Below are 72,089 nucleotides of genomic sequence, written 5' to 3' on the forward strand. Positions count from 1 at the left end.
CGAAAAACCACTCTTACATAAATTGTCGCATTAAATTGTGTAAAAATGTAACATTACTTTTAGTGTTTTTTTTTTTTTTTTACTTCTAAACAGTATTTTAGGGAAAAAATTCTGAAAATTGTCTTGAGAAATGTTTTGGGCCTCATTCATGAAACAAATTTCTGTGGAAATTGTTCTTAAAACAGTTCTTACATAAATTGTTGCGTTGAATTGTGCGTCAATTTACGTAATTTTTTGTTATAACTTCTATACACGAAAATTTTAGGGAAAAAACGTGAAAATTGTCTTGAGAAACATTTTGGGCCTTGTTCATGACAAATTTCTGTGGAAATTGTTCTTAAAACCGTTCTTACATAAATTGTTGCGTTGAATTGTGCGTCAATTTACGTAATTTTTTGTTATAACTTCTATACACTAAACTTTTAGGGAAAAAACGTGAAAATTGTCTTAAGATACATTTTGGGCCTCATTCATGAAATGATTTCAGTGGAACAATTTATGTTAGAATGGTTTTACAATTTCGTAAATTGTTTCCCTTTACATAGACATATAGTACAGTGCACTTGTGGTGTGGTCTAAGCAAAATAATTGACTCTGGTGTGTTCAATTGTTAAAGATTAACACACATTAGTGTTGAAACAGTCCACTTCATTAATGTGGCATTACCATCTTGGGTGTGCATTAATTTTTTAATATTTAAATAGTCTGTTGTGAATTATTCCTTCTTTAACTGTCAAAGACATGCAGACACATGAAAGACACAACTTTACTGTTATTTCTATATTTTATTGGTAACTTTTTTGTCTCATGGTTTACTGCGTTCAATGACACGACAGACAGAGGGAATGTTCGGGAAACCTGTCTGAACACAGTCATTATTTTTGCAATTCCGTTTGGTTATGCTAGTGGTGCATAAATTACATAATTCGCCTTTGAAGTATGAACAGATGGAATAAATGCAAAAGAAACTGACAGTCAGTCTTATTTTATTAATATAGAATTGGTTGCTGTTAGCACAATGTAACATTTTTAAGAACCATTAAAGCTATCGTCGTCAGTATCAAGCATGAAACCCCCATCTTGAAAAAGGGAACATTGAATCATAAATTAACACACATTTAAAAAACAAATGGTTATGATTTACAGTATTTAGACTACAGATTAGAGTTGATTGGAGATGATTTCTAAGTCTTCTTCTTGCTATATGTACTTGAATATCCAAATGCAATTTTGTAAGCAGCAGTCAGCCCATGCCTCCTTGAAGATCTTGGGTAGGAAGTCATCTATTAATGGCTGCTGTTCACTGAACTATGTCTGTTTCCAGTACCATCAGAACTCATCATTTAAGTCCCATGTCCTTTGCTGTCCAGCTGTGCACATACAAGCTCAATTTCCCCATGTCAGTCAGTTTATCTGGCCTCCTTGACAGCAGATGTCTGACATCAGGCACAGGTGTTTTCACACTCGGTTGGAGGGGTTCATATTAACCAAGCCAGTCCAGGTCATCATCATCACTGTCATCACCAAACAGAGGTGCAGGAGGGGGCCGTCCTTTTAAACTCTGACAACATTCACAGAATAGTTTGTATCAATAACTTTTAATATTCCTTATTGACCAATCACATAATATGAATGAGTACACATACATTTTGCTTCTTCACAGTTAAGTAGTATGAAATAATTCACCCCAAAAGGACATTTCTGTCATCATTCCAAGCCCGTGTGACTGACTTTCTTGTGAAGAACACAAAAGGATGAATTATAATGAATATTCAAGAATGCTCATGGTATCAACTGCTATTGTATAGAAAGGATGGACAGCAATGTTTATTAAAACATCTACTTTTGTGCTCTGCGTAAGAAAGAAAGTCATTCGGGGTTTGGAACAACATGAGGGTGAGTAAACTCTGACAGAAATTTCATTTTTGGGTGAGCCATGAGAGGTCGTGTGCTATGGTGATTTTATCATGGGTAAAGGGGTGTTATTAGGCACAGCTCTCAGCAGAGTTCCTAAAATCCCCTTAAAATGATAGTTCACTCAAAAATGAAAATTCTCTCATTATTTACTCACCCTCATGATATCTCAGGTGTGTATGACTTTCTTTCTTCACCAGAACACATTTGAAAAAAAAAAAAAAAAAAAAAAATTCTCAGCTCAGTAGGTCCTTAAAAATGCAACTGAATGGTGATCTGATTTTTGATGCTCCAAAAATCACAGACAGTCAGCATAAACGTCATCCATACGAAACCAGCTGTAAAATTAAAATGTCTTCTAAAGCGACACGATCACTTTTGGTGCAAAAAAGATCAATGTTTAAGTACTTTTTTAAACTCTAAATCAAGCTTCCAGTCTGTTATGTGCGTGTGACGTAATCGCATTGGCATCTGAAACACGCAAGAACTGACGCACATGTGACACATCCGGAAGAGCAGCGCTGTTTACAAGTGAGAAAGAGGAACACTGTTCAGTAGCTTGGTTGGTTTTGGTTTAGATCTGTATTTATCTGTTTCTTTACTCACAATGGTGCGTTTGTGTGCTTATCCTGGATGTCTCAACTGAAAGGAGAATGTGAGATTACGTCGGTATCATGGCAATGCAAATACGTCACACAAGAGACCGCTTGAACTCCACTCTCTCGTGAAGCTTACCGGAAGTGATCATTTAAAAAGTACTTAAATATTGATCTTTTGTCGCACCAAAGGCGATCGTATCGGTTTAGAAGACATTAATTTAACAGCTGGAGTCGAATCGACTGTCTGTGATTTTTGGAGCTTTAAAAAACCGATCTCCATTCACTTGCATTTTAAGGACCTACTGAGCTGAGATATTTTTCTATTTTGCTTCAAATGTGTTCTGGTGAAGAAACAAAGTCATACACACCTGGGATATCATGAGGGTGAGTAAATAATGAGAGAATTTTCATTTTTGGGTGAACTATCCCTTTAACTGTGGTAAAATCACTGAAATTCACAGACTTGATTGGCTTACTGCTTTTATAAAAAAGTGATAACAGCAATATGATAATATTTATTCAATAACCAGTTCATTTAATGAACGATAATATCTGCAATAAACTATTCTTACACTAAGCAATATACTGTAGTTCATTAGCTGTAGGTTGTTTACAGCTGCCATGAAAACTGGTGCATTAATTTTTTAATGTGCACTCAGAGGTTATCAACATTTTACTATGTCTTTTGACATGGAACTATCCAAATTATAAATGGACATTTGAGACTTGCTGTTTTTCACATCAAAAGTGAAAGCACTCCAAAAGCCTACAATAATCTTAAAACCAAACTTTTGAAAGTTGTATTTGGAAAGTGTTACAGCTATCTTCATAAGGGTGTAAATATTTGCTCTGATAACAATTCGATTAATCATTAAATGTTGCAATGTATTCTGAAATTTGGTCATGATTTGGTTCAGTTCGATTATTTTGTACAATTTGGTACAATTAATGATTATTTTAAAAAACAAATTTGTGTGTTTTGCAGTGATAAAGTCACAAAAAAATCATAAAATACTTGTGTAATTTGTGTCTATGACATTATAAGTGCATTTACTTTTAAATATTTTAGTGCATTATAACTGTATATGCAGTTAGCAAGAAAAGAATAATAAATACAACAATATAAAAACATGTAATAAGTGTAACCCATGATATGCCTAATAAGAGTTTAATGGAAGAGACTTGTTCTGCCTCAGACACTGCAAGTAAACTTTGGTTAAAACAATAGACCTACAATAAAACAGTAAACTAAAAACACAGATATATTAATAATTACTGCTCATATCACTCCTTGTGGGGATCGAATCAGCAACCTGCTCCCCAAACCTGAACATTAACCACTTTACCACACCACCCCAATTTAACTCAATATTACTTTACATTCTATATTTAGAAAAATACTGTGTTACTTTCAAGCCTATTTTTGTCTTTAATGACTTTTAGAATCAAATTGTTAATACACATTAATTTGGTTATCATTAATGAGTTATTCTGACATATTCTATACATAGACAATATTGATAATAATTCATTATTTAAATGACAGTAAAATAGTTAGTTGAACAACAAAAGAGAATCAAATGAATGTAGTGTGAGTGTGTGTATTTGTGAGTGTGTGTGTGTGTGTGTGTGTGTGTGAGTGAGTGAGTGTGTCAGCCCAGCTCACCAGCTCCTCCTCCTCTTCAACAGTGGGTGCGGGTGTGGACTGAGGAGGGGCGGCGCTCTGGAAAAATGTTTCTTCCCCATTTTCCTCTTCTACCCTCTCAGATTGACTGAGAGAATAGCAGGATGAGCACAGATGAGACAAGAGACAGAAACAGGACAAACACAGAGTGTCTAGACTCTAGAGGGACACATGATCTAGCAGGGCACATGCTCACACGAGACAGTGAGGGTTAAGTCAGGTTCTAAGTTAGTTGATTTGTTTAAAAAGTTAATTGACAGTGTTATTCAGTGATCATAAGCTTTCTTTGGTTTACTTTCGGATTTACCAACAATCATTACATTAGCTAAACAAACAATGAGACAAATTCAATTACTCTTCAGTCTGCATGCAATGGTAACTGTTTGCATTGCCAAACATGTTTTGTTGGAAAGATCAACTCCATAAACATTTCATCTCCTCTCACACGTGAAGATGAGGACCTGTTGCATAATTTACATGAATAGTTCACTCAAAAATGAACTCGCCCTCATGTAGTTTGAAATCCCTATGACTTTCTTCTGTGGAACACAAAAGGAGATGTTTAGCAAATCGTCCGTGCTGCGCTTTTCCATTCAATAACAGTGAATGGGGTTGGACATCATGAAGCTCCAAAAATTACACAAAAACACCTTAAAAGTAGTCCATGCACTATATAAGTCTTTTGCAGCCATACTAAAATTTTGTGTGATAGAGTGACAGAAATTTTAGTCTTTATTCACTGTAACAGAAAGGAAAGATTATCAGTGATTATTACACTGGTCTCTGGAATCCTAGGGTGCTTTCACATATAGTACGTTTTAAGTGAACCAAACCCAGTTTGGTTCAAGTGAACCAGAAAGGTAACCATCCACAAATGACCTCCGTGCTTTTGGTGTTCACAATGTAACTGGACTTAAAAGAGGATCCAGTTTCTTTTTTCACATTAATATGGTCTCAGACCCCTTGTTGTTCACACCACAGCTCCTTAAGAACTCAGACCCCATTGCAGCTAGGGCTGTCACGATTATGAAATTTGGCTGACAATAATTTTTCATGAATAATTGCATAATTGATTATTATAATAAGCAATTGTCATACTTCTTAAGGTGTACGTATGCTTATTACAGATAGGCCTACACCTTAAAGGTGCACTCAGCGATTCCTGAGAAACACTGTTGATATTCGAACCCGACTGCTAAAACAAACACACTCCTCCCTTCAGTCTTTTTGGAAGCTCCGCCCCCCCAAATTCATGCACGCAAATTCATTACTTTTACCTCTCGGAGGTCTCTCCACCGCTGAAAAGCCTTGGCGATGTTGACGCGGCTCCTAACCCTTGACTTATCATAATCATAGTTTTTAGTTTATATTCGTCTGACCTTTTCTCTTGGTCAGTTTCTCAGCCATTTGTCCTCCTTGGAGTTTAGAAAGTTCGCATCAACCAGATTTGCCATTGCTCTCCTAATGAATTTCCCTCTCGCTCTGCCCCCACCCCCCATCCTGTGCACGCGCAAGAACAACCCCTTGTTGCTGATTGGCTGGAGTAGTGTTGTGTTGATCGGTCTGATCCACTTTGTTTTTGTCCCATTTACAGAGCCAGGGCTGAGTACAAATACTAGATTTGTTTTCAGCTCACTCACAGAATGGACAGCTAGCAGACTGTGAGGAGATATCTGCAGAATTTGATAAAAAGTGTACTGGATTAGAATTACATTACTAACATTAGAATGAGTAATGGAGCAAGCAAGCGTCTCCTCCTGCGTGTCATTTACATTGTGTAAATGAGCCAAGAACATTTGCCATTGCGCAAATAAAATTAAAGTGAAACTATAAAAATCCTCACTTGTATTTTCGTGGGAGTTTGGCGCGAACCTCCGTAGACGGTATGCCCATCAGAGCACTTTAAAGCGGTTCATCTTAACGCACTGCTCTGCTCTGAATGCAGCTGGTCTGTTCATTTTAGGTGCTCAAATAGTACAAGAATGGAATATAAGACAAAAACACATCATGGTAATCATGATATATCTATATTCGCTTAAAATTCCCATATGTGGACAGTAAATTGTGACTGGAATATGAAGTATACAATGCATGTATGGCAAGCCACGAGGTCATAAAATGCAAAGCGGACTGGTACCTCTTCGCTTACACATCGCACAAATCAATCGAACCACAAAAGGACCCACAAGAGGTGGTCTGAGTACGGTTCACTTTTGGGTCCTTTTAGGGGGGTCTCAGACATGAGGCAGACCGGAGGCAGGAAGAAACACAAACATCCTCTACAGTATTTCACCGCTAAACACAACTGCACTGGAACGATGGCAGACAAAACGGGAGAAAAAGCAAGGACATAGTTATTGCGCAAAAGAACGTAAGACACAAATGGCCCTTTTTATTCTTTTTCAATACAAACAGCCCATTTACACTACCAAATTATTATAATCAGGGTTGATTCAGAGTTTTTAAAATCAAATTTAAGACTTTTTAAGACCTTTTTCAAGACCTGAACAAATAAAATTAATACCATATCCTCATACCAAAACAAACCAACACAATCTCAAAATAAATCATGTATCACAGACTCTTACTTAAACAGGCAGGGGCGCACATTCAACATGGCCTTAACATTGCTTATCAGTAAAACACGGTAGGCTATATGCAAGTTTAAAATACTCAATGTTTTCATGTTTTCCACATGTATATCACATTAAAATTGGTTTACGTATCATTACATAAATAGATACAAATTAGAGATCGACCGATACTGGATTGTGTTGATTCAATAATGTGTTGAAAGAAAGCCAGGTGATCTGCCAATATATATATATATATATATATATATATATATATATATATATATATATATATATATATATATATATTTTTTTTTTTTTTTTTTTGGTAGCCTATATTAAATGTTCTTAGTCTTTTCTTCCTGAGATAGAGAGGGCCAGAATTTAATTAAATTCCAGATGCACTTTATGGTTGGGGGGCAGATTTGATTAATAGCGTGGAACTTTTAACTTTAAAGGCACTTTAACTTTGAAATACACCGGGGACTCTTATTTTAAAATGTTTGCGCTTCACTGCTTCCAGCTGCTCATTCAAACAAATTAGTGATATAAAATGTGCTCTCCTACAATAATCTACAACGTATTACAATATAAACAATTAAAAGTAAACATTGTCATATTTCTTCAACACTATATCATCGCTTGTCATATATTTAAGATATGTCCTAATGATTGTGAACTGCTCTACAACAGCTGGAAACACTCACAAGCCCCCGCGTGCTTGGACAAAATACAGTGCCACGTTTTCACTTTGAAGGACGCAGCGCATGAATTTATTTAATTAAATCATATTCTTTTGAAGTTTGATAATCACATTAGGTATATAACAATTCCTGTCTTCCCGCCCCCAAATTTATGACTTTTGTTGTATCATTTAAGATATTTAAGACTTTTTATGACCTTAAATTTGGGAAAACTTAATTTAAGACATTTTAAGACTTTTTAAGGATCCGTGAGAACCCTGTATATATGGGCTGTCTTAATTTATATCGATGTTACTTTACAGGGAATGGAATAAATAATATGAAGCAGACGGTGCAATAACCGGAGAAGAACTTCCAGATTAAATTGCTTTGGGCTGCACTTGACCCAGCCCGTTAGCGCTTTGCGCGCACAATTTTGCCAACCCATCTGTGCCTAGACTTAGCGAATGTTTGCACGAAAATATAAAAACTTCATGGCCTTGCCCACTGATTTTGCATGTATGATGGATCGCAATAGCACTGCTCTTAAAGCATAGCGTTCTTAAAACAGGGCCCAATGACTTAAATTTCATTCTGTTCCTCACACAAATCTATCATAAGTCTTCAGAAGACTTTTTTTTGTCATCATTGGAGCTTGACAGCCCATGGTCACTATATGATTTCATTGTATAGAGAAGAGCAGTGTGAACATTCTTCAAGATTTCTCCTTCTGTGTTCCAATGAAGAAAGAAAGTCAAACAGGATTGAAGCGACATTAGGGTGAGTAAATGATGATAAAATCTTCAATTTAGGGTGAACTATCAGCTTCTGCTGCCATAATGTTAATGGTTAACTACCTACCTGGAGAGCGGCGCAGATGATTTGGTCAAGTCATCTTGTAGAGGGTTAGGTGGTGGTGGTGGATGGTTCTTAGGAGGTCCTCCTAGTGTCACTTGTGCAGTTTCTGTTTTATCTAAAGAACCTGTAATTTTCTCATTAATTACCTTCACTTCCTGAGTAGGAGTGATGTCATCGCGTAACTCATTTCCAGACTGTTCTTCAAGAGTGGTCTCTGTGCCACGCTCACTGTCCAACTCAAGAGCATGCAAATTCTGTTCAGTGCTGGCATCACCTTCAACTTCCTTCTCTTCTACAACTTCCTTTTTTCTCTTTTCTTCTAGAACTTCCTCTTCCCTCTTTTCTTCCACAACGTCCTGATCACTCCTGTGTTCTTTTTCGAGTTCCTCCATTACTTCTTTCTTCTCCTCTGCAGGTGAAATGTCTTCCTTCTCAACTTGCGACAGTCCATCTTCATCCTGGCCATCAGAACTCGAATCCTTCTCCTCTTCCTCTCTCCTCCCGTTTATATGCACCTCATGTCTTGGCTGTGCATCACTCTCTCCCTCCTCATCTTTCTCCTCCTCTTCTTTTTCACTGTGTTCAGATGAAGATCTCTCAGGTTTAGTGAGGAGCTGTAGTGTGACACTCTGTGAAGAAAAATCAAGTTGGAAACACCCTCATGTCGAGCACGCAGGTTTGAAACAGCATGAGGGTGAGTAAATAACTGAATATTAGTTTGAAGTTGTAAGATTGTGTGCACAGCTTAACATTGTGCTGTGGAGAGATTTGCACTGACAGTTCAAAGAGGCAGACCTTGATGGTGTTGACCAGCACTCTGAGTACAGCACTTCCTGTGTAGGTCTCATTTAGATCAAATTCTCCCCTCAGAGACTGAAACACTCCATTCATCACTCGCTTCACCTGAAAATAAACACAGCAGAGTCTAAACAGTTCCAAATATAACACAGATTGTTCTGTCATCATTTACTCACCCTCATGTCGTTCCAAACCTGTATGACTTTCTTTCTTATGCAGAACACAAAAGTAAAAAAACTTTTTCTTTTCAATACAATGGCAGTAGACAGTAACTCTAAATGTTTAAAGTAAAGTTTAAAATAGGACCTAGAGGTATCAAAAGTAGCTAATGCTACTCGTGCATCATATTCCAAGTCTTCTGAAGGCATGAAATCGTTTTTGGTGAGAAAGAACCCGAAATTCAAGCATTCATGCAAAAACTTGTGTTGTTTAGCACTAAAAACAAAAAGCGCTAAAAAAGTACTCACTTGAAGAGACGCGTCACTGTGAATGTGCACTTCTCTCATCGTGCACATGAACGCGCAATGGACTTTAAGATTATTGTATGGCTTCAGAAGACTTGGAATATGAAACAGGAGTCACATGGACTACTTTTATGATTATGAGTCCTTTTTTAAGCTTTAAAATGAGGCATTATCTACTGCAATTGTATTGAAAGGATGGGCCGCAATATTCATTACAAATTCTTCTTTTGTGTTCTGCAAAAAAAAGTCATATGGGTTTGGAATGATATGAAGGTGAGAACATTTTCACAGAATTTTCAATTTTAGGGTAAACTATTTTTTTTAACATGACTTAAAAGTGCTGTAAGCCATTATTTCATGGAAATGTATGTAAAAATTGTTCCTCCTCCCTGAAAGATATTAATGAAATAAGTGTCCTGAGATATTTCACCAGTCTCTCTGACAGCTCTAGACTCTGTAAACAGCAAACAAAAACGTGTCCTCGGGCCGCAGTCACTGATGCTTTCTGCCTGTCAGTCATTTTGCGCTTTTCATAGTATTGTAGCTGCAGCTAATTATTAAGGCTTGATGCCATTTTTATGGCATGTTGCTCATAACAGTTGTCAGATGAGGGCGCTATTTTGCTGCTGTTGTTTTGACAACCACGTTTGCTCTGTGTTGGCCTCAATAAAGCTCATTGGTATCTTTGGGAGTGCAGGGTTTTGGAAAGAGGGGGCATGGCTATGTCAGTGGCTCATCTTGTGGAAATTTTAGAATGGCTACAATCACTTACAGCACCTTTAAATGGATAGTTCACCCAAAAATTAAAATTCTCTCATTATTCACTTACCCTCATGCCATCCCAGATATGTATGACTTACTTTCTTCTGCACAGCACAAACAAAGAAAATATCAGCTCTGTAGGTCATACAATGCAAGTGAATGGTGTCCAGAACTTTGAAGCTCAAAAAATCACAGCATAAAAGTCAGCATAAAAGTAATTCATATGACTCCAGTGGTTAAATCAATGTCTTCAGAAGCAATATTTAAGTTTTTTTTTTTACTATAAATCTCCACCTTTGACCAGCCCCTTACCAGTAGGTGGGGATATGCACAAAGAATGCAAATCACCAAAAAACAAAAGAAGAAGAATATGAAAGTGAAAGTAGAGTTTTTTGATCTGGATTGATCTGTTTTTCACCCACAACTAATGTATCATATTACTTCTGAAGACATGGATTTAACCACTGGAATCATATGGATTACTTTTATGCTGACTTTTAGAGATTCAAAGTTTTGGTCACCATTCACTTGCACTGTATGACCTACAGAGCTGAGATATTCTTCTAAAAACCTTTGTTTGTGTTCGGCAGAAGAAATAAAATCAGAAATGGCATAAGGGTTAGTAAACGATGAGAGGATATTCATTTTTGGGTGAAATATCCCTTTAATGATTTGTTAAGTGAACATAGTAACAGCTAAAAACATATCAAGAACTCTCCTTTGTGCTGTGCCTAACATTGCCAGTTGTATTTTATTGCTGTAATGTAATGCATTTGGAGTTGTAGAGTTGTAGAATGCTCACCTCTCCTGCTGTGTCTGTCTGCTGCTGTTTCTCTGCAAGGTTCCTCTCCAGCTCTGAAACACGCTCCTCACCCTGCTGCTTCAGCATCACTACTCTCTGCTCCAATACGCAGCACTGAAACACAATAAACTGCTCATGACTAAACGGGACATGAGCAAAGAACATCCTGCCTCAACCCTAATGCAGGTTGTATTGAAGGAACTGAACTATGTTTGACCTGACAGCTATTTGACAGGTCAAGCAGTTATTCAATCATTAGATAGGTCATTTACGTACGTAAGTCTAAATTACAGTAGCAATATTAACATCATAAGTGGACTTAAGGAAAATAATGCTACAATTTTTTTTGAATAAGACCTCTTTAATATTGTCTTAATTGAGGAGAGATTGAAGAAAGAATGATGTAAGAATACAAATAAAACAGGATGTGTCAGTATTTCTCAGTTTTTCACCTTTTCTCTCAAGGCCTGTATCTCCTCTCGCTGGTCCTGCTGCTGAAGTAAAAGCTGTTCATCTGATTCACGTGAATGTTTGAGTGCATTAAACTATAAATGGGAGATAAACAATAGTGTTAATTTGGTTGTTTACAAACTATTTAACAGAGGGAAAAAAATTATTCTTCAATGTTTGCAAGAGTTTAAAGGAATATTCTGGGTTCAACACAAGTTATGCTCAATTGACAGCATTTGTGGCATAATGTTGATTGGCACAAAAATTTATTTCTTTACAAAAAGCAGAAATCGAGATTACAGTGAGGCACTTACAATGGAAGTGAAAGGGGGGCCAATTTTTGAATGTTAAAATACTCACTTTTTCAAAAGTATAGCCACAAGACATAAAAGATATGCGTGTTAACATGATTTTAGTGTGATAAAATCACTTACTAACCTTTTCGGTGTAAAGTTATAGTCAATTTTACAACTTCGTTGCCATGATGATGTAATGTCAACAAACCCTAAAACGACTGTAAAAATAACAATTTAAAATACAGTTAAATAATACATGCGTTTTGACAGAAGAATTAATGTAAGTGCTTTTATAAAATTATTAGCTTCTGACTTTAAACCCTCCAAAAATTGGCCCCATTCACTTCCATTGTAAGTGCCTCACTTTAACCTAAATTTTTTCTTTTCGTAAAGAAAAGGAGGGACGAGTTAAAATTAATTACATTACAATAACACTATGCCACAAATGCTGTCGATTGAGCTTAACTTGTATTGAACCCGGAACGTTCCTTTAAGAAGATTCTCGCTGTGCTATCATACAGGTGTGAACTAGCACAAATGTTATGAAGTTATATTAGCATTCTTATGTGTTGGGGAAGCTACTTTGATTGACAACAAGCTACATATAAGCTATGCATCATTTAAAGTAGCTAAACTACAAGATACCCTTTTGAAAAAGTAGTTAGCTACACTATGAGCTACTAGCACAACGTTGCACACTATACTGAAGTTATTTTCCAGTTAAGAAATGAAAGCAGCATTGCTCTTACACAAAAAAATAAGGATGTCAAATAATGATGACAGCAACAAAAAACATAGCCATAAACAGCAGTACTTAAAATAATAAATATCTGAAATATTTACATCTACAAACTGTATATTGAAATATGTGTATTCATATTTTTAATACTAGCTACAAAAAGCAAGATGTAAAATGTTGACTCAACTGTACTCGTGAATAAGTACTCATTGAAATAAATAGTCCAAACGAAACAATTCACTAAAATGAATCGTAGAGAGAAGACATTCTAAGAGTGTGTGTATAACTATTGCCTAAGCTCACTCTTGCTGTGTGTGTCTGTCTGTCTGTGTGCATGTGTGTACCTTCTCCTGCAGCTGTGTGAGTTTGTTTTGCAGTGTGTCTCTGGTCTCTGTGAGTTCAGTCAGGTTTCTCCTCTGCTGTTCATGTGCTGTTGTCAGAGCCTGATCACACTTCAGCTGCCACTCCTGCTCAAGATCTGCCTGCAACTGAGCCAGCTACACACACACACACACACACACACACACACACACACACACACTGTATATACTGTAGGTAAAGCTACTACTACTTTAATAAATAAAACATTATACAATTATTTTATAAACTATAAAAAAAAAATAAAAAAAATGGAATGGGAAATGTGAGGAATTTCACAATTCTGGTTCCATCTGTGAAAAAAGTCTAAAGTTGCCTTTTCACAAAAAGAAGCATTCACACTTTTTAATCACGGGAAATTCATTGTTGATTCTCTTGCGCAGCTGAAAATAAGACACTAATTGATCGTTATGACAACAACAAATTTAAGGTGGCTCTTATCAGTCCCTCCAGGAATTAGCAATCTATGCAAATTCAACCGATCTCCACATTATTAGCAGTAGCTAAGTTTTTATAATTTCTGCAATTTTTCCATATAAACATTGAATCTGACATAATCGGGTTGCTTTTATCCACACTGACAGTGGAAAAACAAGTGCTCAAAAAGTTGAAGCAGTCCAGGCATATCCAACTGCACAGCCACCATTGTATCATCTCCACAGTAAGAGTAAGCTGCTTCTCTTTGTCTCCTCTTTCTATTAACCCTGAGTGTATGAACCCACAACAACCAAGAATATTTGCCATTACACCAATGTTACAGTAAAAAACCGGAACGTTTTGCATTCACTGTCGAAAGCCTTGTCTAAACTTTTAAACGGTGCGCTTGCATCACAGCTAGCATTTAATCTACACACACTTTTCAGGAGCTGCTATAAATGGTCCGAGGTCCGGGTTGGTGACAGGCTCAGTCAGTTCATCTGGAGTGCTCACATGATGCACTGCTGCAACAAAAAATTAGACTCAACATTCATGAAACGTGTTCATGATTGCCATTTCTTTATTCGGTTAAAATCCCTCATTTGGATAGTACAAAGTAATTAGAATTTAAAGTGCTCAATAATCACAGTTAAATCAGATAATCGTGGGTAAAGCAATCAGGTGATGTAATAATTACGACAAGCCTCATTTGCTGTTTTTAGTTTCCCAACACTCAATTCCCAACCCTATTCAAAAAACTATTCATTTTTGCACTGATAAACGCTGTTATAAAAACCTTCCCAATCGAATTCACAGTCATGAAACACCAGTGTTGTAAGTTACTTGGAAAAGTAATCCACTACAAATTACTTCACTATAATTGTAATCAGATTACTGGTTACTTCATAGGAAACTTTAATTTTTAAATTATTCAAAAAAGTTTTACAGAAAGAAAATATTATTTTGTTTTTCTGCTCAACAAATTCAAAATAATGTCTATATTTTATCATTTGTCATTATGGCACACCCTTTAGCTGTCACAGAAACACAAACAGACGTACAAATGAATTCATATTTTAAATGTATTATACATCAAAGTCAGTAACTATCATCTGATTGCAAGAATTTAAAATGTACATTTTTACACAACATTTTGATTAAAATGTAATTACCGTAACTAAATACTTTGTAATAGTGATGTTTCGTTCGTGAATGAATCGGTCTTTTTGAACAAATAGTTCTCGTTCACCTCCATGCACTGACTCATATTTCTCGTTCACTGATGTCTCTCCCTTCCTAAGCCAATGAGCTCTAGTTTTCATGCCTGTAAAGACTGATTATAGCACAAGCCAATAGCATTCGAGTGTGAGCTGTGAAGGAACATATCATTGGATTCACCAGCTGAACGAATACACCCCTTCACTGAACTGTCGTGTCGGTCCTTTGAGTCTGAACGAGCTTGTTCGTGAACGAAGTAAATGAATCAGCCATCTTGTTCGTGAACGAGGATCTGCTGTTCGGCTGAACGAGAGGAGGAGCTGCATGTTGTTCATTCAGTTCATCAATCTCATTCAACAAGAAATGGGGCCGGATGAATTATGAATAAAAGTGAGTAATGACCACTCATTACAAAGACATACGGACATTATTGAAACTCATAATTATTTTTAGGCTAGTATTGTTGTCTTTTTTTGTTTAGCTTTATAAAGTCATGCTCAGCAGTCCAGAATATGATAGATATGCTTTGTTGTGGGGAAACGCTTAAGATGCTTAAACACTCTGCAGTGCTGAAGTCTCTCAGTAGAATTGTAGACATGAAAATTTTAATAAAAAGATAATTAGGGGGCCTGGGTAGCTCAGTGGTAAAAGACGCTGGCTACCATCCCTGGAGCTCGCTAGTTCACTAGTTCGAATCCCAGGGTGTGCTGAGTGACTCCAGCCAGGTCTCCTAAGCAACCAAATTGGCCCGGTTGCTAGGGAGGGTAGAGTCACATTGGGTAACCTCCTCGTGGTCGCTATAATGTGGTTTGTTCTCAGTGGGGCGCGTGGTGAGTTGAGCGTGGATGCCGCGGTGGATGGCGTGAAGCCTCCACACGTGCTATATCTCCGTGGCAACGCACTCAACAAGCCATGTGATAAGATGCGCGGGCTGATGGTCTCAGACGCAGAGGCAACTGAGATTCATCCTCCGCCACCTGGATCGAGGTGAATCACTACGTGACCATGAGGACTTAAAAAGCGCACTGGGAAATGGGCATTCCAAATTGGGTGAAAAAGAAAAAAAAAAAATAATAATAAATAAATAAATAAATAAAAGGATAATTAGACTTGTTTCATCATGTTTTTGATCCCATACTCGTTCAAAACGTAAAAGACGGTCATTTGACGCCATCTACAATCGCAAAGGCGTAATTTGCAGAAATGGTCAATAAACGAATTAATGAACGAATCTAAACAAATCTTTTTGGTGAATGGATTCAAAAGAGTCACTGAGATGAATCAAAATCACCACCACTGCTTTGTAATTAGATTACATCCAATTCTGCAAAAGATCAAAATTCAATGAATTGACGTATTTGAAAAAGTAAATCTGTACTTACCTTGGTACACATGGTAATTTACATTTACACCAACAATTTTCCTTTTAGGCCACGACAAAAAATTAATTCATCATGAAATAATGGGTCTATTCATTTGCATTTTCACCTGTTCAGCTGTGGCGTGGTCAGTGCTGGTTCTGGCTTTGCGTAATTGGCTCCTGAGGTTGTCCATCTCCTGTTGCCCTGCCCTCCTTACCTCTTCCATTTCCTCATCACAGCGCTGCCTCTCCACCTGCCACTTCCTCTTCCTCTCGGAGAGAGTCTGAAACAATTCAGTGGACTTGATTACCCCACAGAGTTCCAAATGAAGGCATTTTTATTCCTGATATTCAGTCATACTTTCTTTCTCTCACACATATAAACACACAAAGTTGGGCCCTTGAGCAAGGCCCTTGACCCTATCTGCTTCAGGGGCACCGTATCATGGCTGACCCTGCACTCTGACCCCAGCTTAGCTGGGATATGTGGAAAAAAAGGATTTCACTGTATATATGCAAATGTATAATGTGTGACAGAATAAAGGCTTCTTCTTCTTCACAAAGGAAAGTGTCAATAGTTCCTCACTCGCTCCAGACTGTCCTTCTCAGTTTTTATGTCCTGAAGCTCTTCCTCCATGTTGTTGAGTTTGAGCTCCAGTTCTTTACGCTTCTGTTTCTCCATTTTGTGTTGACTCTGCATTCTTTCTACCGTCTCCTTGAGCTCTGAAACACAAACATAGAAACGTACACCATGACTAAAACTTTATTTTCTTTATGCAATATAAATTCTTATTTCTTCTTTTTGATTTGGGGTACAATGTGACCGGAACATGTTTTCGATTCACCGGATGAAAATATTTGATGTTTTATTCACAGCTATGTGGATCAAAATTTTGGACCGAAGACATTTCGCTGTGGGAGGGGCTACTGAGAAAATTTCTTACCACGTCACATGTCGGTCGTGGCTGGTAATCTCTTGATGGAAGAGATTTGTTGGATTGTGCCTGGTTAGGACATAGACCTAAGTCAGGGTAGGAGCAATATATGATACAGCGCTGATGAAAACGAGGCTGTGAGGGATAACCCCAAAATATACTTCGGTCTTGACGTGAATGCAGTCGAATGCGCAGCCTTTCGAAGTATACTTCATTTGACTGTGCGTGGTGGTAAGCACAGGTCCATCGCCAAGGGCGGGCATTAGGGGACACAACGTGAGCAGCTGTATGGCTCTGTAGTTGGATTTATTAACAAAAATGTAAAATTATGCAATGCATCAAAGTTGCTTCGAGCAAATTAAGAAAATAACACAAATATTGATTTTTTTTTTTTTTTTTTTGCAAATAACTACAAATGCAAATAGTATAAATGCAAATAGGTTGTGGTTCAGTTTCTTAATTTATCACAATTGTTGTAAACTGGACTATTTTGTTTGTATGGTGTTTTGGTATTATCACATGTTTTATTATAAAACTTAATCTATTTCGATTATACCTACTGAATGGGTTGCCCCACCCCTGCCCCCCCCCCAATCTATAATTTCTGGCATGGCCCTGGGTTGGCACATGTGTTCTAAGACCGCTATGAGATCCTGGACTATTTCTCTTCATGAGTTTAGACCCATAATCATATCTTTATATTCCTTCAAACTCGAGTTATGCAAATACATCTTCTTGATCTCCTCACACACGCGCTCTTGACATGCATATCCACTGTTGCTGTTTCCACATTCGTCTCCTGTTGATTACCGGCGATTACATTCAAGCGCTTCTTCATGACAGCAACTGCTTAACTGTGAATGTTGCCACCTTGTGGACTCGCTAATTAGTGCATATAATTCCAGAAGCATACAAACACAATGCGTTCAGAGTGCACGCGGTTAGAAAAATCAGGCCGCACGCGTTCAGTGCTCGAGCAATCTGCTGATGATGGAATGTGCACAGATGCCTAGTGTTCACGTCTAACCAAAATATACTTTTGACTAGAAGTAAGGTCTTGCACGGTCCTATGTAACGTCTAACTTTTTGTCCCCTTTAAATTTTTGGGAAATGCGTATTTTCATCACTTTGTCAGCTGAATGGTCGACACTAATCAATGCACCAGTACAACCTATTGTCTATTCCTCAGAGCTTCGTTTTTGTTTGCGTCAAATGAAATACAGCGTGTACCCTGACTAAGGTATATTGTGTAAGATGCATTGCAGCTCACCCAGTAGCTGGGCTTCCAGTTTAGTGACATGTGTGCTGTGTTGCTGGCTGTCCTGCAGGGCTGCGTTGAGTTTGGTCTGCAGAGCTGCGGCCTTTTGCTGCTGTGAGCTCAACTCCAGCTGCAGCTCCGACACGTGCGCTGTGGAGGAAGCCAACTCCTCCGTCAACCGTGCCTTCCAGAGACAAAGAGAGAGACAGGGCCTACATTAAACCGTCCAACTCACAACTGCCAATGTGATGATAACACTGCTGTTGAAATGATGATGGGACTGTATGAAAAGAAAAGAAGGGGAATGGCACGTATCAAATGAGGAGAAGAGAAAATGTGGCTGTGGACAGGCAGTTGTGTACACCTGCTGAGAGCTGAATGCTGATTAGTGGTTAGTGAGTGGAACCTGTTGCAACAATGAGTGAAAAACAACGAGGAAATTACAAATTGAATTCGAAGGATGGAAAGACAGCGTGAAGACTATAAAGAAATGGATGAAGTAGGACAGCACTTTTGCTCACCTGATCCCAGCCCAATTCCTCTGGCAGTGTATGCTGGGAAAAGAGAGCAGTCACCACTAAAGGCTCTCAACCAATCATAGTAGGGTTAATAAACCAATCAGAGCTTAGCAGGAAATAAAGTACAGATTGTAAGAATTGTCATTGTGTTATCAACATTTAAGTAAAGTCTGAAGTGTTCTCAAATCCATTCGCTTGAGTGGAAAGTGTGTAAAGAAAGTGTATTTTGCTGTGAAATCATTAATTCAGGGAAATCATACCCCAAGATCTCATTCAGAAAGAACGGCATCAAATATCTCAAAACACAACTCTGGTTGTTTGATAATTAGGCCTGTCGCGATGATTAAATAATCATCTGATCGTGGTTATTTGGTCTAACCACGGTTATTAGATAACCGCAATTATTGTGAACTTCGAATTCCAATCACATTTTAATGCCCAAATAAGGGAATTTTAAGCTAATATATAAATGTCATGAACAGCGCGTTTGTGTTATTCAGTCATCACTGAGCCACACCGCAGATGTCAACCAGAGAAGCCCATCCAGAAGAGCGTTCGAATGCATGCGCCGTCGCGGCAAACTCCCGTGAAAATATAAACAAACAAATATAAACTTTGATAGTGAACGCAAAACGCGCCGGTTTCACTTTAATTTAATTTATGATCATGTTATGGCCAATGATCCTGGCTATAGCGGGTTCATACAAGCTGTGTTAATGACATGCAGTGACGCAGAGGAGATGCACGCTTACTCTTTCTGTGGAGTGATAAAATGATGAAACAAAATCTCAAAGGTTTTGCTTCATGAAAAATAAGGGCTCGTGGGTTTAATCAGAGCATTAAAATAACATGTGAAAGTGAAGAAATTATGTCAGAAATATTTTACTATTATTTACTACTATTTTATATATATAGATTTATATAGATATATACAGTATATACACTGATCAGCCACAACATTAAAATCACCTGCCTAATATTGTGTAGGTCCCCTCGTGCTGCCAAAACAGCGCCAACCCGCATCTCAGAATAGCATTCTGAGATGATATTCTTCTCACCACAATTGTACAGAGCAGTTATCTGAGCTACGATAGACTTTGTCAGTTTGAACCAGTCAACAAGGCATTTCCATTCGCAGAACTGCCACTCACTGGATGCATTTTGTACCATTCGGAGTAAATTCTAGAGACTGTTGTGTGTGAAAATCCCAGGAGATCAGCAGTTACAGAAATACTCAAACCAGCCCATCTGGCACCAACAATCATCCATGCGATTATCTAATCAGCCAATCATGTGGTAGCAGTGCAGTGCATAAAATCATGCAGATGTGGGTCAGGAGCTTCAGTTAATATTCACATCAACCATCAGAATGGGGAAAAATGTGATCTCAGTGATTTGGACCGTGGCATGTTTGTTGGTGCCAGATGGGCTGGTTTGAGTATTTCTGTAACTGTTGTAACTGAAGGTGATTAAATGATGAGAGAATTTTCATTTTTGGGTGAACTATTCCTTTAATGTAGCCCTCAAAGATTTGCCATGGGCACTGACACACCCCCATGCCATGATAGACACTGGCTTTTGGACCTGATGCTGATAACAGCTTGGATGGTCCTTTTCCTCTTTGGCCCGGAGAACACAACGGCTGTTTTTCTTTTTTTTCGAAAACGATTTGAAATGTGGGCTCGTTGGACCACAAAACACAATTCCACTGTTCTACTTTCCATCTCTTCTGGCGCTTCCGGACAGTGTTGATGTATGGCTTCTGCTTTGCATAATAAACTTGCATCTGTGGACGCAGTGGCGAATGATGTTGACTGACAAATGTTTACAGAAGTATTCCTGAGCCCATGTCATGACATCCATTACAGACAAATGACGGTTTTTAATACAGTGACTGTCTGAGGGATCGAAGTTCACACGCATTCAGAATTGGTGTTCTAGCAGGACAACAACAAACCACATACTGTCCTGATTATAAGTGCATGGCTGTGTAAGCACAGAGTGCGAGTGCTAGATTGACCTGCCTGCAGTCCTGATCTGTCTCCAATTGAGAATGTGTGGCGCATTATGATTCGCAAAATACGGCAGTGAAGATCAGCTGAAGACCTGCATAATGGACAAATGGGGGAAAATTCCACTTTCTAAATTAAACTTGTGTTTTCAATGCTTAAGTGTTATTAGAAGAAATGGTGATGTCTCACAGTGGTAAACACTCAACTGTCCAAACTTTTTTGGAGAGTGTTGCAATCATATGGTTTGAAATGAGTGTATATTTAAAAGCAAAACAAACAAAAAAAACAATGAAATTCATAGAACACCATTCATAAGTAAAACATCAAATAAGGTGTTGTTGTAGTTATTTCAATAGAGCACATGGTTTAATAGAATTTACAAATAACTACTTTTTGTTGTTAGTAGCATTTTTCATACTGTCCAAACATTTTTTCTCATACATAAAAGCTAGTTTCATCTAATAAATTAAAGAAAATATTTTTTCCAATATGTGTGTGTGTGCTATGTTTTTATGCTTATTGAAGCATCACAATGTTAGGAATAAATCTTTTACATTCTATAAGATATGGGACCCCTTCCTTAATTATCATTGTGTGGAAGAGGCACAGATATTATACGTAGGAATCCAGTATATTGCATGGAGTTAAAAGATCAAAGGCAGAATTTCTTATCACTTACGTCTTAACCGACCCATAACTTTTAGTGTTCTGTATTATTACACAATTTTTTATATTCATTTACAATTGTTTAATGGTTCTTTTTTAATATAATTGTATGCATTTATGTATTATTTTATCTATTATTTAATTTTTTATTTTTCTTGGTTTAGGCCTTGCCTTGGCCTAAGAGGTTTCCATATTTAGATGTTTATTTATTTCAGGTGTGTAAAATGTTTGTATAATATGATCATAAGATATGATCTTCATGAAACCCGTCAATGCCAAAAATCAAAATAAAATCACACGCTAATAAAATCAATAAGCTAAGTCTCCTGTGAACTTTGCATGATGATTGCTATTTGTGTGGTGTGTGCAGTTGCTGCCTATGCTGAGCATTTCAAATCAGACATTTCTAAGGTTCAATGTCATTTGGAAGGCTGCCTTTGAAGGTAGTTGCCTACATAGATAGTAGACAGCAATGCAGCTCACCTGGGCTTTGGAACCAAGCTATTATGTACTATATTTGTATGAGGTTGATTGCTACATGGAGTTATGATGTATGTAAGGGATTTGAAAGTTTATTAGTGTAACCATGTCATTGTTTGTGTGATGATTGAATTGTACCTTGTCTTGTTCTGCCTGCAGCATTCTGGCCTGACTCTGTTCACTGCTGTTCTTCAGTGAGTCATTTCTCCGTTCCATCAGTAGATTACTCTGCTCCACATACCTAAACAATCACACAAAAAACATCGAGTTTAAGCACACAGTGCAATAAGAAGTTATAAGTAAGGGAAAGGGATCAGGAAATGTTGAAAGCCTGACTCAAACTCGTGGTGCCTAAATGAGCACCACGGCTCAATGTATTGGAGCTTATGTGCTAACCACTAGGCCACAGCTCCAACATAGGAAGTTCAACTTAAAATGAATGTTTTGGGTTCAAATTAATTAACAGATGTTGTCAATTCACAGAAAATAATTGATCCTCATCTCATCCCATCTGTCTACAGTAATGCACTTGTGGCAAGGCACTGTACCAAGAAAAACATTCAAATACACACTGTTTTGAAAGTACAGCCACAACTCTTAAACATTGTGCATGTTAACATGAGACTAGTGTGATAAAATTGGATACTCACTCTGTCTGTGCAAAGTTACATCCAATCTTTCATCTCATGTCATGACTATGTAAAGCCAGTCAACACAACAACTTTCACATTATGTGCAAAATGATACCAGACAGGGACTGTTTACATCCACTCAAAAGAATTACGTTGGTAACACAGCCAGCTGGAACAAAAATCAGACAGCTTAAAAAGTAAAACTGAGAACTTTACAGCTCAAGTAATACACATTTCTGTATGGAATAATTTATATAGGCGCTTTAAAAAACAGAAGCTGCATATTTCTGCTTTTAAATCCTTCTGAATGCCTTCCCCCATAGACATCCATTCAAAGTGCATTACAATAAAAAAGATTTGTGCCTGTTTTAACAGAAGGACGAATAATAATTATAATTATGGTGATATAAAACAGCATGCCACAGATGCCGTCGCCAGAGCTTGAGTTGTATTGAACCTGGAATATTCCTTGAAGGATGGAAGATTAAAAAACATATCATACAAAAAAAGAAAAAATTCATGTACTAAAGGGATAGTTTACCCAAAAATGTACATTTTCATCATTTACTCACCCTCATGCCATCCCAGATGTGTATGACTTTTTCTTCTGCTGAACACAAATTAAGATTTTTAGAAGAATATTTCAGCTCAGCTCTGTAGGTCCATCCAATTCAAGTGAATGGTGGCTTCTAAGCTCCAAAAAGCACAGAAAGGTAGCATAAAAGTAATCTATACATCTCCATGTCTTCAGAAGTATATAAATAACTATAAATCTCCATTTTCACTTTCACTTTCATATTCTTCTTTTGTTTTTGGTGATTTGCATTCTTCGTGTATCTTGCCACCTACTGGGCAGGGAGGAGAATTTATAATTAAAAAAAGGACTTAAATATTGATCTGTTTCTCACCCACACCTATCATATCACTTCTGAAGACATGGATTAAACCACTGGAGTCTTATGGATTATTTTTACCCTACCCTTATGTGCTTTTTGGAGCTTCAAAGTTCTGGCCACCATTCACTTGCATTGTATGGACCTACAGAGTTAAAATATTCTAGACATTTTTGCTTGTGTTCTGCAGAAGAACGAAAGTCATACACATCTGGGATCGCATGAGGGTGAGTAAATGATTTTCATAGAGAATTTTCATTTTTGGGTGAACTATTCCTTTATGTGAAATTGTCGGAACAAATCTTGAGATTCTGACCTCTGGTTTTGATTGATGAGCTCGCCAATCTTGCGGTTTTGTTCCTCAATACGTGAACTTTTCTCAAACACTTCTTTTTTCAGACATTCGTTCTCCTGAATAAATGATGGGTTACATTAAGTATTGAAAACTGTGACTGAAGGTTTGGTCAACCAATCAACGCTCACCTGCTAATTCACTGCCAATTACCTGTATGATTCTCTGAATGTTGTGCATGATCATGGCTGTTTCCATGGACACGTTAGATAAGCCTAAAGAAACGCTGCCTTGCTTTTGTAGGTCATCAATCTGAATAAATGAAGAGATGTCTAAAAAGAATGGGGAAAGAGACCTACAAAGGTAGTGCAAGTGTAAAATGGAGCTAGTTAGAATGTACTAATTATGTACCAACCTTAGAGGACAAGTGGTCTAGTTTGTCTGCTACTTTCCCAACAGCCAATCGGATTTCAGTGTTGTGTTGTCGAGCCTCTGTCATCAAGAAGGATGTGACATCACTAGTTCCTTGAAAGCAGAGAAAGACATTGAGATTGTCAGTTTTGCAGAACTAGCAGTCTGTGCAAGCTTATACATCTAGACTTTTATGGTAACTTGTTTACTAGCGTAAAAGTATGCACTTTACCTTGGTAAGGCACAGTCTGTGTAGGGTACATCTGACTGACAGGCTGCAAAGAGGAAATACATAGTCAACTGAGTATGAGTGTATTACGTTCAGTTAAGAAAACATCTCATTAACCTTAGTCATGGTAGACAGCATATTTCATTTCAGCCAATAAAAACACTGAAAGTAAGTCTTTCAAAGACATGTAATTGGTTGTGATCTTATAACTTGTGAAAATTCTCATATCATTTACTCACCTTATGCCATCCCAGATGTGTATGACTTTTTTTGTTCTGCAGAAACAAATAAAGCTTTTTAGAAGAATATTTCAGCTCTGTTGGTCCATACAATGCACATGAATGGTGGCCAGAACTTTGAAGTCCTTTTTTACTATAAATTCTCCTCCTTGCCCAGTAGGTGGCAATATGCATGAAGAATGCAATTGCCAAAAACAAAAGTAGTATGTGAAAGTGGAGATTAATTGTAAAAAAAGGACTTAAATATTGATCTGTTTCTCACCCACACCTATCATATAGCTTCTAAAGATATAGATTAAACCACTGGAGTCATATGGATTATTTTTATGCTGCCTTTATGTGCTTTTTGGAACTTCAAAGTTCTGGTCATCATTCACTTGCGTTGTATGAACCTACAGAGCTGAGATATTCTTCTAAAAATCTAAATTTGTGTTCTGCTGAAGAAAGAAAGTCATACACATCTGGGATGGCATGAGGGTGAGTAAATGATGAGAGAATTTTCATTTTTGGGTAAACTATTCCTTTAATAAGTCAAAAACAATTATTTAATGCAGAGCAGTACATTCAAATGTAAATATGTGAAAATACTGTATATGAATCGAAATTATTTAAGAACACACAGATCACATAAATGATTTAATTAATAATGTTTGTTAATGTTATAAGTGAAGGTTATTATAAAGTGTTACCAGTCATTAGTACAGAGTAAAAGGGAGTTACCCACCTGAAAGGCATGAACTGCTCCTGGCATCATAGGCTGTGGATTGGCTGTTGCCAGGGCAACAGGTAAAAGGGCTGGAATGGACAGCATTTTTAATGTCACAATTCTATAATGCCAAGTATATTTGTAATCTGTGGCTTTCTGCTAAATTTCTGCTCAAGAATCAATATACTTTTTATAATTAAAGACATGGTTTGTTTTTATTGATGCACCAATGAACTGTATAAGAATATTATTTATTATGTGTGTTTACCCTGCGCTGAAGGCGGAGGGGCGGAGGTCATGTGTACAGGCTGCGGTGATGGTGCGCTGTTATGTTCCTTCAGTCTGGCAAGACTCGGGTCCTACAGCAATAACAGAGGAGATGCACTCACTCTCTACAGTATATACCTTATTTGTGCATTTACTTCTCATATTCTCTGTCATGCAGTAATTCCTACCTCCAGTTCTGAGTCACTAGAGTCCAGCTGTGAGGATGATGATGCTGGGCCGGTAATGAAGGGCAGCATTGGCTGGCCCATTTTGGCCATGCGTGATATCAGCTTTGCTTTAGTGGCATCTGAATTCTGAAGCAATCGCAAGACAGGTGAGAAAACACATGTTATTATTGGTTTATAATAACTATACTTTTATTATACTTTTTTTTTTTTAATTGGCCTTTTGCCATTTTTATTAAGAGGGGGGAATGGGATCTGGAAATACTGTGAGCTAAATTCAAACTTTTGGTGCCCACATGAGAAACAGAGCTCAATGTATCAGAGTATGTGTGCTGACTGCTTGGCCATGCTACAACTAAATTTATGTTAAGAAAGCCTGTATGAAAGAAAACAAAAGTGTGGAAAAACTGAAAAGAACAAACACTTACACTCAACTGCTCATTCGGCGAGTTTGATTTTACACGAAGAGGCGGTTCACTGCAAACAAAGATGAAACGTATCAAAACGACAACCTGGGGCACGTTCTTCGTACAGTATGTTGCTTAACACATCTGAGATGATATGACGTATTCCAGATCTTCTAATCGCACATGCAGATTTGATTAGTACAGGTATATCTGGATTGAGCTGTCTAGGATCATTGCACGTTCTTGTGTTTACTGAAAAGGGCACATGTATTGACATTCAAAACCATGATCAGCAATGCAGCGATTGGTTGGCGACACGACAGAGCAATGTAATGACGTCATAAACTTTAGTAAAAAATATGGACATAATAGAAATCATATGCATTTATATATTTCTGTATAAATTAATTTATACAGGTATTTAGTGAGAGCTGTCAACATAAACGCTAACACCAACCAAAACGAAAGCAATTTTGAAACACTGCCAAAGCGGTCAAAAAAAGACAAGGCTGACAAGTTGTGAATAAATTAAATGTGCAACTGCTAAATTATTTTCAATTGCATTACGTTTTGACCTTTTTCCCCCCCATTTATTATAATGTTATAGATGTTAATCCTACTTGGATGATATATAAATTAATTGTATTGTCATGCGGGTTGGGAGAGAGCATAAATGCTCTATTTAAAAGTCGGTGTTGTTACGTGGTTGAGAAACAAAGGAAATCCTAAACAATTTCTGTTTATATTAAGACGTTTGTACACTTTTCTATTGGCACGACAGACAGCGCTCTTTTATTAAGTTCTTTGAATCTCTTCAGCGGCAGACTGTGCTAAGAACCAAGACCAATGCAGACTATCGGCATTGTAGTTAAAGGGATAGTTCACCCAAAAATAAAAAAAAATTCTCTCATCATTTACTCACCCTCTGGCCATCCCAGATGCGCAATTGCATCACTTGCATTGAATGGACCTACAGAGCTGAAATATTCTACTAAAAATCTTAATTTGTGTTCTTCAGGAGAAAGAAAGCCATACTCATCTGGGATGGCATGAGGGTGAGTAAATAATGAGACAATTTAAATTTTTGGGCAAACTATTCCTTAAATGCACGGATAAAATGTACAAATATAAGACTCATAAAAATGCATGAAGTAAATTACTATTTCACGACTAACTCGGTTTGAATAGATGAGTGAAATGGGCTGTATCTTTAATGAACTAAAATACTATTATTAATTTATTTTAAATTATAATTAAAATTATTATTATTATACAAAATGATTATGGCTCATTGCTCAAAAGGGTGCTTTCGTAAGAATGATGCACCAGCTGGGACAGACTTCCAGTATAAACTCCGCTTAAAAGCTGCAAACTAATCCTGTTTACGTAAAATAAACCTGAGATTGTGGACTTGTTGCTATGATGACAATAACTTCAAGATGATTTTCCAAGAACAGAACAATGCAGGATCGTGCCAAATCATCAACAAAGAAATCCAGATAAATCAACATATGAAGACTGGGCCCCAGAATAATGTACGACCAAATAAACTTACAATAACCCCTGAATCAACCACACAAGCACAGACAGGCTAGGAAGGTTGTATGGCTCACCTGGGTTTGCTGGTTTGTGGAGCGGTACTGAGGGGCTGGTTCAGCTCAGAGGGGCCCAGACTCTCCACACTGGGAGCTGGAGAAGGAGCCACATACTCTCTTGAACTTCCATCCTTAGCAAATTTAACCTGCACATGCACCAAGAGAATTCACTTTGAAAAAACAGCAGGAGAATACAGATGAAAAGAGAGCAGGGCTACTTTTGATCGAGAGTCTTCATAAACTGTAGATCTCATAGAACTGTACACAGCACTTATGTTTCCTCCCAGTACTTAAAAAAATATATATGGTCCATCAGGAAGTTACGGCTGTGATGAAGACATACCCGGCGGATCTCCACTTCAAAGACCAGCATGCTCTCTGGCGGAACCCGGTTGGGTACGCCCTGCGATCCGTACGCAAGACTGGGCGGAATCACCATAAACCGCCTCCCGCCTTTCCGCATGCTCAACATGCCCTTCTCCCAGCCCTGAGAGAGGGAGAGAGAGCGCTTTAGAATGCAGTAACGGTATTTACCATTTCCAGCCCAGCAAATGTCTCTCTCACCTTAATCACTTTCCCAGCCCCGAGCTTTAGTCTCAGCAGTTTGTCTTTATTCAGATTAGAGTCAAACACCTGGAGGAGAGGAAAATATACAAATAGATTGTGTAACGTGCTTGGTTTCTCATAAAATCACTGAGCACATTTACATGCACAAGATGTCCATATAGAAAAGCAATTCTGGCTTTTATGACATTATAAGGAGCTGTGAGACGTCAAATGATAGAAGATACATTTTATTGAGAGGATGAATATTATGAGAAATACAGATGCACTGTAATGTAATGCATTTTAATTTAAGTCATTTTTTACCATAAATTCCCCCCCCTGCCCAGTAGATGGCGATATGCATGAAGAATGCGAATCGGCCAAAACCAAAAGAAGAAGAATGTGAAAGTGAAAGTGGAGACTGATAGTAAAAAAGGACTTAAATATTGATCTGTTTCTCACCCACACCTATCATATCACTTCTGAAGACATGGATTAAACCACTGGAGGCGTATGGATTAACTTTTATGCTGCCTTTATGTGCTTTTTTGAGCTTCAAAGTTCTGGTCACCTTTCACTTGCATTGTATGGACCTACAGAACTTAAATATTCTTCTAGTTTGTGTTCAGCAGAAGGAAGAAAGTCATACACATCTAGGATAGCATGATGGTGAGTAAATGATGACAGAATTTTCATTTTTGGGTGAACTATACCTTTAATCAGGAAATTGCGCACATGTAAACATGGTCTTTATTAAATTATCTTTACCGTTCCGATGGTGTGGTTTTGCAGGATCCATCCAGTGTAGGCCACTTCTAGACAGTCTCCATTTTCCACACCCTGCCCCTCACCAAGCACAAGATCCTGGATCAGGACAGAGTCTAACGAAATGCTGCAGTTTGTTTTTGCGAGACAAACCTGAAACAATTAACGCACTTATTTAAGGACCAGTGTAAACAGGTTTTGTTGTGCAAGAAACCTCGTACAACACAGTGACACAGAACTCAGTAAACACATACCTCTTTACAGAAATCTGTAGCTGCTTTCTCTGATTCAAACATGAGCGACCAATTCTGCCTCTGGTCATCGTAAAATGTACAGTAGGTACTGGGTTGGACCTGAATGCGAGAGACACCTATAAACATTACAGAAAGCAAATGTACGTATCTTCTATCTTTAAATCAGTAGGTGATTGTGAATAAGAGCTCACAGTGAGGATGAAGTCAGTGTGGATTCTGGCTGCTGTCACCGGCTTCTGCTGACTGACATACAGCAGGATCTTATACTGAGGAAGAGTGTAAATACACTGCATTATAAACAAGTGTAACTGCATTGCGTTACATGCAATTAGACCAAAAACATATGCAGCAAAGTCAATTTTCAAATTAAATTGTGTTGGGGGGGCTCCTAGCAGACAGGCATCACGCTTTAATTCAAATCTCCCATGTTGCACAGATCCATTTAAAGAGATAGTTCACCCAAAAATGCAAATTCTCTCATGATTTATTACCCTCATGCTATCCTAGATATGTATGACTTTCTTTCTTCAGCAGAACACAAAGATTTTTAGAAGAATATCTCAGCTCTGTAGGTTCATACAATGCAAGTGAATGGTGACCAGACCTCAGAAGGTCAAAAAAAGCACATAAAGGCAGCATAAAATAATCCATGTGACTCCAGTGTTTAAATCTATGTCTTCAGAAGCAATATGACAGGTGTGTGTGAGAAACATTTAAGTTATTTTTTCCCCCTATAAATATTCACTTTCACATTCTTCTTCTTTTGTTTTTGGTCTTTCACATTCTTCATGCATATCGCCACCTACTGGACAGGGAGGAGAATATATAGTAAAAAAGGACTTAAATATTGGTCTGTTTCTCACCCACACCTATCATATTGCTTCTGAAGACATGGATTTAACCACTGGAGTCGTATTGATTACTTTTATGCTGCCTTTATGTGCTTTTTGGAGCTTCAAAGTTCTGGTCACCATTCACTTGCATCGCAAGGACCAACAGAACTGAAACATTCTTCTTAAAATCTTCATTTGTGTTCTGCAGGAGAAAGAAAGTCACACATCTGGGATGGCATGACGGTGAGTAAATAATTAAATTTTTGGGTGAACTATTCCTTCAAGACAAAAATGCACACACATGACTATTCTAACCTCTTTAGTTGTATGGTTTCCAAGGACCGCAGCTCCAAGCTTGCCTTGTTTCACATACTGTCCATTAACACTGCAAAGAAAAAAAACTTGATCACTGTATTTCCAATGACAAACTAAACATTAGTCTGCAAACTTTCCGAAACCATGGACAATCTCGTCTCCTGATAATGTGATTTTACATATTTCATGTCATTTTATTTACGGGTCTATATTAAATTATTTATTATTTAATTTCTGACTTACTATCTGTAGGCATGTACTGCAGTAGCAAAGAGAATGGCTGGAGAGTTGGGAGGAGGGGCTGTCTTTTGAGTTGGGGGTCCTTTAAAAACAACCCAAAATGTAAAAAATCCAGAACAAAATTATACTGAAGTACCAGTTTACATTCTCAGAGATTCCTTCTGTCTTACCTGAGTTTGTGGCACTCTTGCGAGGCTGTTTGGGGGCCGTATACTGGAAAGACTCATTGCCCTGGCACGTTGCCTGGTCCAGTCCAAAGAGAGAAGCTAACTTTGCCCTAAAATCTCAAAAGAAGAGCAAGAGACATTTGTAGCATGTAAATCCACTTACTGATATGCTAATTTCATTGTTCTGCTCTAATGAGACCACATGAGTCTATGAACAAAGCTCAATTCTCATTTGAGCTCAAATTTAGTGCTCCTAAAAATGAATGCTAACCCTTATTTTGGCTTTGAATAAGTTTTTGGTTAAAGGGATAGTTCACCCAAAAATTAAAATTCTCTCATCCTTTACTCACCCTCATGCCATCATAGATGTGTATGACTTTCTTTCTTCTGCAGAACTTCCTAGTGCCATCTAAGGCTCTGCACATGTGCCATTGTGTAATCGAGCTTGAAATCATGATTGTGCCTAGAGACTTTATTGTCATTAGTAGTATCATTGCTATTTCTTTGAATATGAAATTTTTCTATACAATAGTAATATTTTTCACGCATCCAGTTAAACAGAGCTTTTATTTTGACGGTCCGCATTCTAAATGAAATGCTGAAATATTCGCAAGCTAAGATCTCAGAGCTGCACCGGAGGAGTTTGCGTGAGTGTTCACAACATGTTAAGAGCATTCACATGTGATCTGTTTGTGCATGTGTGTATGTGTGATATATGACAGAGAGCGGCACCTCTCGTTCATTCTGAAGTGTGCAGCGCATGTAGATTGCATATTATTTAATTAAATGACATCCTGCTGATGTTTAATGATCACACTTGGCCATATTAAGATTTGAATATGAATAATTGTCAAAATGTCATTGATTTCATCTAAAAAAAAATATAATTTTGTTAATAGCACCACACTGTAGTATGGTACTGAAATTAGCAACAAGATGATATCGTACCTTTTTTAATTTTTTTGGTATCGCAATATTTCGTTAGTACCAGTATACCGCACAACCCCAGTCTGTTCTAGTTCTAAATCGATTAGACCGCATTTAGAAGACCTGGATTAAACCACCAGAGTCATATGGATAACTTTAATGCTGCCTTTATGTGCTTTTTGAAGTTTCAAAGTTCTGGCCACCATTCATTTGCATAATAGAGCTGTTCAGTTTGTAGTCCACAAACCCGGAAGAAAATTCACCATGGATTCCCTTGGGATTTTCTTATGGAGTTTTATAATGGGAGTTTTGTAAAATAAGGTCTGTGGTAAATATAACTTCATGATTCGTAGACGTTTTGTTCAACAACATATATTACACAATTTTATACCTCAAATGTGAATTTTATAGCTGTATCGAATTGCATAATTTTTTTAAAAATCACACGGCGGCTTCAAAATTCACGTTTGAGGTATGAAAGTGTGTAATATATGTTGTAGAACAAAACATCCATGTATCATGAAGTAATGTTTACCACAGACCTTATTTTACTCATAAGTTGAAAAAAAAAAAACATTATAAAACCCCATAGGAAAATCCGGAGGGAAACCATGGTGAATTAGACTTCCGGATTCGCCTACAAATTGACGTTACGGCTGAACAGCTCAATATAGACCTACAGAGCTGAAATATTCTTCTAAAAATCTTGATTTGTGTTCTGCAGAAGAAAGAAAGCCATACACACCTAAGATGGCATAAGAGTGAGTAAATGTTGACAATTTTCATTTTTGGGTGAATTATTCATTTAAAACTAAAGAGAACATCAACGAACACAACAATGAAACAAATGAAACCATAAAAAAAAGGAAGAATGGAAGACATCCGTAACAACTTCCAAAAACTGAGAGTGCCTTAAGAGCCTTAAGAGTGCCAACAGACAATCTTTGCAGCTGACGTCAAGTCATAAACACAGAATCATGTCTAATATCTCTCTCTCTCACTCACTCACTCACACACACTGACCCATGGATCTCTCTCCACTTGTAGTCATTGTCCTGTATTGCTGTCATGACGAACCAACTGCAAGATGTATTCTGTTGGTCCCACAGGTCACAAAAACGAAACTACACAAGGATAATCAGTATATCACTCCACAATGTGTTCAAGCTTCACACCACTTGATTTCCAATTCCAGGTAACATCAGATCTTTTTGCCTGGCACAGTCTACGGCCACACTGGGGCTTAAGTTGTGTTCCTCGTGACTGCAAACACCCCGTTACCAGACTGAGGCCCTGTGCACACTGCCTAATCTGATCCTGCACCTCTAACCACCAGCATGTGAGCAGCATTAACATGCTAACCCTCCATCTTTCTGCAATCCTGCCCGACAGCTTTGCTTCCTACAACACAGACACAGAGCTCCCTTGAGCTCTAAATGACATTATACTGTACCTTCATATCCTCTTTTACATGTGGATCCAAACCAAGTAAAATTAGGAGTAGACTGAAAACTTGGATATAACATCAGATTTCACCAGAAGGAAGAAATACAGTGGCCCCAAAAATAATTGGAGACTTACAGGAAAAGTTCACCAAAAAATGAAAATTTGCTCACCATCATGCCATCCCAGATGTGTCTGACTCTCTTTCTTCTGCAGAACCCAAATTAAGATTTTTAGAAGAATATCTCAGCTCTGCTGGTTAATACAATGCAAGTGAATGGTGACCAAAACTTCTCCAAAAAGCACATAAAAGCAGCATAAAAGTAGTCCATACGACTCCAGTGGTTTAATCCATGTCTTCTGAAACAAAATGATAGGTGTGGGAGAAAAATAAATCAATATTTAAGTCCTTTTTTTTTTTTACTATAAATCTCCACTTTCACATTCCTCTTCTATTGTTTTTTTTAGCAATTTGCATTATTCGTGCATATTGCCACCCACTCATAGGGGCTTGTCAAAGGTGGAAAAGATGGTAAAAAAGGACTTAAATAATGATCTGTTTCTCACCCACACCTATCATATTGCTTCTGAAGACATGGATTTAACCACTGGAGTCTTATGGATGACTTTTATGCTGCCTTTATATGCTTTTTGGAGCTTCAAAGTTCTGGTCACAATTCACTTGCATTGGAATTACCAACATATCTGAAATATTCTTCTAAAAATTATTTATGTTCAGCAGAAGAAAGTAAGACACACATCTGGGATGGCATGAGGGTGAGTAAATGATGAGAGGATATTCCTTTTTGGGTGAACTATCCCTTTAAGTTTCCAAACACTTTTTGGGGCCACTTTTCATTTTATCATTCTACAAAAAAAAAAAAAAAAAAAAAAAAAAAAAAAAAAAATATATATATATATATATATATATATATATATATATATATATATATATATATATATATATATATATATATATATATATATATGTGTGTGTGTGTAAGGGGAACTTTCCCAGTTGGCTGTGAGGTTTTGTGGCTGTTACTTCAAAATTAACATAAGAACGAAATTAGTTCCAATTTAAGGCTGTTTGAGTGGAGTGGACAGTGACACCCCAGTCAGGAGGAATCTTCAGCAGGACCGCTTTTACATGGAAGTGTTGGAATGAAAGCAATTCGCAGTTATTTAACAAAACAAACGGCCAAAAGCTCCTCTTAGTTGATCTGATATCCAGCGGAATGCTAGTTTATATCATATACAGTATATTACTGTTATTGGCCAATGAGTGACACTTCACTTTTCTGTTCATCTTACACCATAACTGCTTTCCTTCCCAATATCGCTACTGCACTGAAGCTGTTTTCGGTGTTATTAATCGAACTAAAACTGATTTAGATAAAGTGAAAGTGACTGATCTGTCTGATGACTTCTTCACGCATGATTTCGTGTATTTGTCCGTCATGAACTCACCCTCCAGTGGGAGACAGAAAATCTCCGTCCTCGTCGTCTGTTGCAAACATTCTCCCTGACTGATGTGAACAGATAAGTCAGATGTGCTTATATTCCAGATATGATGTTGTGATTGCACTACAAAGGCATGCGGTGAACAAATATGAACATATGATTCTCCCCAGTCGCTTCCTGTTTCTGTTGGTGTCAGCTGACCCGCCACCTGCCACACGCGCTCTACGTCACTTTGAGTGATACAATTAAAAAAAATATTATTTTAAACGATATTTGTCCCAGTTGCTCTTTTTGTGGCGAATCTTCTGAAACTGTTGTCTTTTTTAAAGAATTTGAGCAATACCTTACTGTGAAAACATTGTCTGTTTGCAACACTTTTCCAGTTTTTAATTTCTTGTAATTCTATAAAGTTTATCTGTTTCACGTTTGAATGTATTATATGTAAATCCCCCCGTTAAAAAAATAAATAAAAAATTATTCAGTTTTTTAACTGTAATTGTAAAAAAAACCAAAAAAAAAAAACAAAACATTATATATATATATATATATATATATATATATATATATATATATATATATATATATATATATATATATATTATTGTATATATTGTATATATTTTTTTTAATTAAAGGAGAGGGGTCAGTGAAATGTTCAAACTGTTGTTCAAAAACTTAAATCTAAGTTTAACTTATGGTTAATGAGAGACTTGTAAATGACTCGCTTTCTTTCCCTAGCGGTCCCTGATGACATAATAAAAGATCTAGATAAAAATCTTTGTAATTTTATTTGAAGAAAGAGATCATATTACACTAAAAAAGACAAAAAGTATCATACATAATTCGGTCAGTAAGTGAGCTTTAAATGTGCTTTAAAATATACTTCTGTTATGTCTGCATCAATATGCTAGTATAACACTGATTATATGCATTTTCTTCTAGGAACAGACGCAACACCACGAGAATGGGGAAAACAGCTTGTTCTTCTTTTTATTGCGTGTCAGCGTCAGCCCAACAACATGCAGCCTGGAGCGCCCTCCAGTGGCAACAGGTAAGGATGAATTAACCCAAAAACATCACAAATTCAGCACTAAAAAAACTATTTTAAAGGTGCAATATGTAATATATTTACTGTACTAAAGCATAAAATTATAATATGTTATCAGAGATTTAACATGCTAAGTTGAAATACTGGCTTCTCCGAAAACAATGTTACAGCCAGTATATTCTACTTTGAAATGTCCGTTCCGGGCCGGAATTTCTGTTTGTGTTTTGGCCTGTGTGATCCCGCCCACTGCCCATTTCCCAATAGTATTTCAACACCCTGGGTTGCCATATTTGTAACAAGTTAGTGGGCAAACACAGCACGCTGCAGCCATGGAAGCCAGCAATACATCTAGGTAACATTGACAGAGTTATAAAAATTCCACATGAGCTGGTTTATAATTTACAAACAATAAAAACATAGTAAACGTATACATTAGCTGATCAACTTACAGTGTAAAGCTGCGTTCACACTGCCAGCGTCACTCAGCAACAAAACGACCTCAACTCATTCATTTTCAATGAGAGCTGGCGACATGAGCGACAGCGAACGGATATGGACCTGTCCAGCGATGCGACAAAGTTGAGAAATGTTTAACTTTATATAAATGAAGAGCGACTTTTGGGAGCGACAGCCAATACGAGAGAAGACGGTAGAGCACATGTGATCCTTCTCTCTCTCAGCTCCTGCAGTGACGGAAAGATGGAGGAAAGGCTAATCCTTGCTGTTAGCAATTTACCAGTGTTATGTGATATGTCTCTGCCCACGTACAGGGACATATTTAAGAAAAATGATGCGTGGAAAGGTGTATCTGAGATCGCGGGGATTCCAAGTAGGTTTAAATCATCAAATAACCTGTAAAATTAACTATTAAATAATTTGTTTTGAAAATGTGTTACATGTATAACAGCAAACGAAACCATATAAATGATCAGATATAGTGAATTAACGTACCATATTAATAACCTTACTAATATTTTAATAATAATATTAATTGTATTAATATTAATTGTAAAGAAACAGTGCTGTTTAGACTCTCAATACACACATCTAGTGACCTAACTGCCAGCCACTGGCGACATGCAGGGACAAAGTCGCTGGCAGTGTGAACGCAGCTTACGGCTCGTCGCTTGCCATTGTCAGTTTGCTCGTTCCTGTTGCGTGTCCTAAACCTGGCAACCCCCGTAAGCTTTGAGTCCGGGGAGGAGGGTGCAGGGGAGACAACTCTCTCCAATATTTTGAATTTGGACTGCAGTACCCATTTTAAACGCTTGATGTCAATGTTACATATTGCTCTTTTAAAGAATAGCTAGATCAAGAATTATTTTAAATTTAAAAAAGACAAGATTTGGCATTGAATCCCTAATTTATTTTTCTGGGAAAAAAATTGGCATTATTTTCCTATTAAAATGTAACTTTGAGATTAGTAAAATTTCAATTAAGTAATTTTCAGGTTCTACTCTCCTGCTTGTAGCCTAACTGAATTTATCACCACATAAAAGTATAATTTAGAATAACAGGCATATAACATATGAACACAAAACTTTTTTCAGAAATGGGTAGATAATGGCATTGTATTTGTTAGACGGTTATTTAATGAAAACATATACCTGTATACAAATGCAGAATTCCTTCACAGGTACAAGATTCTAATAAATCCTAAAGAATACAATGTAGGATTTGATGCCTGTTAAAATGACATTTGAATAAAGGACACTGGGGATATATTTAGACCTGATGTAATAGTTAATGGATTGATACAATTATTTATAAGGAATGCACTTAGATTCAGAATAGAGCCCCATGTCTTCAAAAACATCTTGATTACAATGATTGGAAATATGCATGTTGCCCAAAAAAAAAATAAATAAATAAATAAATAAATAAATATATATATATATATATATATATATATATATATATATATATATATATATATATATATATATATATATATATATATAGTAGGCCTATAACTAACAAGGTGAGCGGAATACATTTTAAAATAATTCATCTGGTGTACCCTCTTAAAACACTTTTATAAGAATTTATTTTTTATTTTTTATTTCTTCCTTCTTCTTATTATTATTATTTTATTATTATTATTATTATTTTGCAGTTTGGAGCAGAAGACTGTTGTTCAATTATTTTCAACTGCGTTTATAGTATAATTTTTTGGATCGTCTTGGAAGAAATTTTCTTTAAGTCTTTATAGGTTTATAAATTAACCTTTCTGAAAATATATATATATTTTATGTGGCCTTTCTTATTCATTTCGCAATATTTTGTTATTAAATATAGAGGTGAAACATTATATTGAGGTACTGCTTTTTTTTTTAAATAGTGAAGTAAAACGCACTAGATCTCTATTTAAGTTATTTATGTGATAATTTCATACCTGTTGACACGTAAGTGTCATGTAATTGGTCATAATTCTTTGTCAAGGAACAAAAACTAACGCTTAAAAACGATTAAAGAAAATAAACAATTTTTCAAAAAACAAAAAATAGATTTCATTGTCTATATTTTTTAGGATGTTGCATAACTTTATTTAAATGTAAATAATATCATGAATGATTTTTTTTCTTAATATTTTATACAATTAATATTTGATCATTTTTATGGGTTGACTTGTATTACTTTTTTAAAACTAATTAATTAATGCATTAAAGATTTCCTAACGAACATTTCTGATGGTTTAACTGTAAAACTAACATAAGTATTTATTTCAAAATGATTATGTAGACATCTGAATGAATATGAAACCAATTGCATTGTCTCGTGTAAAGTGAAAGTAGTAGACTTTAACAGTTGCTAAGCAACCAAACTTTACACAAGTCAAAGGCGCAAGTGTTCTAGAACTAGTAAATGCGAGTACGCGCTGTGATACTGTTTTTAACAAATGAGGTAAGAAAAATGATTCTTCTTTTATCTAGACTACGTGCGTTCAAACTTGCATTTAAATTGAACGGGGAAAAAAACTTCCACCGCTGTTTTTTATTTATTTATTTATTTATTTAATTTTTTTTAAAGAAGAAGAATTAAATTAAGTTTAGTTTAAATTTACCATTTGTGTACCACTTTTTGCATTCAAATTGTTCCTAAACATCTTTACACTGAGTCAGAGATTATTTAGCTGAGATGGGCCACTTCTATTAAAATGAATGGGCGAAATCGGAATGCCCAATCAAGCAGCTCTAGCGCCCAATGGTCAACGGATGTAGAAAGGAAGTCCCGCCTTACAGTTAAAACACCTGTCAATCAACTCTAGAACACGCATGCGCATTAGCTATACAAGACAGGAAAATTGCGTTTTTTTTTTGTTTGTTTGTTTGTTTTTTGCGTAATATGAGGTGAACAATCTCAATTTATGATTCCAATATTGTCATATTTTATTGCTGATTTGAAATATGTTCTTTGATCGTAATCTTGACCAACCGTTTTTGAGATTTTGGTTTTTCTCCATTCAAGTAGATAGGAGCTGCACTGGCAAGACAGGAAATAGCCTCCTAAGAGCATTCCAAAGATGGCCGACATGACTTGCTAGAAAAACTTTGAGTAAGCTATGTTACAAGAATAGAACGAGAATAAAAGAATGATTCTATTCACCCGTCGGCTACTTTTACATTCTGTAATAAAATGAGTTGATCGAGTGGAGTCATTGATATTGTTTCGCAAATAACATGAAGCATTTTCCTTCAGAAATGTTCTCCTTAGGTAGCCTACTCTGTGTCATTTTTTTAAATGCAAAACTTGCCTCTCTCCTCGTGTTTCTGTGACTTTAAGGGGAGTGTGGTTCCTGAGCTGGATGAAGCTCACTGTCTCAGCGTGTTGTGTTCGCATACTTGCTGCTGGAACACTGAACACCGGATTGCTAAAGGAATCCCACGCCACACTGCAGCACGAGTAAAGAGATGCTCTTTCACAGAGGGTGGATCTACTTGGCATTTATGAAAACTCTTGCACATCTGCTTTCTCGTGTGATAGATAACATGACATGGATGCAGCCAATGTATTTGTATTGACTCCCTTAATTTCTGTAGACTGTCTGATGTGATTGTGTCATCTCCAGGCGCCTATTGGTTTGTTCTGTTTCTTGTAATAGAGCACTTACAATCTCTGAGTATTGTAAATGTCTCGGAATGGGTTGGACAGAGGAGACCTGCTTCTACAGAAAGACCAGTGTACAAAGCTGACACGGAGGCATGCTTGAATGAGGTCTCTTGTGTTCCTCGCACAAAATAAACAAAGGACGCTGAAGAGAGGCGAGTCTCATACAGTTTAACAACAAAATCATACAGAAAACAAGGCAATGTATATGACAAAACAAAATCTGAGACTCATAATACTAATGACTAGACAATACATGTGAGCTTCTGTAGTTTTGCACTTGCAGTGAAAAGTTTGGACACAGTGACTCTGTATTATTACTGTTTTCATGTCATCAAAACTGTCAAATTACACACATGAAAGAATGGGAAATTTGCATGACCAAAATGTAAAACAATTGAAAACTATCTTTGCCACAAATAGTTGAGGTAGGACCCAAATGCAGGAGGCAAGTAAAAAATGAAAAAACAGAAACAAAGACTCTCACAAGGGAGAAAATAACACAAACAGGATACATCAAAATAAAGACAATAACTGACCGAGGCATACAGGAACTATCTGGAAGAGGCACGAGAAATGAGGGCACAATATATAAAATTAACACACATGAGGAAAAGGTGAAACTAATTAACATAACAAGGAATGAATGAGAGTGATGAGAGAACGAGCAGGCGGAGGCGGAGTTTATATATATATATATATATATATATATATATATATATATATATATATATATATATATACACTATATTGCCAGAAGTATTCGCTCACCCATCCAAATAATTGAATTCAGGTGTTCCAATCACTTCCATGGCCACAGGTATATAAAATGAAGCACCTAGGCATGCAGACTGCTTCTACAAACATTTGTGAAAGAATGGGCCGCTCTCAGGAGCTCAGTGAATTCCAGCGTGGTACTGTGATAGGATGCCACCTGTGCAACAAGTCCAGTCGTGAAATTTCCTCGCTACTAAATATTCCACAGTCAACTGTCAGTGGTATTATAACAAAGTGGAAGTGATTGGGAATGACAGCAACTCAGCCACGAAGTGGTAGGCCACATAAAATGACAGAGCGGGGTCAGCGGATGCTGAGGCGCATAGTGCGCAGAGGTCGCCAACTTTCTGCAGAGTCAATCGCTACAGACCTCCAAAGTTCATGTGGCCTTCAGATTAGTTCAAGAACAGTGCGTAGAGAGCTTCATGGAATGGGTTTCCATGGCCGAGCAGCTGCATCCAAGCCATACATCACCAAGTGCAATGCAAAGCGTCGGATGCAGTGGTGTAAAGCACGCCTCCACTGGACTCTAGAGCAGTGGAGATGCGTTCTCTGGAGTGACGAATCACACTTCTCCATCTGGCAATCTGATGGACGAGTCTGGGTTTGGCGGTTACAAGGAGAACGGTACTTGTCTGACTGCATTGTGCCAACTGTGAAGTTTGGTGGAGGGGGGATTATGGTGTGGGGTTGTTTTTCAGGAGCTGGGCTTGGCCCCTTAGTTCCAGTGAAAGGAACTCTGAATGCTTCAGCATACCAAGAGATTTTGGACAATTCCATGCTCCCAACTTTGTGGGAACAGTTTGGGGATGGCCCCTTCCTGTTCCAACATGACTGCGCACCAGTGCACAAAGCAAGGTCCATAAAGACATGGATGAGCGAGTTTGGTGTGGAAGAACTTGACTGGCCTGCACAGAGTCCTGACCTCAACCCGATAGAGCACCTTTGGGATGAATTAGAGCGAAGACTGTGAGCCAGGCCTTCTCGTCCAACATCAGTGTCTGACCTCACAAATGCGCTTCTGGAAGAATGGTCAAAAATTCCCATAAACACACTCCTAAACCTTGTGGAAAGCCTTCCCAGAAGAGTTGAAGCTGTTATAGCTGCAAAGGGTGGGCCGACATCATATTAAACCCTATGGATTAAGAATGGGATGTCACTTAAGTTCATATGCGTCTAAAGGCAGATGAGCAAATACTTTTGGCAATATAGTGTATATAAACTCAGCAAAAATAGAAACGTCCTCTCACTTTCAACTGCTTTTATTTTCAGCAAACTTAACATGTGTAAATATTTGTATGAACATAAAAAGGTTCAACAACTAAGACATAAACTGAACAAGTTTCACAGACATGTGACTAACAGAAATGGAATAATGTGTCCCTGAACAAAGAGGGTGTCAAAATCAAAAGTAACAGTCAGTATCAGGTGTGGCCACCAGCTGCATTAAGTACTGCAGTGCATCTCCTCCTCATGGACTGCACCAGATTTGCCAGTTCTTGCTGTGAGATGTTACCCCACTCTTCCACCAAGGCACTTGCAAGTTCCCGGACATTTCTGGGGGGAATGGCCCTAGCCCTCACCCTCCGATCCAACAGGTCCCAGACGTGCTCAATGGGATTGAGATCCGGGCTCTTCGCTGAGACTGACATTCCTGTCTTGCAGGAAATCATGCACAGAACGAGCAGTATGGCTGGTGGCATTGTCATGCTGGAGGGTCATGTCAGGATGAGCCTGCAGGAAGGGTACCACATGAGGGAGGAGGATGTCTTCCCTGTAACGCACAGCATTGAGATTGCCTGCAATGACAACAAGCTCAGTCCGATGACGCTGTGACACATCGCCCCAGACCATGACAGACCCTCAACCCCCAAATCGATCCCGCTCCAGAGTACAGGCCTCGGTGTAACTCTCATTCCTTTGATGATAAACGCGAGTCCGACCATCATCCCTGGTGAGACAAAACCACGACTCGTCAGTGTAGAGCACTTTTTGCCAGTCCTGTCTGGTCCAGCGAAGGTGGGTTTGTGCCAATAGGTGACGTTGAATGTCAGCCATATTTCAATGACAGTGACAGACTCCTTTTATATGCAGGACTTAAATACGCTCAGTTAAATAATAGAGAATGTAAGTATTATTAATCAAATTGATCTTCTGAGACACAAATCATGGTACAATATGTGGTATCCTTGCATTATTCTAAATCAAATGTTGTTTTAAAATGTTAAGTGTTGTTGAAGAACCCCAGGGTGGAGAGGAAGAGAAAACTATGGTGAATTATCTATCTACATACATAAACAATGTACATCAAATCACATACCCTTACGCTACTATATGCTGTCCCTTTGCAAAATAAAAACGAAAAAGTAAATATGGGAATAACATTTTATTCAGTTCAGCACAACAGAGAGCCAAGGCTTTTTGACATACAGTTTTTCATCATACAATACATAAAATGTTGTACCCTTGTCTTGTTTTGATTGCCAAACTATTTGTATGTCTGGCTTGTCAGGACCAAGTTGTTTGATGGTCACTTTGTCTTGAATTTGCAATAGCAACGACATGCTGTTACACACACATTCATCGATAGCACTCGCCATGTTCACAATCTGCCACACTGCTGGCACACACTAATACTAAAGTTACCTTTGCTTTGGCTCCATGTTTATGGGCAGATTAATTTCAGCCCCAATGCGTTTCAATGAAGGCTCGTTGCAGTACCATATTTGACCACAGATTTCCATTGGAAAAATGAGTTGTGCTGTGGAGTTTGGGAGGGCAGCTGATTCTCTGCCCCACATTCCTTAATTCCTTAAAGTGTTATGGAGGTTTCCGCTAAATTACATCTTAAAAATAGAATAAAAACATATTCTAGGTCTGCTTTTTATACATATGTCAGCATTTTTAACACATTACGGGTTAATGTAATGTGCCTTTTGGACTCAAGATGGCGCCGAGTATGGCTGCTGCGTTGCGAGCTCCGACACAACATAGTAGTGTTTTGTTTGTTTTGTTCACAATTCTTATGTTTTTTGTCTTGGATGTTGTCTGCCTTATTGTCTACGACAGACAAACACTTTTGGACATTGGTTCAGCAATTTCACACCGTAAACCGGACTTCAAATTTCTCAATGCCGACCCGCTGTTTACAAACACACAAGCGGAGCCCTTTGTCTGGGCAGCATGGCCATGGAAACGCAAAAGGAAAAGGGGAAACAGAGCCGACGTTCTCATCAGAGTAAGACGCTGCGCAAATCGACCCCCGCTACCAAGTATTCTACTGGCAAATGTTCAATCTCTGGATAACGAGCTCTGCGAGCTGAAAGCACGGATCTCTTTCCAATGAGATACAAGGGACTGCTGCATTATCTGCCTTACGGAAACTTGGATGTCTGCGGAGATTCCAGACTCAGCCATTGAACCCGCGGGGTTCCCCGTGCACCGAGCGGACAGAGCGAAAGACCTCTCAGGTAAAAGCAGAGGAGGTGGTGTATGTTTTATGATCAACAAATCCTGGTGTGATCAGAGGAACGTACATTCTATCAAGTCTTTCTGCTCTCCTGATCTGGAATTTCTTATGCTTCTGTGTCGACCATTCTGGCTACCGAGGGAATTCACAGCGGTCATTATCACTGCTGTGTACATTCCCCCACAAGCCGACACAGACCGGGCACTCAAGGAACTGTATGGGAGTATAAGTGAGCAGGAAACCGCGCACCCTGAGGCCACGTTCATTGTGACCGGGGACTTTAATAAAGCCAGTTTAAAATCAGTTGCACCAAAATACCACCAGCACATTAGTTTCAACACACGAGGGGACTGGGTTTTGGACCATTGCTACTCTCCCTTCCAGGATGGCTACAAATCCCTCCCCCGCCCACCATTTGGCAAATCGGACCACTCTTCCATTCTGCTTCTGCCCTCTTACAGGCAGAAACTGAAACAGGAAGCACCCACCCTCAGAACGATCCAGTGCAGGTCGGACCAATCAGATTCTACGCTACAAGACTGTTTTGATCACGCGGACTGGGAGATGTTCCGGTCCGCCTCTGATGATGACATCGAGCTTTACGCTGATAGCATAATGTGTTTCATCAGAACGTGCGTAGAGGACGTGGTTCCGACCAGAACAATACGGATCTATCCGAATCAGAAACCTTGGATTAATAGCGATGTTCACGCGGCACTTAATGTGCGGACCTCCGCTTTTAATTCCGTCTCTGTAGCGGATGTAACCCGATCCTTCCGACGGGTGAATATCCGCAAAGCCGTGGGCCCAGACGGCATTCCGGGCCGCGTCATCAGAGCGTGCGCGAACCAGCTGGCTGGTGTTTTTACGGACATTTTCAACCTTTCCCTCTCTTTGTCTGTAGTCCCCACGTGCTTTAAAACATCCACCATTGTGCCTGTTCCAAAACAATCAAAAATAACTTGCTTAAATGAATGGCGTCCTGTTGCTCTGACCCCCATCATCAGCAAATGCTTTGAGAGACTAATCAGAGATTACATCTGCTCTGTGCTGCCTCTCTCTCTTGACCCGTTGCAGTTTGCTTACCGCAACAACCGCTCCACTGATGATGCCATTGCATCTACAATACACACTGCTCTATCCCACCTGGAAAAAAAGAACACTTATGTGAGAATGCTGTTTGTAGACTACAGCTCAGCATTCAACACCATAGTGCCCTCCAAGCTTGATGAGAAACTCAGGGCTCTGGGCTTAAACAGCTCGCTGTGCAGCTGGATCCTGGACTTCCTGTCAAGCAGACGCCAGGTGGTTAGAATAGGCAGCAACATCTCCTCATCACTGACCCTCAACACTGGAGCCCCGCAGGGCTGTGTTCTCAGCCCACTACTGTATTCCTTGTACACACATGACTGTGTGGCAACACATAGCTCCAATGCCATCATTAAGTTTGCTGATGACACGACGGTGGTAGGTCTGATCACTGACAATGATGAAACAGCCTACAGAGAGGAGGTGCACACTCTGACACACTGGTGTCAGCAGCACAACCTCTCCCTCAACGTCAGTAAGACAAAGGAGCTTGTGGTGGACTTCAGAAGAAAAGACAGAGAACACAGTCCCATCACCATCAATGGAGCACCGGTGGAGAGAGTCAGCAGCTTCAAGTTCCTGGGTGTCCACATCACTGAGGAACTCACATGGTCCATCCACACTGAAGTCGTTGTGAAGAAGGCTCATCAGCGCCTCTTCTTCCTGAGATGGCTGAGGAAGTTTGGAATGAAACGCCACATCCTCACACGGTTCTACACCTGCACTGTAGAGAGCATCCTGACTGGCTACATCTCTGCCTGGTACGGCAATAGCACCGCCCACAACCGCAAAGCACTGCAAAGGGTGGTGCGAACTGCCAGACACATCATCGGAGGTGAGCTTCCCTCCCTCCAGGAAATATATACCAGGCGGTGTGTAAAAAAAGCTCGGAGGATCATCAGAGACTCCAGCCACCCGAGCCATGGGCTGCTCTCACTGCTACCATCAGGCAGGCGGTATCACAGCATCAGCACCCGCACCAGCCGACTCCATGATAGCTTCTTCCCCCAAGCAATCAGACTTCTGAACTCTTGATCTCCCACGATCAAATACATCAACACTGCACTTTATTACCCTTACTCTTATATCTCACACTGGACTGTCATAAATTATATTATTATTATATTATATTCTCTCTTAACAACTGACTATCAACCGACAGCCTGAATGTCAATACAGTACAATACTGTACATTCTATATATACTATATATACTTTTTTATATATTTTTATTTTTTATTTTTATTGAATAATGTGTATCTATATAGTGCGTATTGTATACTGTACAGTGTATGTTATTATTTGTATATTGTTGAGTGTAAATATGTGTATATCAGATGTTTAAATTGTGCTGTGTTAATTTGATGTTATTGAAAATTGGTACTGTCTCATCACTGTCATGACTGCTATGTTGATTGGAACTGCACCCAAGAATTTCACACACCATTGCACTTGTGTATATGGCTGTGTGACAATAAAGTGATTTTTTTTATTTTTTATTTTTTAACAAATTACATATTGGCAATTTATAAAATCTATGTTTTCAAATGGATGGATATTTAGGTGGGGCTCTGTCTTACCTGCCCATATAGACGGGCCACACCTGCATTTTACCCTCCTAAACTTCTTCCACCGGCCTGTTTTGCAGTGACTTAAAAATCACTCTACGACAACAGGTGGATTTACACCAATACAAATTAGATCATAAATACATTTGTAAATATAAACACAATAATACTTAAAAAATAATCCATGACCTCTAGAAAGTTTAACACAAATCTCTTAAATTTTTGTTTCATAAAACTGTGATCGACAGGGGCTTGATGTTCCTCTATATTGTCAGAGTTTGGACATGAACTTTATTACCACCTTCTGGTGGAATCTCCAAACTGCAAATGCAGGAACTAGACTTTGTGCTGAGAATAGAGGAGCGTCTGTAACTTCTTATCACAATGACCTATTTCTCAGGAAAGTAGCAAATTTCACTTTGCGACACTTTATTAACATACAATACACCCACAGTCTGCGCACATACACCCACAGATAGCGCTAACACTCCCACCCACACACACTTGTTCTATGTGCTGGCATGAAAATTGCACTCAGAACTGGCGCCCTCACGAAAATGAGATTCGCCGTTACGCCGGTCATTGCATGTTGCGCTGCTCTTAGCGTGGTCACGAAAATAGAGCCCTAAATCATTTGCAAACAAATATTTAAACCATACAGTTATTTAGACCAAGCATTTATTCCAAAATGTCAAAGCTCTGTAATCATTTAGTAAGTAAACAGCAGGTGGCAGACAAGATCAGGGAGACTTAAATACTGTAACTCCTAACTGAACTAACATAAAGTACTGTAGTAAAAAAAACAACAAAAAAAAATCTGTTAGACTAAAGAGCCATCTGAATGCTGGGAGTATTTTCTAGAATACCTTTTGATTAGTAAGTGTTTCATCAGTCAAGATTTATACAGTACATACAGTGGTCCCTAAGAGCATTTGGACACATGTGCCACAAAAATAAATGTCATTACATGACCAAATATCAAACAAAGTGGCATTTCTTGCAAAGAAAGTGAGCACAAACACAATTTTCAAGCAACACAATTCACAGAATTTTTTGACAACACTTTCTGGTTGTCAAGTATTACTGGAAAATGTTCATAGTTAATGTGATGCTACACCTGTGGGTACAATCCCAGGACACCTGTGTGAACTTGAGGGGAACTGACCTCATACATCCAATGAAAACAATTGTTTAATTTCTTTGCTTAAGCCATTTGGTTTTCTATTTTGTTATCAACTGCAATGACATTTATGCATTTTTAAGTGTGGCTTAAAGAGATAGTTCACTCAAAAATGAAATTCTCTCATCATTTACTCACCCTCATGCCATCCCAGATATGTATGACTTTCTTTTTTCTGCTGAACACAAATAAAGATTTTTAAAAGAATATTTCAGCTCTGTAGGCCCATTCAATGCAAGTAAATGGTGGCCAGAACTTTGAAGTTCCAAAAAGCACATAAAGGCAGCATAAAAGTAACCCATATGTCTCCAGTGGTAAATTCATGTCTTCTGAAGTGATATAATGTGTGTGGGTGAGAAACAGATCAATATATAAGTCCTTTTTACTATAAATTCTCCTCCCTGTCCAGTAGGTGGCGATATGCATGAAAAATGCAAATCACCAAAAACAAAAGAATGTGAAAAGAAGAATGAAGAATGTGAAAGTGGAGATTTATATCTCTACAGAGCTGAGATATTCTTCTAAAAATCTTTATTTGTGTTCTGCAGAAAATTAAAGTCACACACATCTGGGAAGGCATGAGGGTGAGTAAATGATGAGAGAATTTTCATTTTTGGTGAACAATATCTTTAAATGTCAAATTACTTTTCAGGCCCAATACTTAGTAAGTCACAATAAGTTGTGGAGTGTCTTGTGGAAATCTAGGTGTATAGGCGGCAACATGTATCAGTGACCTGAAAGTCTTTAGTAGGCCTATTACTGTTAACAGCCAGCATGGTGATACAAACACACATATACACACACCCTCATACACAGCTGCACTGTCAACCCTGGGTCAATTCTCACACCCAGCATCTGTTTCTGTGCCAGGGAACCTCCTGTCTCACCACCACATGTCCACACACCCATTGCACTCCTTTTTCCATTAGAACAGAGAGTGTGTTTGTGTAGGAGACAATGGGTAAAAAGCACTGGGAGTGAGAGATTGCTGCTACCTCTGTAAACTGGGATTTCCACAGCTGACATCCAGTAGAGGATACGCTTTGTTCCTCACTGGTCACAGATGCCGAGACTATAAACATAACGTTTATTGCACAAGCCAGGTGTGACCCACAAATGGCGTATCCTTGGATACACGTAGCTATTGTTGGGAATCACTGCTCTAGACATGAACATCCAGCCAAATGGATCAGGTCATTTACCGAGTTGTTAGCATGAAATCTTGTCTTGGTGAGGTTTCTCAGTGTACAGGTGCTTCCTTTAACCATGCATCTAAATCATCAACTATTTCTGTCTGCTTAATTAATTTAGTCAGGTGGCAATGAATGACAAGTAAATACAACCCATGAAAACAAACTGAGTCTGCGGTCTACGGCTAAATGGAGCTGCTGTAAAGTGTTACTGCCCATCTCTTACACACACAACAGGCCTGGATGCATCATCAACTTTTAGGGTTTGTTTGGACAGACCCTTACAGCCGTGGGACTGACCACGAGTCCCTAACTCTCATAACACACTTAAAGGAGAAATGTGATAAAATGACAATACCAGACAGATTTGTGTGGTTGCTGGTGCGGTGATGTCTGTAAAGCTTCTAAAACGATGTCGATGCTCAGAATAGCATACTATCATACTTCCATGCAAAGCAAAGTACAGTAACTATGCCGATCCTGAAACTAAGAAAAATGGGCTTTTATTGTCCAGCCAAATTTGGATTAGTAAATTTTCACAATCTGTCTGTCATAGGACAGATCATAGTCTGAAGAGACCCGGTTTTAGTCAGATCTCAATTTTGAAGAAAAAAATTTGTTACTTGGCCTACTATGTTTCTGCAGTATATACTGTAGTATGTATGCTGTGCAAACGTAACCGGTCCTGCTCGACCCGCACCGAACAGGATTTGAACCAGTGTCTCCGGCATGGAAGGCGGACGTGCTAAAGGCCTCTAGTGTCAGTTGCTAGTGCGCCCCTTGCAGTGGTGAATTCTCAGGGCCAGCAAAGCCTTCTCTGCTGGCCTAACATGCCAAATAAATAAATATTTTTCATCCTTTCGTTCTCAATCACCTTTTTGCCTATGTATTTTTAATAACTTTCCACTCTTAATTAATCTTCAAACAAATAGAGAAAAATGAAAAGTTTATCCAGTCAGAATTTATTCCTTGATGCTTACAAGCGAAGTGTGACAGCTGTTTCACAAATCGCATGCCTGAAGCAGCGCGTGAGTTTGAGCTCCACCCCCTCAGACCTTCAGAATTTCTTCAGAATCCCTCAACAGTGCAAATGAATGAGCAACTAAAGTCAGATTCATCAGCCAATCAGATTGATTTATTTGTTCTTGGTGGGTGTGATCTATAGGATATGTCCCGGTCAAGGCCTTCTAGCTGGCCTTGAGTGATGCAATCACGCTTTAAGTGATGTACGTAATTCAAGAGCGAAAAGCGTAAGATCAAGCTGTCTGACGAGTCGACTGTCATCACTGCCGCTATCGCCATTGAGAAAGAGATCCTTATGGATTTAAAACTGCAAGATGTTCTGCATGACTGTGTGATTGCTTAATTTATTAAACAGGAAGGGAGGACTGATTTTCACTTCAAGTAAATTGTTAAGTGCTTTTTGCATTGTTATAGCAACATCAGGAGTTTTGTAAGTGTAAATTAGGCTGCTTGAGCATTCAGTGTCGGATCAAGTTTTGAAAAGTAGTGCTGCATTCCATTAAGCTCGGAAAGTCGGATTTTACAACTTCCTACTAGGAAAAGTGCAATGGAATGTATCTTGATGTCAGAATTACAACTTGTAGGCTCGTGCAGAAATTCTCAACTCCAATTTTGCTGAGATGCAGGGGCATGATGTCACACAAACATGTCGACTCTCAGGGAGATATACAGTACAAAGTAAGTGATAAACATTCACTTTATTAAGTAATATCGGTAAATAAGTTCATTCCCACATTACATGATATTAAAGCTTGTTTAACAAACACCTGCAGAAACAGGTGAATAAAACATTATAATCTCTTTTGATAATCGTAAACCTGAAGCACAAATGCTAGCGCTGCAGCATTGTTTATCAATTGGGTTGCTAGGAGACATCTCTAATGAGAGTCAAACCCCTGCTAAGCTAACGGGAGCGTTGCAGTTCCGAATATTGGGGAATGGAATACATTTATGGTCATAGATATGAAGTAGGAATATCCCACAATAGTGTGTGCAATAGTGGGTGAAAGTCTTGGGTGCAGTTCCGAGCAACATAGCAGTCACGACAGTGATAAAACAAATATAAATATACAATTAACATCAGATTTACACAACACAATTTACATATCTAATATGCACATAATTACACACAACACAATATACAAATAATAATATACAATGTACAGTATACAATACACACAATATAGAATACACATACACACAATATAGAATACACATTATACAATAAAAATAGTATATAAAGTATATATAAAATATACAGTAGGTTGTATTGTACTGTATTGACATTCAGGTTGATAGTCAGTTGCCAGTGTGTTGTTAAGAGAGAATATAATTTATAATCTATGACAGTCCAGTGTGAGATAATAAGATAATAAAGTGCAGTGCTGATGTATTTGATCGTGAGAGATCAAGAGTTCAAAAGTCTGATTGCTTGGGGGAAGAAGCTGTCAGGAAGTCAGCTGGTGCGGGTCCTGATGCTGCGATACCACCTGCCTGATGGTAGCAGTGAGAGCAGCCCATGGCTTGAGTGGCTGGAATCTCTGATGATCCTCTGAGCTTTTTTCACACACCGCCTGGTATATATGTCCTGGGGAACAGGGAAGCTCACCTCCGATGATGTGTCTGGCAGTTCGCACCACCCTTTGCAGGGCTTTGCGGTTGTGGGCGGTGCTATTGCCATACCAGGCAGTGATGCAGCCAGTCAGGATGCTCTCTACAGTGCTGGTGTAGAACCATGTGAGGATGTGGCAGTTCATTCCAAACTTCCTCAGCCGTCTCAGGAAGAAGAGGCGCTGATGAGCCTTCTTCACAACGGCCTCAGTGTGGACGGACCATGTGAGTTCCTCAGTGATGTGGACACCGAGGAACTTGAAGCTGCTGACCCTCTCTACTGAACATCAGCATATCAGAGTGTGCACCTCCTCTCCGTAGGCTGTTTCATAATTGTCAGTGATCAGACCTACCACCATCGTATCATCAGCAAACTTGATGGAATTGGAGCTATGTGTTGCCACACAGTCATGTGTGTACAGGGAATACAGGAGTGGGTTGCCCTGTGGGGCTCCAGTGTTGAGGGTCAGTGATGAGGAGATGTTGCTGCCCATTCTAACCACCTGGCGTCTGCTTGACAGGAAGTCCAGGATCCAGCTGCACAGCGAGCTGTTTAAGCCCAGAGCCCGGAGTTTCACATCAAGCTTGGAGGGCACTATGGTGTTGAATGCTGAGCTGTAGTCTACAAACAGCATTCTCACATAAGTGTTCCTTTTTCCAGGTGGGAGAGAGCAATGTGTAGTGTAGATGCAATGGCATCATCAGTGGAGCGTTTGTTGCGGTAAGCAATGGGTCCAGTGAAGGAGGCGGCACAGAGCAGATGTAATCTCTGATTAGTCTCTCAAAGCATTTGCTGATGATGGGGGTCAGAGCAACAGGACGCCAGTCATTTAAGCAAGTGATTTTGGATTGCTTTGGTACAGGCACAATGGTGGACGTTTTGAAGCATGTGGGAACCACGGACAAGGAGAGGGAAAGGTTGAAAATGTCTGTAAAACACCAGCCAGTTGGTTTGCGCATGCTCTGATGATGCGGCCCGGAACGCTGTCTGGACCCGCGGCTTTACAGATATTAACCCATCGGAAGGATCGGGTTACATCCGCTACAGAGACAGAGAGTGAACTAACCTCTGTAGCTTCAGCCGCGAGAGCTCTCTCCGTGATGGTAGTGTTATTTCCCTTGAAACGAGCATAAAGAGAATTAAGCTCATCCGGGAGAGAGGCAGTGGTGTTCACGGCGGAGTTTTTATTCCCTTTAAAGTCCATGATGATATTAATTCCCTGCCACATGCTTCTAGAGTCAGTGGTGTTAAACTGTCCTTCAATCTTGTCCCTGTACAGGCATTTGGCTGCTCTGATAGTTTTGCGGAGTGCATAACTGGCTTGTTTATGCTCCTCCGCATTTCCGGAATTAAAGTGGAGGTCCGCGCATCTAGTACCGCGCGAACATCGCTATTTATCCATGGCTTCTGGTTGGGGTAGATCCGTATTGTTTTGGTTGGAACAACATCCTCTACGCCCTTTCTGATGAAACACGTTATGCTATCAGCGTAAACCTCGATGTCGTCATCAGAGGTGGACCGGAACATCTCCCAGTCCGCGTGATCAAAACAGTCTTGTAGCATAGAATCTGATTGGTCCGACCAGCACTGGATTGTTCTAAGGGTGGGTGCTTCCTGTTTCAGTTTCTGCCTGTAAGCGGGCAGAAGCAGAATGGAAGAGTGGTCTGATTTGCCAAATGGTGGGCAGGGGAGGGATTTGTAGCCATCCCGGAAGGGAGAGTAGCAATGGTCCAAAACCCGGTCCCCTCATGTGTTGAAACTGATGTGTTGGTGGTATTTTGGTGCAATTGATTTGAAATTGGCTTTGTTAAAGTCCCCGGTCACAATGAACACGGCCTCAGGGTGTGGGGTTTCCTGCTTGCTTATACTCCCATACAGTTCCTTGAGTGCCCAGTCTATGTTGGCTTGTGGCGGGATGTACACAGCAGTGATAATGACCGCTGTGAATTCCCTCGGTAGCCAGAATGGTCGACACAGAAGCATAAGAAATTCCAGATCAGGAGAGCAGAAAGACTTGATAGAATGTACGTTCCTCTGATCACACCAGGATTTGTTGATCATAAAACATACATCACCACCTCTGCTTTTACCTGAGAGGTCTTTCGCTCTGTCCGCTCGGTGCACGGAGAACTCCGTGGGTTCGATGGCTGAAAAATTCATATGAAAAATTATGATTTTTGAATTCATTTCACAAAACAGTCATGTTGCAGTTAAAATTAGGCTTGCTTGAGCATTAAGTGCCGTTTCAAGTTCTGGCTTTCGTGTGTGGATGTGTTTTTAAATGTCAATTGTTATTATTAGTTGACTGCCACATAATGTATGATAGGCATAGCGTCTTATTCATTGTGAAACTGTGTTTTCTTAATGGCATGAATCACATTGAAGGCCTAGACTTAAAATGCATGGCCCGTGGCTGGCCCCTTGAAACCAGGGGTGTGAGATTTATGCATACCACACAGCTATCACGTACCAGCTGGCTCCCGTTATGCTCACCCCTCTAAACCTCACTCCCATCCGGGCCATGGCACCAATGTAACCAATCCTGCTCAACCCACTCCGACCGGGATTTGAACCATTGTCTCCGGCATGGGAGGCGTACACGCTAACGAGGAGCCTAAAGGCTACAGCCTCTTGAGGCCAGTGGAGTGAGGTTTACACATACTGCACAGCTATCACATACCAGCTGGCTCCCGTTACATTCACCCCCCTAAACCTCACTCCTATCCGGGTCACGGCACGACTGTAACCGGTCCTGCTCGACCCACTCCAAATGGGATTCAAACTGCCGTCTCCGGCATGGGAGGCGGATGCGCTAACAAGGAGGCTAAAGGCTACAGCCTCTAGCATCAGTCTCTAGTGTGCCTCTTGAGGCCAGGGGAGTGAAGTTTATGCATACCGCACAGCTATCATGTACCAACCGTCTCCCGTTACACTCACCCCCTAAACCTCACTCCTATCCGGGTCATGGCACCACTGTAACAGGTCCTGCTCGACCCACTCTGAATGGGATTCGAACTGGCGTCTACGGCATAGGAGGCGGATGCGCTAACAAGGAGGCTAAAGGCTACAGCCTCTAGCGTCAGTCGCTAGTGCGCCTCTTGAGGCCAGGGGAGTGAGGTTTACACATACTGCACAGCTATCACGTACCAGCTGGCACCCGTTACACACAGACAGTATGCACATTATATGTGATCGTTGATATCCATGTTTGTTGCCTATTAACAGTTCCTGCTTGTCAATAGATAAAACATTTTTACATTTTGCAACATTTAAACCACATTTTAGCTTATTTTTTACATTTATTTCCAAATTATTTATTTTTAAATCTACAAATTCCATGTAGCCTTATATATCAAAGTCTCTTCCAAGGCAAGTCAGTCCACTTGGTGGCCATCTCTGTTATGCTCCCTGGCAGCTATTTTCAATAGATACAAGTGGCATGAAAGTACAGCTCCTATCAACTTAAATGGGGAAAGCCTGAAATCTCCAAAATGCTCATTATTATGATAAAAGAACATATTTAAAATCAGCAGTTAAATCTGACAACAATAGTATCATAACATGTGCTTCTTTAGCTCAGATCACGATAAAAAAAAGCAATTTTTCAAACTGGTCCAGCTAATGCAAGTGTCGCACTAAGAAATCATTTTTTTATTATTTATTTTTTTTAGCTTTTTGTTGAAAACTCATTTTAATTTGGCCATTTTAAACTTGCACTGGCTTGACATAGTTGTGATGGTAACCAAATATTGTAAGCTGATTTGCTGAATGACTCCAATGAAAGTATTGCCAAATCAACATGCAATGGCAAAGACCATTGCAAACTATACTAGAGACGATAGCTAGAAGGATATTAAGGATATTTCATTAAAAAAAAATCTATGAGCCCAGTAGCTGAAACCTGGACATTACTATTTTTAGAGAACTGAGGGTAAACCTGGACATCTAGCCACCCTATGCAGTGTGCAGTCGTGAAATGCATTTGACCTCTATTTTTAGTGTGACAAAGAATAAACCGAAGTAAAACCATCTGCAATTTTTAACAGATTTTTCTTCACTCATTTTTTAATTGGATTGCCAAGAGTTACGACATTTTTGAACAAATTTGGATTAAATTGTTAAATAACCGTTTAATTTCAAAGATAACTAAACGGCACTCTCTGAATTCACACGCAGTATGATGATGTAATGTGAGAACAATGCAGCATACTTCTGTTTAAAACATTTATCGTTGCATACTTCCGTTCAGGCTATTTCACATACATTAAAAACACAGTAGGCAGTATTCAGTGAAAAGTATGCTAATTTTCCATTTAGCACAGCCTAATGTTTCCTTCACTCTTTCTTCCATTGATTGTATAATGTGGATAAGCAGCTTGATTAAACAATTTCCAAAGTGTGTGTGTGTATGTGTGATTATATACAGTACGTTTGACCCAATTGCAGCAGGTAAAGGATAAAGGCGTCTTTTGATTGCTGGTGACTCAGGGAAAGTCTGAGAGCCTCCTCAGGCAAACAGATTTCATTCAGGCTAGCTGCCAGGTCTCATAGTTAAATTAGTTTAAGGACCGGGCTGTTTAAGCAAACACATGACCTGATGGGCAGATTTGTGCTGTGGGTACAGGAATGTGATTCATTAACAGGGTAGCTCACCCCAAAATGACAATTCTGTCATCATTTACTTACCCTCATGTCATTCTAAACTGGTATGACTCTCTTTCTTTATTGTATCACAAAAGGAGGAATTGTAAAGTGAACTGTACTGGCCTCTCTTTTTTTATGCAGTTACGAAGAATGGAAATTGGAGCTTTCAAGTTTAAAAAAGGATGTAAAAGCACCATAAAATGATCTTAAAAGTGATCTTTTTCACTTGTGTGCTGTATTCCAAGTCTTCTGAAGCCATATGATAGCTTTGTGTGAGGAGCAAGGCGAAATTTGAATCATTCACTGATAATCTCAATCTCCAGTGAGCTGTTATCTCTGAGCTGCTACGAATGGCTCATTGAGTCAGTGATTTGAAACTGAGTCGAGAGCCAAATGAGTTCAATTTTTGAATGAACCATTCAGACCCGATTTTGTGAACCAGATCAAGTGATTCAAAGAAAATATCTGACCCTAAAGAACGATTTGTTCACAAGACATTGCTACAGTTCTTCTCTCGTGAACTAGAGTGGATGTCAAAATTCTCAGTGAATAATGACTTTAATTTTGATCTGTACTTTACATAAAGCTATTGTATAACTTTAAAAGTCTTTAAAAGAATATAGTGCACAAGCCATATAGACCATTTTTATGATACTTGTATGGCTATTTTCCATCCTTTTTGAAGTTTGAAATCCTCAGTCCTCATTCATTGTAATAAAATGGTAAAAGTGACCATTACATTCCTCAAAATTTCCCCTTTTGTGTTCCACAGGAGAAAGTCAAACAGTTTTTGAGTAAATAACATAATTTTATTTATTTATTTTTTTGGGTGGGGTGGACTGTTCCATTAAAAATAAATAAATAAATGCTTTTGGGATCACTGAATTCAAAAGTAATTTTATCTCCTTATTTTCTACTTTTCAAATGCATTGCTGTTTGCTTGGGTAGTCGTAATCATCTAGGTTGGTTTGATGAAGACATAGCCATGAGGTCAACACTCACAAGCACGCTTTCACTGTACCCTGTATGAGTATGTGTGCTCCACAGTGTTTGTTTGTTGGTTGCCCCTGCAGGTAGTTTTCGTACTCTCTGTGATAACATTTTCCCTCTTGAAATCAACAGGCCGTGCTCTGTAAGAGAAACCCCGCTCCTCCGCAAACAGCCTGGCCTGTGTGAGAGCACCGTGTCCCACAAACACCAACACTTTACTTGCTTTGAAAACAATGTTGACCTTATTTTCTCTACGCTCAGCATGCCAAATTCTGCATAAAAAGCAACCTCAGATTCTCATAGTGAAGGCAATGAGCAAACCCCACACTTCTATTTAAAGGGATAGTTCACCCAAAAATACAAATTTCTGTCATCAATTTCTCACCCTCCTGTTGTTCCAAAACCAGTATGACTTTCTTCCATTGAGTCCAAAAGAAGGTGATCAAAACTGCTTCAAAAAGCTTTTTTTTTTATGTTTATATATACAGTATGTGGGGGATTTTGTATTGCCGATAATCAGTGAATGCAATACTTACATTTTGGTCTGTTCTATGCACAAAGCAATTGCATGACTTCTGAAGACTTGGAATATAGCGCACAAGTCATTGAAGGACTTTAAGGATAATTTTATGGTGCTTTTTTATTTATTAAGACAGCTCTGACATTCTGAAAACTCTAAAGTGCGATTTTAATGATAAAATAATATTAGTAAATGATGGCAGAATATTTATGTAACAAAAGGGACGTTTTATTGGTGCAAGATAAAAGTCACTACAATGATGTTTCCGTGTAAGAGTCTTGCACTGAAACATAATCTTTAACAAACATTTTTGGGAGATTTCGGTCCTTCCCCATTAAAGTAAATAAATGCTCTACTTGTATGCCTATTGCCTACCATGAAAATAGCTGCCCTGGGGGCATTACCAAGATGGCCACTGAGTAAATTTACATGCCTTAAAGGAATAGTTCACCCAAAAATGAAAATTCTCTCATCATTTACTCACCCTCATGCCATCCCAGAGGTGTATGACTTTCTTTCTTCAGCAGAACACAAAAAAAGATTTTAGAAGAATATCTCAGCTCTGTTGGTCCTACAAAAAGCATATAAAGGCAGCATAAAAGTAATACATACAACTCCAGCGGTTAAATCTATATCTTCTGAAGTGATATGATAGGTGTGCGTGAGAAACAGATCAACATTTAAGTCCTTTTTTACTATATATTCTGCTCCCTGCCCAGTAGGGGGTGATATGCACAAATCGGCAAAAACACAAGAAGAAGAATGTGAAAGTGGAGATTTATAGTGAAAAAGGACATAAATGTTGATCTGTTTCTCACCCACACCTATCATATCACTTCAGAAGATATAGATTTAACCACTGGAGTCCTATGGATTACTTGTATGTACTTTCTTGTTTTGATTATGGGGGGGGGGGGGGGGCATACCTTTCAGCATACCTTTACAGATCTGTCATGTCAACACAAAATCACATTACTGTAACACAGTGCTATGGGACAGTATGATGATTCCAAGTGTAACTTGGTGATTCTTCGTTTAGAACCACTTGACAACATGGAATCTTACTTCATTAAAACAGTTATCAAATAGCTTGGAATAAAGATCTGATCATGACCAATTGGATCTTTAATGTGCAATGGTATTAAAAACATTTTAATATTGTGGGGGGTGGGTACGGTGTGTGATGGTAACAACATTTCTCACTTAAAAAAAAAAAAAAAAAAAGATAAGCTAACTAGCAGTTGTTTAACATTGAATTTAGAAAAAATATTGTATAAAGTAAAAAAAATTAAATACAAATAAATTAATGACATTTCTGATCTTCAAACTGTCACTCTGTTGCACTTAAATTTGTAATCTTTTATTGGATACTAGAAATCTCTTTATGCAATATTACGATGAAATTGAAATAAAGTGTTTTTGCACCGTGCTATTCAAAGTGCTCTGTGTTTTCTAATGCACTTGATGACGCAGGAACTCATGCTCTCCAGAGGACTTTAGTACATTCTCATGAGGAATGTGTGTGACCCCTGAACTTTGAAGAGGGTGTCAGTAACAGGGGCGAGGGTTCAGTGAAGCACACAGCTGATTCTACACACCCTGACTTCTGACACCAACATGTGCAACATGATGATGACTTGCAAAACATTGGCTCTTGGTGTGTCCATGCCAATTGGAAATATTGGGAGAGCACTTTTGTCTCAGTGACAATGTATGCAAATGCAAATTAAAATGTATATCCTAATCTGGTCACATTCAGATTATTTATGTGTAAATGTGTTAACCAGATTGCAATATCCTGATTAAGCCAATTGTCCAGTTTCAAGAAATATGAATAAGACAGCCGGTATTTTCCTGTAGCTATTATTAGAAATTCAGTGTCATGTAAAAAAATAAGCTACCGTAGAAACACATTTTTGGAGCAAAAAGGAGATTTCTTTCCTTTTCTTTCTTTTCTTTTCTTTCTTTTTTTTTTTTAAATAAATGAGCAAAAATCAATATACAGATAGATAAAGGAGCTCTGTGAGAGTCTATTTACCTATATATTAGAGTTCATTGCACTCTTGTGTGCTGTTGTCAGGGACATCAATGACAATGATGTTAATGAGTCAATAAAATAGCTGTGCAGAATTACTAAAACATGATTTAAATAAATGTCAAGAGGGAGCATCTCCAGTCTTTCCAGATGACATCTGCAAACAAATGCCAGACCTTTTCTCAAAACAAACTTTACTTTTCTAATCCATTTTTGGAATTACTTCTAACCACAGGTGTCGTTTATCACATTAACTAAGGACACACATGTTCCACAAAGTTATAAAATCTGAAGGTGTCCAGTTACTTTGTGTCATAGTTCAGAAAAAAATATATCTGTTCTTTTATAAACTTCTTTTTGTGAAATGTTTTGCTTGAAAAGTGTATTCATGCTACTATATATACTGTCTCTCTTTAAATAAATTCCACTTGGATTGATGTTTTGTCATATAAATCAAAAACCCTTACAAAAATATTGAGTTGCTGCATACTTGCTGGAAATTTGCCACTCGTTATTTTCACATGCAAATGAGCTTTGCGGCAAACTCTACAATGTCACCAAAGGTTTGTTGCAGGTTCACCACTAACGTCGAAGAGCTGCAAACTTCTGGCAATCATTTGCTGTGAATCACAAGCTCATTTTCATGTGAAAATAATGAGTGGCAAATTTACGGCAAGTTTGCCAGATCTCTAGATTGGACATTCAAATGTGGCTTGATTGAGAGTCCAAATGCATTTTGGGGCCACTGTGCAGGAGTATTCCAATAGCATGTAATGTAAATCAAGCATGTAAATGTCTTTTTTGCAATAAAGGCTTAACCAGAATATGAATTTTATTTGAAAAATGATGTGCATGTAACCGTTTGCTAGCAGAAAGTAGAGTTTTATGCAGCATTACTTAATTTTCCTGCAGATGGTTCTTTATTTAATGGTTTATGTCAGCGTTGGTATAATATCTCTCTGTAAACATGCTCGCACACTGTGGCTACCTCTGTTTTGCATATCCCGATGAGTCAGTCATTGAAACACAAATTCCATTACACTGCAGTGGAAAAAACAACACTTCCATCACATACACTTTACACACCCAATGTCCTGCTGACTCATTACCCCCTCATATCCATCACCACAGATATGTCTTGGGCATTATATTATGAGTTTACAAGCACACAGGTCTGAACAGAGGTTATTGGTCTGTCGAAAGGATACACAATAATACATATATAAAGCATTTAATTTGTTAAAAGCTGTGTTACAGTTCTTTGAGGACTTAGAAGTGAAGTGTGTAATTTCTGCTCTACTAGCATCAACAAACTGATTTGCAAAAATAATGTTTTCAGACAGGTTTCCTGAACAGCCCCCCATTTGCCATTGGTTGGACAAAAAGATCCCGCCCCAAACTCATACGATTGATTGAGCCAGTGTTGTCGGGATGCTCAGACAAACAGATAAATGAGCAACATGGACAAATTCACTAACCAGTTGCGCCACTTTTGCACGTTGTATTTCTGTGCAAAAACCTGCGTCTGCTTCACTAACGATCTGCTATGGTTTAAATAAAAATAGCACTGCGTCTTGATTATTTAAATTAAGTAAATGAGATTCATTTCCATGCAAACGCCACCTTTCTATGTAAATTGGTCTCATTATAGATTGCACTTTGTTTACAAATCCAGATGCAATTTGCCCTGCACAATTAACATTGTGCTTTTACCGCCCGTGGAAAGCAGGTGGTAAACTGACTTTTGTTTAAGACTTGTGTTTATTTTCTATTGATCACGTCAGCAGTAATTCATCAAATATTGATCAAATGATGGAGAACAGCGTTATAACCTGGCATATATTCAGATGCATCATGTAGTTTAGTGTACTTTCGGCAAAGAGATGATTCAGGTGTCTGTATCACAGTTGTGATACTGTACAGTCCTGGCAGAGTGTGTCAGAACACGGTGGTCTGCTGCATCCTCCGCTATTTATAACGCTCAGAACTGGCCCACAAGATAGGAATTGCATTGTGCAAATTGCATTCAGCACAGATTTTGTGAGCACGTTTGCACCGTTGCCTGATCTGCATAATTCTGTTTTAACTCTTTCCATGTGATTCAGCCGATGGAATTGATTTGCTTATGGTTGTCCCTGCATATTATGCTGGGATAATAGGAAAAATATAACTTTAATGTTCTCTTATGACATCAGGCTATAGCACCCATTTAGGTTCTAACTAGAACCTTTATTTTTAAGAGTGTGTTATTTAATTTGTTGAGGTTTATATAACCTTGCCCACTTGACCTCCACTCTAGAAATGTTTGTCTGGTCCAATAACAATGGCTGGCATTGGGCCAGACTGTCTAATAGCAAATGTTCATAACACCCTCTCTCTCTGTCTCTCACCCTGGTTTTAATGAATGCTTCTCTCCGTCATAATTCAGTGTGAGAGGGCCAGCACACACATCCTGCTTTTGTGGGATAGGAATTTCTGGAATTCTGGCCACCTCTACACCTCCATTTCTCCTCTTCTCATTCGCTTTCCCTTCTTTTCTCCGGGCCGATACTATATTCTCCTAAACAGTGCAAGATTCCCCCACTTGTGATTCCTATGTTTGGGTATTTGCGTTAAGGGCAGAGTGTCTGGTGCATACCACACAATGACACAATTGTGTAATAATTATACTCCATGCTCACTGTCAGTTCTGAAATCCCCTATTACCTGTTCTGTAATGTCTTTATGCATATACACACCTGTTGTCTTACTACCTGCTGATCACGTTAGGCTTCACTGCTCCCCTGCCTCTCAATTACTCGCTCACATTTCTCACCCTCTCATATATTTCATTCCACTGTGTCCAATCTCTCAGGCCTTGTTTCCACCTGGTATGTGTTTTTTGTTATCCGATCACATGTGGTCAGCCAAGATGCATTCCTGTTTCCACCTGTATTACCATGCGTCTGTATTATCATGCGTCTCCTGTGACCACTTGTGTTTGGATTTCGAGGGCAATGACGACATACATCAATAACCATGTCAGTGTGTTATATAAATCACAAAAGAAGTCATAAAAGACAAAGAAGTCAAGAAAAAATGGCGTATTGTATCTCCCAGATGCAGCTGAAATATTATCAAAGCACAAATGCAACATTTTGAGCAGAATTCTGTTATTTTAGTGGAGTACCGGTATTAATGGTGCTTCAGATATTTGTGCTCCACATCTGTGTTCTTGCATGTTGATATCAGGCACACTGAAAGAGGTCTGTGAAGTTCTTGTACTTGTGTTTGTATACACTTTTTCAAAATTTCTGATCGGACAGCTATTTCCTTTTAAAGCCGCACATAACGGGCAGAGTTAAAACTCTTGTTTTAGTGCAGCGGTTGATTGACAAGTAAGAGGTGGTGCTTCGCTGTTTGCAGAACGAATTCAGGATGGATTGCAATTCACACCTCAAATTGCATTTTTGACTACCTCCGTTGGTGGTTTCAGTGATCCAATCACAAAACGTTTTGGACCTTGTTTCAGCCTGCATTTAGCGCTGACCACGTCATCAGATCACCAAAAACACATCTTAATACCAGGTGGAAACAATTTCTGAACAAAGAAATGTGCACAGTAAAGGGACAGAAATTATCAATGCTTGTGGGAAAATGACACAGAAAGTGACAAAGATGCCCCAGATATTTCAAATTAGACTGATCTCACAGTTAATTCGGTGACAGAAGGTCGAATCTTCTGCTGCTGAAATGGGTTTACCGAAATTCAAACCACTGCCACCAGTGGCCGATGCTGGAAGTGATGTTTACTAGTTTCCGGGTGAAATGTCCACAGAGTGGCGCCAAAAGTGAGTTGTATTTTTAGTTATATATTATGTTATAAATACAGTCAACAGGAATGCATATTTATCTAACTCCACCCCTTACCCAAACTCCAACCCTAAAACTTACCATCAGTGGAGTAAAATTTTTATTTTAGAGCAAAAATGCTACCTCCGAATCAAGTGCACCACTGAGAAAAAAATTCTCAGGATAGATCATAGTCTTAGAGACCCAATTTCAGTCATAACTCAGTTTAGACAAAAAGGGTAGTTTCAGACTGATCTCAGGAAACTCTGTGACAGAAAGTAATTTTTTGTAGTCTGCTAAAGTCAGTCGATTCTTTTCAATTTCCAAACTAGAAATACAGTCATGCGCACTACAGCATGTTGCGCAAGTAACAGTACTGAGAACAAAACAGCGTTCTTTCACTTATTTCTTTGAATGGAATGTGAAAGGCATGAAAATGTGAAAAGACATCAAAATCTTGTCTGATTTTCAGAAACATTTGTGTAATAATTACATCATTAATTTTATTACATGAATAATTACATTAATAGCAGTACAGTTACATTAATTGGATTAGGAGTACCAAACTCCAACCCAAAATGGGTGTGATATTAAAGGTATAGCATGGGCGATTTTCAGGGCAAGAACATTCACCGCATAGTGCTGCTTGTCCATAATTTGACACATTGGGTCTGAATTTGAGCGGAAAAAAATTCGGAACACACAGATTTTCAGTGTGGTCATGTTGTACATTTTGCCTTTGCACAGCACCATAGCCCAGGTAGTTTGGTCTTTGAAAAATGTAATGACACATATGTTTGTTCAAATTGAAATTTCTGACTTTTGATTTCAGAATTGGTTACAGACAGGATCTTGGCAAATCTGAGCACAGTTTAATCACTTTTCCATCATCAGGCCAAGCGGTTCTGAGCTTGGTGAGTAATGGTTCCAGTAGCATTTACACTTGAACATGGTTTGGTATGGTACGATTTCAAACCATTCTTGGCCTGGATTTCTCAGCACGGTAGGCTAACTGTACTCAGAACAGAGAACCATGCTATTGGAACAGCTTTAGTGATGTGGTGACTCACAATTGGTCACTTGCTCAGTCGGTCCATTCTAATACTGATTTTGCAGAACCACAATGGAAAGAGAAACTGTAACAGTGTCAACGAGCCCAGATCGGTACTGAATGGCATGGTTCTGCAATAAGAACAATTCGGCTCCATAGTGAGAGGCTGAATGGAGATCTCTTCTGAAATTCTAGTGGAGGCATGTGAGATAACTGGGTCAGTTTCATTTGCTTTCCATTTAATATGACTGCTCCCCAGGAGAAGTTCTTCTTGATAAGCATCAGATTCACCATCTATTGAATCAAATAAAAATGTGTTATTCTGTCCGTTTGCCTGAAAAAAATTGCTCTGAAAACTGCTACTGTGAAGTGTACACATGAAAAGTCAAAGAGTTGTGTTATAGGAAGGACATGTAAACAATCTTTGGAGCAGGATGAAGGTCAGACAGTTGAGATCTTCTACTCCTGCTTGGACTTCCCATGTTTCTTTTCCTAGGTTTCATAACACAAACCTAAGGCCCAGTGGAGACCCTTCCTGCAACTGAATAGAAAACACTTTTCATGTCCTTACGAGATGACAATGAGAATGTTTAGTTTTTCCTACAAAAACACAGGAACAGCCAGGCCTTCCTGAATGTGGCCGCTGGTAGGAAACAGTTAGAGGGAGTGAGAAAGCTTAACAGGAAAGACTCATAGCAGTAGGTGTATGAGGATAGTAGAAAGTGTTTTTGTGTTTGTGTATGAGTGAGAAAGATGTGTGTGTGTGTGTGCGTGTGTGTGCATGTGTTTGTGCGCAGAGGTGAGTTGTTTATGGGAATTTTCCTTTGCATCTGCATCAGGACTTCCCATCCATTTGGAAAACGGCTGGAGTTCCCTTGTCAATTGTTCCTCTATTATGACAATGATTTTATGTACTCCAGAGTGGCTTTCCTACCACATTACTAACTTTAAATCATGTGGTGTGGTGAACGCCCTATTTAAATGTATTTGACAGCTCTTAAAGTGGTCATGTCATAAAGAATACAATTTTCCTTGAACGTTTGACCTATAAGAGGTTATTCCACTATAACAACAGATTCAAAAGAAATTTCAGAACTCAAAACGTAATCCCCAATGCAATAAAAGCATTTGTTAAAACCAAACTGCAAAAACATCTCGTTCTCTACTTCAGCGTCTTCCCTACTTCACAAGGGGCCCGTTAATTTATGACCGCCTCTGCATCGATAATCACATCATTGCACCCTTGGCCCCGCCCACTGGTGCTTTGTTCATATTCAGAGAGAGAGAGAGAGAGCAGGACAGACAGGTCTAGTGTGGCCTAACTATTCCAGAACACCAAAGGGGACCCATTTGGATGTTTTTTTTTTTAATTATTATTGTATATAAACATGCACTACAGAGACATCTTTGGCCATTGTCATGTATCTCACACTGCTTTTAAAAGACACAGTGTCAAATTACAACTCTGAAAAGGAGACATCATTCTGTTTCATCAGTTGCTTTGCCTCTTGCTGTTTTGAGCACAAAGGCATCCTGGATGTGTTCTGGAACCCATCTGCACTATTATTTTTTACTTTTTTTTCAGATTAACATTTGTATTGGTTGATCCTCAAACATGACACATAACAAAGAAAAACTTACATGCACCGAGTCATCCATTATCCCCCTTAAACCCCATTATTTACCTTTACCCCTCCCAATCCCCAACCCCACCCCGACCCCAACAAACATCCCTGTGACCAAAGCCCGAGTACATACGCAGATCAAAAAAAAAAAAAAAAAAATATTATATATATATATATATATATATATATATATATATATATATATAAGAAAATAATGATAATAATCACACACATTTAAAACTGTAAATCAATCTCCACTGCCCCTCCCTGAGAGCCTTCTAAAAAGGCCAAATAGCTGCCCCACTTTTTATTAAATGACTCCAGGTTGCCTAGCCTTCTATATGACATTTCTTCAAATGCCGCTACCCCGCCCATCTCTGTGAACCACTCCTGAAATGAGGGCGCTCCAGCCGACTTCCATCCCCTAAGGATGACCAATCTGCCAATCATAACACTGGCTAGGACCCAATTTTTTATGTACTTATCCCCTATATTAATGACCACCCTATCGTCTAAAATACAGAGTCTGGGGCAAAATGAAATTTGAGTGCCCAGTACGTCACACATAAATCTCTGAACCCTAAACCAAAATTCTTGGATCTTAACACACCACCAAATAACATGGGTTGTATCCCCATCTTCTGATTGGCATCACCAGCAGGTGGGTGTGTCTTTAAGACCAAGCCTATACAATATAGAGGATCCAATAGAATCTATGTAAAATCTTAAATTCCACAAGGCACACCCTTGCATCTCTAGATGTAGATTTGATTTTTTTTTGGGGGGATGCAATCGGCCTATGCATCTTACCGAAATCTAATCTGGGACATTTACCATTCCAAATGAAAGACTTCGCTATGCTTTCAAATTGCTTTAAAAAAAGAGAGGGGGACATCTATTGGGAGAGATTGTAGCAGGTAGTTGAATGTTGGAATACAGTTAATTTTAATAACATTAACCTTCCCAATCATAGATAAATGTAATGAAGCCCACCTGCCCACATCGCTCGAAACCTTTTTATTAAAGGGTCAAAATGAACTGTAACTAAATCACACAAATTTGCTGGGAATAAAATACCCAAATACTTAATGCCCTGTTTGGGCCACTGGAAGGCACCTGGCAGAAAAGCCATTACTGGGCAGTATGCTGTCAGAGCCAAAGCTTTGGATTTAGACCAATTAACTCTTTATCCAAAGAACTTAATAAAAAAGGAATGAATAATTCTGTGGAGGCAAGGCATAGATCTAGTAGGGTCGGAGACAAATAATAAAATATAATCTGCGTAAAGCAAAAGTTTATGCACCGTACCTCCCGCCACCACCCCTGGAAAATCATCCTCCTTTCTTATTGTGGCTGCTAATGGTTCCAGGGCAAGACAGAACAATAATGGGGAAAGAAGGCAACCCTGCCGGGTGCCCCTATCCAGGGTTAAATAATCTGAAATTAATCAGTTTGTTTGTACATCCAACAAAAGTATTCCCGAACCCATACATTTCCAAAATCTTGAAAAGATAATCCCATTCTACCATATAAAACACCTTTTTGGCATCAAGTGAGATGGCAGCGACCAGAGGCTGATCATTCACCACTGACCACATGATATTGATGAAACGCCTAATGTTATCAGAAGAGATATGGCCCCGAATAAACCCCACCAGATCTATATGTATAAGAGATGTCATAACTTTACTTAATCGGTTAGCCAAAATTTTTGACAATATTTTAACGTCTAGCTGGATCAGGGAAATTGGACGGTAACTCTTACACTCACTTGGATCTTTGTCCTTTTTAAGAATCAAACTGATGTAATCCCGCACAAACAAGGACTTTTCAACCTCTGCTGCCTTGTGCTTCACAGAAACCTGGCTGAGTGAAGCCATTCCGGACAGCGCGTTACATCCGCTGGGCTTCCATCTGTTCAGAGCAGATCGCATCGTGGAGCTAACGGGGAAAACGAGAGGCGGTGGAACATGCTTTTATATCAATGAAAGTTGGTGTACAGATGTAACAACGTTAAAGAGGATGTGCTGTCCTAATTTGGAAGTGCTCTTTATTAACTGTAAGCCTTTCTACTCGCCGCGGGTGTTTTCCTAGTTTATTCTGGTGAGTGTGTATATCGCGCCAAACGCGTGTTTGAACACAGCGCTGCAACAGCTGACTGATTAAATCACAGACACAGAACAACAATACTTGGACTCAGTTATTATTATTCTTGGGGATTTTAAGAAAGAAAATCTCACACGTGAACTGCCCAAATACAAACAGCACATCACATGCCCCACCAGAGACAGGAACATACTGGATCATTGCTACACAACAATAAAGGATGCATATCGCTCTGTCCCTAGAGCAGCTTTGGGACTCTCTGATCAATGTCTGGTTCATCTTCTTCCAACCTACAGGCAGAAATTAAAATCAACCAAGCCAGTAGTAAGGAGTGTAAAGAAATGGACCAATGAAGCAGAGTGGGAACTACAAGCCTGCTTCGACTGCATGGATTGGAGTGTTTTTGAGGCTGCAGCCACAGACCTGGACGAGCTCACAGATACTGTTACATCATATATCAGTTTCTGTGAGGATATGTGCATTCCTACTAGGACTTATTTAAAGTTCAACAACGACAAACCGTGGTTTACAGCAGAGCTCAGGCAGCTTCGTCAGGCCAAAGAGGATGCTTACAGGGGTGGGGATAAAGTCTTGTACAATCACACCAGGAACACACTGAACAGGGAAATCAGAATGGCTAAAAGGAGATACTCTGAGAAGCTGAAAAACAAGTTTTCAGCTAACGACCCTGCATCAGTGTGGAGTGGCATGAAACAACTCACAAATTACAGGACTCCTACCCCCAACCCTGAAGGGAACCAACAACTGGCTGACGACCTTAATGTGTTCTACTGCAGATTTGAAAGGCCCAATCTCACACCCCACACCGACTCTGACCTTCACTTCACACAAACACCAACACCTCCTGCAACCCCCCCTCCTCCCCCCTCCTGCTACTCATCCTGCACTTAAGATCTGTGAAGATGATGTGAGCTGCATCTTTCGGAAACAAAAGACGAGGAAATCTTCAGGCCCAGATTGCGTCTCACCTGCATGTCTTAGATCCTGTGCTAACCAGCTGGTCCCCATCTTCACACAGATCTTCAATAGATCACTGGAGCAGTGTGAAGTCCCATGCTGCTTCAAATGCTCAATCATTATTCCTGTCCCAAAGAAACCAAAAATCACAGGACTTAATGACTACAGACCTGTTGCCCTGACGTCTGTGGTCATGAAATAATTTGAGAGACTGGTGTTGGCCCACCTGAAGAACATCACTGGACCCTTTCTAGATCCCCTTCAATTTGCTTATTGAGCAAACAGGTCTGTGGATGATGCAGTCAACATAGGATTGCATCATATCCTGCAACATCTGGACAGACCAGGGACATATGCAAGGATCCTTTTTGTGGACTTCAGTTCAGCTTTCAACACCATCATCCCAGCTATACTCCAGAATAAATTACACCAACTCTCTGTTCCCATGTCTATCTGTCAGTGGATTACCAGCTTTCTGACGGACAGGCAGCAGCTTGTGAGACAGGGGAAACTCACTTCTAGCACCTGTACAATCAGCACTAGTCCCCACCAGGGACGTGTGCTCTCCCCACTACTCTTCTCCCTCTACACCAATGACTGCATCACCAAGGACCCCTCTGTCAAGCTCTTGAAGATTGCAGATGACACCACTGTCATCGGCCTCATCCGAGTTGACGATGAGTCTGCATACAGAAGGGAGGTTGAACACCTGCCTGTCTGGTGCAGTCAAAACAACCTTGAGCTGAACACGCTCAAAAAGGTGGAGATCATTGTGGACTTTAGGAGAAACACCCCAACACTGACCCCCCTCATCATTCTAAACAGCACTGTGGCAGCAGTGGAGTCATTCAGGTTCCTGGGCACTACCATCTCACAGGACCTGAAGTGGGAGACCCACATTGACTCCACTGTGAAAAAGGCCCAGCACAGGTTGTACTTCCTTCGCCAGCTGAGGAAATTCAACCTGCCACAGGAGCACCTGATACAATTTTACTCAGCAGTCACTGAGTCTGTCCTCTGCACTTCAATAACTGTCTTGTTTGGTTCAGCAATGAAATCAGACATCAGAAGACTACAAAGGACAGTTCAGACTGCTGAGAGGATTATTGGTTGCCCCCTGCCCCACCTTCAAGAACTATACACTTCCAGAGTGAGGAAAAAGCTGGAAAAATCACTCTGGAACCCACTAACCCTGCCCACTACCTTTTCGAAATGTTGCGTTCTGGCTGACGCTTCAGAGCTCTGAGCACCAGAACCGTCAGGCACAGGAACAGTTTTTTCCCTCAGGCTATCCATCTCATGAACAGTTAAATTGCCCCATTGAGCAATAACTATGTGCAATACACAGTTTAGTCTTTTTTATATTTATCCAACACATCCAACCTCTTCTGCCATTTCATTCCTCTGAAAAAAAAGAAAAAAAAAGAAATTATTTTTTGCACTGTACATAACAGATTTGTATTTGCACTGTACATAACAGATTGTGTTAGATTTGCACTACCCATGTGTATGTGTGTATGTATGTATGTGTGTGTCTGTACGTATGTATATAATTAGTTTTATTCTTTATTTTTTATTATTATCTATGTCTTGCTGCTGTTTTTGTATTGTTTTTGTATTGTTGTACACTGGAAGCTCCTGTCACCAAGACAAATTCCTTGTATGTGTAAGCATACTTGGCAATAAAGCTGATTCTGATTCTGATTCTAATATCAATGGCCAAGGTAAATATTTCACCACCAGCAGATTTCACTGAGGGAATGGTAGAAAAAGACTCTCTCTGTTTTTATATCTAGCCAGTAGTTTCCCTGCCTTGTCCCCCGACTCAAAGTATGACCGTCTTGCTTCAGGATTTTGCAAAAGGGATACATTAAAGCACCAACTATATGATTTATTATTCTCCATATGTGGCAACACCTCTAAACATGAGACTAAAATGTTTCCAATTGAGCAATCAACAACAGATGAAATGAGGGACTTGGATATAAAAAAAAAAAATCTATTCTAGAGTAAATCTGTAGGACTGATGAAAAAAATTTATAGTCCCTACCAGATGGGATCAAAAGTCTCCAAATATCTGTAAGACCAAGATTTTTACACATCCTGTGAAGCATCAATGTTGGGGGCTTGCACGCATTTGCTTCACTATGATCAAAGACTGAGTCCATCAACAGATTAAAAACTCCTTCCAATATTATATCATGAGGGGTGCGAGTGGCTTGCAACATCCCTTAAAAATCTATAAAAAAGCCCTAATCATCAACATTAGGTGCATAAATATTAGCCAAAATAAGACTTTGTCCCTGAATTTCAGCTAAAACAATAATGACTCTTCCTAATTTATCTTTAATCTGTTTGAGACATTTGAATTGTAGCTGTTTACTTATCAGCATAATGACTTCTCTGCTCTTACTCGAGCCAGCACTATAAAAAAATGCCCACCCTATATCTTCCCATATTTTTCAGCTTCCTGCGGGAAAGGTGCGTTTCTTGAAGAAACACTATATCATATTTCCTATGCTTAAGAAGAGAAATAACATTGCTTCTTTTTATGGGGTGCCCCAACCCATTCG

At 38.9% G+C, this 72,089-nt stretch overlaps 1 protein-coding gene across 3 annotated transcripts; it reads right to left on the reverse strand.

The window, feature by feature from the left end:
• Window positions 1-969: 969 nt before the first annotated feature.
• LOC127424123 (FK506-binding protein 15-like) lies at window positions 970-34,872 on the reverse strand. Of its 3 annotated transcripts, XM_051669037.1 has the most exons (30): window positions 34,681-34,749; window positions 32,791-32,891; window positions 30,844-30,950; window positions 30,677-30,755; window positions 30,434-30,503; window positions 29,477-29,551; window positions 29,286-29,384; window positions 29,035-29,184; window positions 28,285-28,353; window positions 28,064-28,207; window positions 27,739-27,866; window positions 26,147-26,195; window positions 25,722-25,847; window positions 25,535-25,625; window positions 25,285-25,355; window positions 24,325-24,367; window positions 24,097-24,206; window positions 23,895-23,993; window positions 23,706-23,800; window positions 22,003-22,105; window positions 18,201-18,372; window positions 16,582-16,718; window positions 16,124-16,279; window positions 12,967-13,119; window positions 11,590-11,682; window positions 11,138-11,251; window positions 9,107-9,214; window positions 8,315-8,940; window positions 4,180-4,285; window positions 970-1,561 (listed from the first exon to the last, which is right to left on the reverse strand). In XM_051669037.1, exons 2-30 carry the CDS (start codon window positions 32,835-32,837, stop codon window positions 1,484-1,486), a joined length of 3,498 nt encoding a protein of 1,165 aa, XP_051524997.1. In that variant the 5' UTR covers window positions 32,838-32,891; window positions 34,681-34,749; the 3' UTR covers window positions 970-1,483. The 3 variants fall into 3 exon arrangements, with proteins under 3 accessions (XP_051524997.1, XP_051524996.1, XP_051524998.1); XM_051669036.1 differs by lacking the exon at window positions 32,791-32,891 and having other exon boundaries at window positions 34,681-34,872; XM_051669038.1 differs by lacking the exons at window positions 4,180-4,285; window positions 32,791-32,891 and having other exon boundaries at window positions 34,681-34,872.
• Between the last annotated feature and the right edge of the window lie 37,217 nt (window positions 34,873-72,089).

This window comes from Myxocyprinus asiaticus, chromosome 33 (assembly GCF_019703515.2).
Source record: "Myxocyprinus asiaticus isolate MX2 ecotype Aquarium Trade chromosome 33, UBuf_Myxa_2, whole genome shotgun sequence".
Lineage (NCBI taxonomy): Eukaryota > Metazoa > Chordata > Actinopteri > Cypriniformes > Catostomidae > Myxocyprinus > Myxocyprinus asiaticus.

Coding starts and splice junctions, on each gene's coding strand:
- LOC127424123 (XM_051669036.1), bottom strand. CDS start 34,730: ATGTTTGCAACAGACGACGAGGACGGAGATTTTCTGTCTCCCACTGGA. Junction 28,354..29,034: donor AAAACCACACCATCGGAACG/GTAAAGATAATT, acceptor CCTCTCCTCCAG/GTGTTTGACTCTAATCTGAA. Junction 4,286..8,314: donor TCATCTGCGCCGCTCTCCAG/GTAGGTAGTTAA, acceptor CTATTCTCTCAG/TCAATCTGAGAGGGTAGAAG.